We start from the raw sequence: 72,089 nt of genomic DNA, 5'->3' as shown, positions 1-72,089 counted from the left end.
CTCAGTTTCTTTAATGAAATGCCTGCAACTTGGATTCCTATAGGGAAGGAAATTTTTTCTTTTTTCAACACAGAGTTTTGGATATATACATATACTAACTATGGCTTATAGATTCAATTCCAACTGTGGTCCAGCTGAATTTGAAGCCATGTGTGATTTTGTCATTCTAATTGGTATTTCCATATCACTTTCATGTAAAGCCCACCTGGTTTCCCATGGATGCTTTTAGTTAAATAAATAAGCAGAAAGAAGTCATTAAGCAGATCACAAGTCAAATATTTTATTTACCTTTTTATAGCTGAAGAGTTGTATGATTTCATAAGCTTCAAAGAACAACCTTTTATACTGACCTTTGTATAAACTTCAATAAAGCCTATATTTTCTTGACTCCAAGAAGGAAAAACATGTATAATCTGGGATAAAACATCCTGTTAAACTTTTAACAAATTAAATATCATGTATTTTAAAAAACGAAATTGTCAACTATATAAAACTTCTAATATTCACTAAGAGCTTAAATATGTATTCCCTAATAATAACTAGTATGTATGGGGCACTTAAAATGAGATAGATCTAGTTTTATATTGTTGCATATTATCATTTCTTCCTTATAGAAATTTCATGAGGTAGCATTAATTGTAAGTCATAATTCTTATTGAATGGAAGAGGAAACTCAAATAGAGGCAGGTTAAAGGATTCATTCAGAGTTACCCAATTAGTAAATGAACTAAGTTTAGGTCACAAGCCATCTGGGTCTGGAAAAGGAACCCTCAGTTACTCTATCCTGGCTGCTTCTCATAAGGCACAAGAAGTTTTCAAACAGAATTCTGGGAGTCAAATTCCAATTCCTTATACTGTCGGCAACATGGTTAATACTCAATAGTAAAGAATCCTTCTTCCCAAAAGGTAAACACCAAATGCATAAAAATAGGTGAAACGGGCATGATGTATCTCAACAGCATTCAACACTTATTGAACAAATCTGAAAAGCAAAATACCGCTTAAATTACAGTAGGGAGAGGTAGAACGTGATCAATCAATAATCAATCTGTGATAAATGCAGTGGGGAAAATAAAGGAGGGAGCTATTAAAGGGAGACACTTCTGCGTGGGAGGATGGAATTGCAGGGAGATAGCATTCCCATTCTCTTCCATAGAGAACCCCAACATGTGCCCTTTCAGGATGGGCCTGAGAAAGAGGAAGGACCAAGGCCGTGAGCAGGTGATTCACTTGAAGGGCAGTGGGAGGGGGAGCAGGTCTCGAACATTAAGGTGAAGTGGTGCATGATGGGGATGAGATTGGAGAGAAGACCTCGGCCAGATCATGTGTGTCTCCCAGATTATGACTAAGAGGAGAGGCGGGCTGGCAGGGGCATCCTTGGCTGGATGTTCTTAAACCCCACTCAGGTTGCTGGGTGTGGAATGAGTCGGGCTGGGGCAAGAGCAAAGGAGAGCTGGCCTGGGACCAGTGCAGAGGAGAGAAGCAGCAGAGTCAGGACACAGCGGAATGCAGAATGCAATATCTGGATGGCACTTGACAATTTTCTTTTCTTTTTTAAAAATGTTTTTATTAAAGTTTGGTTGAGGAACAATGTCTCTTCAATTTCTGCTGTACAGAGAAGCAACCCAGCCATACACATTCTGTTTATTTTTTCCATACTCTCTTCCATTATGTTCTAACCCAAGAGACTGTACGCAGTTCCCTGCGCTGCACAGTAGGACCGCATTACCCATCCCTTCTAAATGTAATCATTTGCATCTACGAACCTCAAACTTCACATCCATCCCCTTCACTCCCCCCTCCCTCCTGGCAAACACAAGTCGGCTCTCCATGTCCATGATCTGTTTCTATTTTGTACTAGATAGGATCATTTGTGCCATATTTTAGATTTCACATATAAATGATCATATGGTATTTGCCTTTCTCTTTCTGACTTCACTTAGTATGAGTCTCTAGTTCCATCCATGTTGCTGCAAATGGCAATATTTTGTCCTTTTTACGGCTGAGTAGTATTCCATTGTATATGTACCACATCTTAATCTATTCATCTCTTGATGGACTTTTATGCAGTTTCCATGTCTTGGGTATTGTGACTAGTGCTGCAATGAACATAGGGGTGAATGTGTCTTTTTGAAGGAAAGTTTTGTCTGGATATATGCCCAGGAGAGGGATTGCTGGATCATACGGTGGTTCTATATTTAGTTTTGTAAGGAACTTCCCTACTGTTTTGCATAGTGGTTGTACCAAAGGAAACCATTTTAAAAAATGAAAAGACAACCCACAGAATGGGAGAAAATCTTTGCAAATGATTCAACCAAGAAGGGCTTAATCTCCAAAGTGTACAAACAACTCATACAACTCAACAACAACAAAAACCAAACAATCCAATTGACAAACGGTCAGAAGACCTAAATTGACATTTCTCCAAAGAAGACATAGAGATGGACAGGAGGAACATGAAAAGACACCCAACAACACTAATTATCAGAGAATTTTCTTTTCTTTTTTTTTTCTTTTTTCTTTTTTTTTTTTTTTTTGCTATTTCTTGGGCCGCTCCTGCAGCATATGGAGGTTCCCAGGCTAGGGGTCGAATCGGAGCTATAGCCACCGGCCTACACCAGAGCCACAGCAACGCGGGATCCGAGCCGCGTCTGCAACCTACACCACAGCTCACAGCAACGCTGGATCGTTAACCCACTGAGCAAGGGCAGGGACCGAACCCGCAACTTCATGGTTCCTAGTCGGATTCATTAACCACTGCACCACGACAGGAACTCCCTATCAGAGAATTTTCTAAGCACCTCTGTATCTCACATGGCCAGCAATCAGGTCTTGAGAAGTTACGTCTTGATGGGCAGGAGCATTACCTTCTTTAAAAGTGCAGGACAAAACACTAAATAGGTCTGATTCAGCTCAAACACTACTCAAGTATGAAAACCAGACATTGCCTGGATTCACTGCAAGGATTATCCGGTTTTAGATTTATGATGGAGTAGAAACTTAACAATGTAAATGCTTGCCATTTCTCAACCCTCCACCTCAAGAATCAGAGAGGGTCCAGGGGGAAATGATGCATGCCTATTGACAGTTCTCATCACCGAGCAGGCTTTGTGTTTCTCCTTGTAAGCAGCAGGTCCCTGGTTTGGTGGCCTCCAGAGAGTGTGAAGAAGATCAAGGCTGTTAAGCTTCCCCCTGTGCAAAAATACAGACAGGCAGGTGTCGCCTGCGCTTTCCAAGGAAGAGAAGGAATAGAATCAAAGTGCCCTAGGCGAGGACATGGACTCCTTTCTGAGTCCAACCTGCCCTTAAAATATTGGGCTCCATAGCCTCCTAGTTCTTTGTTTTCTGAACAATAAATGTTTCCAATTTGTTCTTTTTTTCTATTGTAAACAACTGCATGCTCTAAGCTCTAGAAGTGGAAATGATAATAAGGCTAAAGTGGTACTCCCAAGAAGGCTAGGGTCTTACATGGTGGGTAAGAAAAACAGAGAGAGAAAGAGCTGTAACCAAGGGGAAGCTTTTATAAGAGAGGCACTCAAAAATTGCTATCACTATTCTAAACAGGAAAAAAATTCAGCTGGAAAAATTGAGAAATTTTAAGGGTCTTTGAAGGATAGCCAAGATTTCAGGAGCTATTTGGAGACCCTACTTGATCTAGGTAATAAGAGCATCGATTTGGTCCTCTAATGCAATTCTTGTAATGTAGAAATTTATCTTAACATTATTGTGTAAAGATACACAGAAGAAGTAGTCCTTTATCATATCTATGCCTAATTGCAAATATCATATTTACTCGCTCTCAACTATCAAACAGCATGTTTAAGAAACAATCAGGTAGATGCTGTGATCAGTCTTGGCTTTTACGCGCATGATGTTCTGGGGGTTCTTCGGTTTGTTTCTGTTTTTTCGTTCATTTGCTTTTTTATGGACATGAAGTTTGGAACTTCCCCTATTCTCCCATGTCCCTTCCTTCTCAAATGCTGCCCTATCCATAAATATCACTTCCATTTCCTTAGATGTATTCTGGCCCCTTCTTTTTGTGCATTCATAAACCTCGGTTGAAGTGTTATTTAAATTTGGGTTACATAGTACAGTCCTTGTACTAGATTTGCAAGTCATCGTTCCCTGTATCCACTTACGAGACCTATCATCACGCTGTTCACCAAATTATTTCTTGATAGATGTCTGTGCAATCAGATAAGTGATTGCAGTGCTTAGCTCAGTGCCTGTCGCAGGAAAGCCCTCAATAAGAAATACCTGTTATTATTGAATGAACTGATGGTTGGGTGGCCAAATCTGTTACAGACAAATGCTTTTCATGTATACTTAATAAAACAAGACTCTGCCTTGACCAGCAATAATCCGGAAAAAAAAAAAAAAACACTAAAGGAGAAGGGCTTTTATTTTCAAGGTTTCTAGGAGGGAAATGGATATTGTAGGTGCAAAGGAACCAAGAAAAGAGAAAGGAGTTTCTCCGGAGAGAGACTTAGGAGAGTGAGGCTGCAAGAGTAGACGCAGCAATCACTGCATGTGCCTGGCACAGAAACAGTTGAAGGAAAACTCCTGTCAACTGAATGTTCTCCACATAGAAGAATTTAATTAAATTTCATGAATTCTAGATTTTTTTTCTGAGTTGGAGAGATCCTAAAAGTGTTTGGAAGACTTTTCTTTTTTCTTCTTTTTTTGTTTTTTGTTTGCGTTGACTTGAATTTTTTCAACAAATTTAAAAAGTTCAAACAAATGTAAAAATGTGTTGCCACTTGATTTACAGCGTAGTGTGATTTTCTGGCGTTCAGCAAAGTGATTAAGGAAAACCCATGTCTTCTTCTTCAGACTCTTTCATTATAGTTATTACAAGATATGAAACACAGCTTCCCTGTTCTCTACTGTAGGACCCTGTTGTTTATCTGTTTTATATACAGTGGTTTGTATCTACTAATCCCAAACTCCTCCTCTATCCCCCCAACCCCAAATCAAAACCAAGGCGGATAGAGAGGACCGCAATAAATCTAACTCCTGTGTTGCAAAGAGCAGTGCGGGGAGTTCAAGGACACTGCCTGCCTGCACACAGCCAGTCTGAGAGGCCCAAGAGAGAAGGCGGGCAACGTCCTGAGCGGAATGGGCCTCCGACTTTATTCCCGTGCAACTGGAGAAGAAAGGATATAGCGGTACAGAGAGCATGAAACCGTTTTCTGGTTGTGAAGTTCTTATGACTTGGGAATTTATGTTTTGAATACTCTGGCTAAAATTCACAGAAGTAATTCTTTAGCATATCTCCCTTTATGTACAAATATCTTTCTAAAGAGGTGTGAAAATACGTGAAGGTTAACAGCGAATGTCTTCTCCTATATTTAATTTGATTTTAAGCTGGTCCTACAAAGTATTACTCCAGGATGGAGAAGAGGGGTGTTCTGTGTTCCATCAATACCACCGGCATATTCCAGGAACACCTTGAATTCCACAGTTTAATTCCTAGGCAACTATACGTGCTGCCCAGTTTTGACTTTAACATATATGGAAGGGATGCGGTAATTGCATTGTTTCCTTGAGCATCCAATCCAGTGGGTTCCCTCTATTCAATAAACAACAGCTATCTCTGCCTCCTACAGGGAAGCACCTTTGCTAGATTCACAAATCAGACACAGTCCCTATTCTTAAGACTCTCAGAGCAGGGGGTAGCCCCTGTGGTACAGTAGGTTAAGAATCTGACAGCAGCAGCTTGGGTTGCTGCAGAGGTGTGGGTTCAATCCCCAGCCTGGTACAATGAGTTAAAAGATCCAGCATTGCTGCAGCTGTGGGGTAGGCCGTGGCTGTGGCTTGGATTCAATCCCACAGGCCACAGATGGGGCCATAAAATTTAAAAAAGAGATAGAATTTCAGAGTCTAGGGAGAGTTCAGCAAGTATCTGGGGATATGCAAGTATTCACGCAGGGTGTCATAGGAGCCCAAAATTCAAATGCCAGAGATTGGGGAAAATTTAAATTAGACAGACTCCCACAGTGATTGAAGGGGAGCGGGAGAAGAGCGGAAGAAATAGACAACGTAGGTTAAACATAATCAATTCTCCAGCTCCTTTTAAAACTATCTCTCAGAAGACATTTATTTAAAGTGCAACTGTCCCCAAAACACACCATTCGTATGTTCAGTAAAACCCTTGGGAAGCTTTCTGTACGGCAACCATTGATGTCACCGGAATCCTGAGGTTCAATCTGCATGTGTCGCTTTGCAAAACTACAGTGACACCCTAAACGCTGTATTTTAGCTTGTGGGATGGCAAGTGCTGATTGCACTGACCTAGAGTACACAGCGTTGGAGAGAAACTGTTTCCTATGTCACTTCTTCGATTTCATACGCTGAGAATGAATACCAACAGAAAGCCGTGGTGAGCTTGGCATGCTGAAATCATTCTCACCTTCAAATTTGTAAAGCCACAATATATTTCCTTTTAGGAAGCTTTCCTAACCTCTAAGAGAACGCTCAAACACCAGAATCCTGACACAGCTCACGAAGGAATATGCGCCTTCCAGCAATATTTAGGTTTTGCCAGGAATGTAAATATGATAGAATGTGGAGCCATCCCACATTTTAATTCAAATTCAAATACATCCTATGCCAGGGCCTCTGTGTAAATAGAGCTCTTTCAAGGGGGGAATCGAATATAGAAGGGATGGGAAAAGAAACCTGAATTATTCCTTTGAATAAATTCTTGAAGTAAAACTGAATTAAACACCAGGGCCTTATTTTCTCACCTAAGCGCTGAATCCTAAGATAAAGTTGAAGCCAGCCACGCAACAGGTTGTTGTCACTGTTGTTGATCCTGGCAGTTTATTTGAAACCAGTTTACCAGCATGGCATAGCTTTAACCTAAATTGACCGGTTGTTGGAATTGATTGCATCTCCCCCTATTTTCTAGGCTTTTCCTTGGCAGCTTTTCCAAATCAACTCAAACGACTGTACTATAACTTTATGGAAAAGACTTCGGAGGAGAAAGCCTAAGTTGTCATTTTTCAGTGTTGCCGTTTGTTCTGAGATCTTTAAGCATAAAGAATATGCTGAAAACACCAAAATTAGCTTTAAAAAAGATTTATGTACATTTGAAGTCTTTTGGAAAATGTCTCAAGCAAATTGGAAATTAGAGATTAAGATGATTATACACAGGCTGAGAAATCTTAGTGCACACAAGGCATTGGAAGGCAGCAGTTTTCATTTTTTTATTTTATTTTATCTATTTATTTATTTATTTATTTATTTATTTTGGTCTCTTTGCCTTTTCTAGGGCTGCTCCTGTGGCATATGGAGGTTCCCAGGCTAGGGGTCTAATCGGAGCCGTTGCCACCGGCCTACGCCAGAGCCACAGCAACGCAGGATCCGAGCCACGTCTGCAGCCTACACCACAGCTCACGGCAATGCCGGATCCTTAACCTACTGAGCGAGGCCAGGGATTGAACCCACAACCTCATGGTTCCTAGTCGGATTCGTTAACCACTGCACCACGACGGGAACTCCAGAAGGCAGCAGTTTTTAATCAAGTAGGGTACGTGAAGGCAAGGAAGTGTTTGGGACCTCAGCTTCTTTCCTACATGCACCGTGCAGTTGACATTGAACAATGTGAGCGTTAAGAGCACTCACCCAATTTGACCAAAATTCACTCCTGTGTCAGTGAAGAAAATGCACAAAAGGCAGTACATCAGCAGGCAGGAAAATGAGTTGGGAGGATTTTGATCAAGAACCATTTAACCTTGGACAACATGGGTCTGAACGCAGCAGGTCCACTTATATGGGGATTTTTTTCAATAGTAAATGCTATGGTAATTCACTATCCATGGTTGGTTCAGTCAACATCCACTGAGCACTGGAGAGGCTCAAAGCAAGATGACAACAGGTGGAAGGAGTTGGATGAAAGCTTACTGGAAAAAAAAAATGTATAAAGATAAAATTAGCACAGATTGACTAAAGTAATCAATCTATCTTGATTAAGACATATTTCTGCCACTTAGAAGATATTCTTAAACAACAACCATAGTTTTTTTTGTTGTTGTTGTTGTTTTGGGGGGTAGAACCACTAGAATTCTCTTAAAGCAAAGGATGATTGGATCAAAAGAACTGAACTATGAATCAGGAAGAAGCTGGAATCTGTAACTTCATTTGGGGCAAGTCAGTTTTCTTTAATGGGTTTTGATCCACCTTTAGTTTAAAAAAGAGAGAGAGACGCGCTCCTATGTCCACAACAGCACTATTCATAAAAGTCAAGACATGGAAACAACCCAAATGTCCACCAACAGATGAATGGATTAAGAAGATGTGGTACATGTACACAAAGGAATACTACTCAGCCATTAAAAGGAACAAAATAATGCCATTTGCAGCAATGTGGATGCAAATAGACACTATCACCCTAAGTGAAGTAAGCCAGGAAGAGAAAGACGAATACCATATATCACTTATATGTGGAATCTAAAACATGTGACAAATGAACCTGTCTACAAAATAGACACAGACTCACAAACAGGGAACACACTTGTGGTGGCCAAGGCAGGGAGTGGGAAGTGGAATGGACAGGGAGTTTGGGGTTAGTAGATATAAACTCTTCCATTTAGAATGGATAAGCAGGAATTCCCTTTGTGGCTCAGCAGAAAAAAAAACTGACTAGGATCCATGAGGACACAGGTTCAATCCCTGGCCTCGCTCAGTGGGTTAAGGATCTGGCCTTGCCATGAGCTGTGGTGCAGGTTGCAGATGTGGCTCCGATCTGGAGTGGCTGTGGCTGTGGCGGAGGCCAGCAACCACAGCTCTGATTTGACCTCTAGCCTGGAAACCTGCATATGCCTTGGGTGTGGCCCTAAAAAGACCAAGAAAACAAATACATTGGGTAAGTGAGGAGGTCCTACTGTGTGGCACAGAGAACTATTACCAGTCTCTTTGGATAGAACACAAGGGAAGATGGTATGAGAAGGAGAACATGTGTGTGTGTGTGTGATGGATCACACTGCTGTACAGCAGAAATTGGCATAACATTGTAAATCAACTATAATTTAAAAAATTAAAAGAGAGAGAGAGTGAGAGAGAGCAAGAGAAAGAGAGAGAGAAGGGGGGGCTGTGCTCTCCAGGTCCTTGTTCTTCTCACACTCGCAGGTCGACACGTCTTTGTGTGACTGATCCTCCCACCTTACCTGTATAGTTGCAAAGCCCTCACTCTCGTGCTGGCTGGCTTATTACCTTTACTGGGTCCTCTTTTAACAGTTTTCAACAACACTCTGCACTATGATCTCATTCTCTGCCTTTATTGCCATGAGTTGCTTCGTGTCTGACTTTTCCGAAATTCTATTGGAGTCGGGGTTGTCCGTGTCGCTTGCTGTCCCTCCTGTGCTTAGCACAGGTGTAGCACCCAGAAATATTCCATACTTTTTGGCTGACCACGTGAATGGAGGAATAGATAAATCATGACATCTACCAGGCAGCAAAAGGAGCAAGGAGCGGGAAAGGCGTTTGAGGTGATTCAAATGCTTTCCTTGCTGCTGAGAAACAAACTCTACTCTTCTCATAGATGAAATAATAATAGCAAGATTTTAATAAGCTCTTAATTAGCTTTTGACAACAAGATTACTCCTGACTTATTGAATCTGATTTTTTTTTTTTTTAAAGTATGTTTTGAACATTGCACAAAACCTCAGTGAAACCAGTGGATTTACAGGCAAAGTTTTGGATATAATGGCATGTCAATCTGACTGAAAAAAATGGGGTGGCCAATAAAATAGCTACTAAGATTTCTTCCATAATATCAGCAAATATTAAAAGCATTTAAAACTAACTCTAAAATTATTTAATAACATTAATATAATGGACCTCTTAAATTCACCAGATAACCAGTCAATAAATTTGTCAATGTACAGGAAACATCTGATTTGTTGAAAATTGTGTTATAGCAAAAAGTTTTTACTTGTTCATTTAGGATGATGGAGCCGCATTAAACTCTTGTTTCCCCGGAGTTCCCTTCGTGGCTCAGTGGTAAACAAATCCGACTAGGAACAATGGGGTTGCAGGTTCGATCCCTGGCCTTGCTCAGTGGGTTAAGGGTCCTGCGTTGCCATGAGCTGTGGTGTAGGTCGCAGACGTGGCTCAGATCTGGCATTGCTGTGGCTGTGATGTAGGCCAGCAGCTGTAGCTCCGATTAGACCCCTCGCCTGGGAACCTCCATATGCCACGGGTGCAGCCCTGAAAAGACAAAAAAAGAGACCAAAAAAAAAAAACCTATTGTTTTCCCTGTGTATATGTTTGAAATTTTTCGTAATAAATAGTTAAACAGTATGGGGCCACATTTTTAAAGTAAGACCAAAATGTGGGAAGTTGAGACACAAAAATAAGCTTTGTCATGTTTACATTTGTCCTAAAGTTTGTATTTCTATGCGAACAGCCTGAAAGTTTTCAAGGGTCCATTGTCTTTCAATTTGAGATCAACCAGGTAAGGATAGATTAGATTATAGCACATCTGTGTTGTTTTTCAGGATTTCAACAATGGACTCTGTCAAAACACTATTGGTTCGAAAATACTACATGAATTCTAACTGTGACTCCGTGAATTCTTCAAAAGGCCCAATTCACAACGCGTACGTGGCTTACCCGCCAGAGAGTTTTTGGCACTTGCAATATAATTACTTTAGCTTTTAGCAATACACTCCTTTCATTTATTTTTACAGGGTAAAATGTCAATACCAAGAGCTTAGACATACAAGGCACTGAAACCTATGGGCATATGGTGCATGGCTGCTCAAAAGATAACCCAGGCAGAAGGTGTGCAGCAACCTGACTTGTCCTCTCCTGAAGGAGAGAAAATGTGTTCTTATCCATAATGCATCTGGGAGTGTTTGTGTAGGATACGCACAGTCCAAGTAGCATCCCTGACCAATAATGTGACTTCCCATAATGGCAGCTCGTTTGAGGTGTATATCAAGAAAAATATGCTTCCTGGAACAATTTGGATATGGTAAAGCCAGGCTGCACACACCTTGCTATGAAGAGGGAATTCAGCCTCCATAAACGATGTAGCCTCGTGGGCTAATTATTGTACCACAACGTGAAGTTGGTGAAGAAATAGTCGCTGAGGAGCCCTTATTTTCAGGGCACAGTCCCAGACGCTGCCTTGGACACCAACATAAATCAAAAACACATGCATTGCCCTCTAGCACCTTTTAATCTATTTAGGAGATGTCCTACATAAACTAAATTAATAGTCCCCTTGAAAAAACCAAATTAGTAGAAGTATTGTGACTTTCTGCACTAAAAAAATGTGTCTAGTGTAATATATCCTTGGTTCCTGTGCAGCAAAAATTGGTTTCAGAGTCAAGGATAATTGTACCCCCCAAAATACATTTTTGATATATTTTATATTTGTGAAAGTAAGGTTTTAGCATCCCAGTCATATAAAAGGAAAGGCAAGATGGAGACTGGGAATGTGAGACCGTGGGATCAGATCAGATAGTGGGAAATCTGAGCAAAAAATTATGAGAAACAATCTCAATATGGAAGTGAAAACAAATTAATTGGATTTCAATATAAGTGTTGTAGTGAGACGGATCGTATGCAGCTGAGACCTTAAATTACATGTACCCGAGTTTCTTATTTCTTCCTCTGCTATTTTTATTTACGTTATCGTCCTAATTATTTCAAATATAAAATACCCAACAGATAATAGAACCAGATTAAATTTTTGAACACAAACAGGGCCTCTTGCTCCATATGTCTTTATTAGGGGCTGAATTTCGCCTTCTTCCAAATGTACCTGTTAAAGTACTAACCGCTAGAATCTCAGGCTGTGACTGCATTGGGAAATGAGATCTTTAAAGAAGTAATTAAATTAAAATGAAGTCGTGAGGATGGATCTCATCTCCGTATAAGAAGAGAAAGTTTGAATACACAGACAGGAGCAGAGGGACCATGGTGTAAGGACAGGGAGAGAAGGCTTCTCACCCTACTCCTGCCCCAGCGGCCTGCAGAAGGAAGCAACCTCAGACACACCTTGACTGTAGACTTCTAGCCTCTAGAACTATAAGAAAATAAATTTCTATTGCTTCAAGTCTTCCAGCCTGTGGTACGTTGTTATGGCAGCTCTAGCACACTCATTCAAGAGTTAAGCCACATATGCCTGTCAACAACAGGAAAATCTATTAACATGTAAGATAATGCATCAGGCTTTTCTATCCTATATATCTACTTATTTATTTATTTATTTGGCTGCAACCATGGCATGCAGAATTTCCCAGGCTAAGGATTGATCCTGTGCCGCAGCAGTGACTTGAACCACAGCCTTGACAACGCTGGGTGCCTAACCCACTGAGCCACCAGGGAACTCCACATCCTGTATATCTTTATATGTTACACAGTGCAGCACAGTAGAATCAACTGAAAACTGAGAACAGGCCATCTGCATCTGCGTGTTGTGCTGAGATAAGTGATTCCGTCTTCAGCACTTAGTTCCCAGAAGTACTATATTAATAATTAACAAAAACTCCATCACGGGGTGGAGTAGGCCGTGAGGCTACCTGTGAGGTGTAGTAGCTGCTACTCTAGTCACCTGAAGTACAGAACAAATACAGAAATACAGTGAGGCTACAGTCCACAGGAGCCAAAGTTTTCCTAAGGAATATTTATGTTTTCAATAATAATAGACGTTTACTCACTGAAAAAGAAGGATATATGGTGCAGTCTCTAAATATTAGAGAGTTTTCCTTTCTTTCTTTTTGGGGAAAAAAGGGAAAACTGAATTTCTGCAGGGTAAATTCAACAGGTTGTATTGGATTCTTAAAAATATCGTATTGATGGCACACAAAGATCCAAATGAGCCTGGGGGCCATGTTTGCTGGAGAAATTTTATCCTTCTCTTTATACTTATCATAAATGATTTTTTAAAAATCCGATGGGACAACTGCAAATTTTTAGGCACTAATTTTCAAAGACCATGAAGCCCTCTGGGTGACTTGCATTTCCTTAGCAGATAGTTTAGTCTTAAATAAACTACCTACTTTCCCTTGGCAAAGTGGGAGATGAAAAGCCTGCTATAACATTGATTCGGCATCTGTAATAGTCCCACTGTATCTAGGGGTCATACATTCCAAGACCCCCAGGGGATGTCTGAAAGCCATGGACAGTGGCAAACTCTATTTATACTATGTATATTTCTATGTATACATAAGTATGATAAAGTATAATGTATAAATTTGGCAAAGTAAATATTAACTAGTAATAAAATAGAACAACTGGAGTTCCCATTGTGGCTCAGCGGTTACCAACCCCAATACTTACCATCCCTGGCCCCCACTCAGTGTTTTGAGGATCCAGCGTTGTCATGAGCTATGGTGTAGGTGGCAGACACAGCTCAGATCTGATGTTGCTGTGGCTGTGGCATAGGTCGGCAGCTGCAGCCCCAGTTCACCCCTAGCCTGGGAACTTCCATATGTGGTGGGTACAGCCCTAAAAACATAAATAAATAAATAAATAAAATAGAACAACTAGAACCATACCTTGTAATGAAAGTCTCTCTCTCTCTCTCTCTTTCAAAATATCTTATTGTACAAAGGTAATGCCTTTTCTATATTAACTAAGTACTTATTATGCCCTGTGACTATAACTTTGGCATCTTGAGGTGTGACAGCAAACCTAGCATGGATTTCTTTTTCTTTCTGCACCATTTCATGGACGGAAGATTGGTACTTAACGTAGATCTTAGCAACCTCAGCGTACGGTTTTCTGTTTTCTTTATGAAGTTGAGGACTTCCACTTCTCACTTACAGGAAGCACCTTCTGGCTTTCTTTTTGGCATGTCCAAACTGTCAGCCCCACTACTCTAGCACTTTGGGGCCCCTGTTAAGTAAAAGAAGTGTCACTTGAAAACTTGCATTATAGGACTGCCACAGGTGATCTGATAACCAAGAGTTCTACTCAGTGACCTCCAAGTGGGTCACACTGGAAAAAGGGATGATTCAGGACAGGGCCAGACAGGACAGGACCACTTAAGGTTTCATCCTGTTACTCAGAATGGCGTGCAACTTAGAGCTTAGGAACGGCTTAGTTCTGGAATTTTCCATGTAATATTTTTGCACCACAGTTGACTGCAAGTAACTAAGACCATGGACACTGAAACTGTGGGTGATAATACCTAAAAGAGAGCTTTGAAAAGAGTAGTGCTCACCAAGGACCTCTCTTCACAAGCATGAGTCCAGAAATCACAACGTCACTCAGATCTGTGGGCCATTCCTGGCAGAAACCTTCCCAACAAAATTATATGCACACTCTTAATTGTCATAGTTTAGAAAAAAAAGACTAAGTACTTTTACTTGTGGCAATATTTTTCACAAGATTGCAAGTTCTTCAAATTGTGTGTTGGGTGTATCCATTTTAATCTAGTAGGACGTAATGATGTTGAAAATAGTTTTATGATAAACATTGGCTGTTCCCCTAATAAATAACTAGGGACATGGCCTCATAATGTTTACACAAACAAAGAAGAGGTGATATAGTTGGTCACATGTTCTTAGTCTTATTTTTTCAGACATGATCCAAAATATCTTAACTAGATGATTCATTCAAAAATAATTAGTATAATTAATGCTGTCTAAATTTAGCCCAAAACAGAGTATCTTCCTACAATAAATGCAGGTAGTATCCATATATCTAAAGTCAAAAAAGGAGGCAAATCTTTAGATGGTATGAGATACGCCATAGGGATTCATTCAAGGACATTCACTCTTATTTTTTAGAAATGAAATTAGAATTCTTTTCATCAAAATTTAGTTAAAATGAAACAAAAAGTAGCTAGAAAGCATGTAACACATGTATACATGTATTTTACTCCATCTCTTCTAATGAGTTTGAGCCAAGCATGTCTGAACCACAGTTTACACAGCTCTGAATGCTTGTTAAAATGTCCTGATCAAAAAGTGACGGTTTTCGTTGTCCAACAGAAATCAGCACAACATTGTAAATCAACTATACTTTAATAGAACAATTAAAAACTTAAGTGATGGTTTAAGGGTACATAGAAAAAGGGTGTAATTCCAAGAATTTTAACTTGATGGAATTTGCTTACACGTATTTGCTTCACTGCATGTTGCTTAAATGGGAGTTTCATACATTGCGAACAATAATATTTAACAAGAAAGAAAACTATCCCTGAAGAATAGTTCAAGCTAGAGTCTAGAGACCAAAAACCACGCTTTGTTCAAATAGCCAACCAGTGACGACTTTTTTTAACGTTGTTATAATTGATTTACAACATTCTGTCAGTTTCTGCCGCACGCAAAATTACCCAGCCATACATCCATATACATTATTTTTTTCACATTATCCTCCACAGGTTCCTTCACAGGTGATCAGATTTAGTTCCCTGTGCTATACAGCAGCATCTCATTGCTTTTCCACTCCAAATGCAATAGGTTGCATCTACTAACCCAAAACTCCCAGTCCCTCCCACTCTCTCCCCCTCCCTCTTGGCAACCACAAATCTGTTCTCCGTGTTCATGAGTTTGTTTCCTTTCTGTAGATAGGTTCCTTTGCGCTGTTTATTAGATTCCAGATATAAGTGATATCATATATTTGTCTTTCTCCTTCTGACTTCATTTAGCATAAGAATCCCTAGTTCCATCCATCTTGCTGCAAATGGCATTATTTTGTTCTTTTATTCTGGCTGAGTAGTATTCCATCGTGTATATGTACCACATCGTCTTAATCCATTGATCTGTGGTTGGACATTTAGGTTGTTTCCATGTCTTGGCTATTGTGAATAGTGTTTCAGTGAACATAGGGGTGCCTGTATCTTTTTCAATGAAAGCTTTGTCTGGATATTTGCCCAGTGACAATTTTTTAACTATCAGACTAGTTAAAATTTGACTCGTGCATGCACTTACAAAGACTGAAATGTTTCATGATCTTTCTACACTACACACTGAATGAATTCTACTAGGCATTTCAACAGCATAAGAAAAATATACTTTATTCTTCTCCAATTAATTCAAGTTACTCCTAGAAGACTTCAGTATATTGCTTTTTTTTTTTTTGGAGTCTTGGCTACCTCAGCCTTTTTACATTGATAGTATTTGTTGTTTGTTTTATTTTATTTTATTTTTATTTTTTATTTTTTGGTTGCCCCACGGCACATGGAGTTCCAAGGCCAGAGATCAGCTCCGAGCCACAGTTGCAACATACACTGCAGCTGCAACCTACGCCTTAATCCTTAATCCACTGTGCCTAGCTGGGGGCTGAATCCATGTCCCAGCGCTCCAGGGATGCTACCAATCTTGTTGCAGCGAAGCAGGAACTCCCTTTGTATATTTTAATACTAATATTCATTCCAAGAATAATACAGCAAACATTTAATTTGATCTTGTCTATTGACTCAAAGAGACATGTTTCGATTTTGAGAAAAGCAACAACGGTGAAACCAAACTGCTTATAACCATGGACTCCTAGGCTGAAGAATCACCCTGCACAAGTAAACACCATAACCCCCTACCGATCGCAGTGTCTGTTCTGCCAAAGCCGAGCAGAGGGTCAGGCTGACTCGGCTCGAATTCTTCTCCTGAACCCAGTCTCTCCAGACCCAGGAAAGGCCTTCTTGGAGTAGCCTCAGGGCTACAGAGCACGTCCTCACACAAAGGTAAATTCTGTCTTCCTGTAACTTCTGCTTCTGTCCCGCTTCTGAACCTTAGAGGTGCTCGGGGTGGGTCTCGTCTTCCCCACACATGACAGCTCTCCGCTCACGCAGAGACAGTTGTATGGAGCAGTTTCTGTTCATCAGTTCCCTCTTCCCAGGGCATGGAGTCAGTGCTAATGCAAATCAATCATATACTTTCCCACTAGTGCCATAAGCTCCAAATGTCAGGGTCGACTTTGAAATGGAATGTGAGGCTCACACTCCTCATAGACCGTTGGTGATTATGAATGCCTTTGGATTTGTAGACTACTCAGATAAAAAAGGGAATTCTTGATTGACGTGTGCTCTGGAAGACACTAGTTGGACACTTGCGTAGAGGTTAAAGCAGATGCAAATCTCAAATGGAGATTTGCAAAGGGTTCTTCTGCCTCAGGAGATCAGCCAGCACTAAGTTCTGTCAAATAGGCTGAGGATTTCTGCTGTGTTGAATCTTTCTTTTTCTTTCTTTTTTTTTTTAAGCATACTTTTTGACATTCTATCCTGATTTCCATGTTGCTTATGTTTCTGTGCTGTCATCTTTTATTCCCTTTTAATTGCCTTTTCATATTTTGATTAGATATTTTTAAAAAACACTCCCAGTATGAAATAAGGCATTTATTTTCTTTAGCATTGTTTTCCTATATTTCAAAATTATGTTTCCATCTCTCCGTGAATCTTAAAAATATCACAGACAGTACAGGCTCAGAGTTTACTAAAGATTATTATCAGGGTTAGAATGTGATTCTTGTGATAATGTGACAGAAATTTTGGAATCTCAATATTTCTTGGGCGGTGTTTTATCAAAATCACTTGCGAAAGACTCGTGTCCCTTGAAAAAATAACCTTTCATATCAATATGGGCAGTTGCATGCATCCAGTAAGTTATGAGTGAATGTGCATTTCACACATGATATGGACCATATAGTCCACATAGATGTATGCATGTGTGTGTGTAAATATAAAAATAGATATACATATATTTTTTTGGTTTCAGCATTTTCAAAATATTTTTCTAATATTTTGTAATGTCTTCAGTTATGAGCTACAACATTACAATTAATTTAAATTTAAAAAATGCAATTGTTCGATGCATTACTCGACACAAAATATCAACTCATTACAGATGTATTTTCATTTGATTTTTGGTCTTTTGTCTTTTTTTTTTTTTAACTGCTGCATCCATGACATATGGAAGTTCCCAGGCAAGGGGTCAAATCAGAGCTGTAGCTGCTGGCCTGCACCACAGCCACAGCGATGCCAGATCCAAGCTGCATCTGTGACCTACACCACAGCTCACGGCAATGCCAGATCCTTAACCCACCGAGCAAGGCCTGGGATCAAATCAGCGTCCTCATGGATACTTGTCAGATTTGTTACCGCTGAACCATGGCAGGGATTCTACAGGTGTATTTTCATTTCCCTAGACTTAATTGATCACTTATTCGAGCACTGGACATTCAATTTTCTTTTCCTGAGGCTCCAGCTTCACAGACTACAATGTTTACTATATAAGTATTGGTAACCTTATCTGTTTTTAAGATATTTTCTCTCTGCCCGGAATTTTTTTTAAAAAAAGGAAATGAGAAAGGGAAATTCAGTATGTTCTTGTTTATCCCAAAGCCATCCCAGCAACACTTTGTTCTTTCTAACAGAGTCACAGAATCACAAGATGAACTAATTAATTTATCAAGTTGTATAAAAACAGCAGATTCTGTGACTGCCAGCACAGGCCCCGGCTCTTAATCATGGAATTATTCATTCAGTTAGCAGCTGAGACTGGTTGATGAATAGTGCTACAGATTTTTAGAATTATTTTCTAGTACACTGACATTCTGCTTTCCCAATGTAAAGCAGACAGTATGTAACCATGGCGGCATTTTAGAAGTCGTGATAAGAGAGTATAACATATGGAAAATTGTTTTTACCTGCAGTGATGAGATAAAAGAGATGATTTCATTAATGGAGCACAAACAAGATTTAGGACTGCTTGAGGTTGAAAATTGTGATTTATCACGCACGACCCAGAAGGGGCTGAATGGATTAATGCCCTGGGGAATCATGTGAAGGGCCAGAGATTCCACATCAAGATGTGCTGGAAGTAGCAGGTGAAGAGGAGAAAACTCAGCAAGATGAAAACGCACGAAGGTGCTATGGATACACGTCTCAGCTCTTCTTTTTCTCTTGGATATAGCTTCAGCATGCTACGAGCAAAAAGAGCATTAAAAAAAAAAAAGGCAAGTGAGCCTTAAAGCAGCCTTCCATAGCCTGAGTAAAACTGAAATTATTCTTTGACCCCTCGGGGAAAACAAACAAGTGCCTCTTTTTAGTTGTGTTATGGTATGATGGAAACAAAATCAAAGCTATGCCAGTATCAGCAGTGCCATTGAGGGGTTTTGCCTCCAGAACCTCTTCAGGAAGGAAGGAAACAAATTACATAACTTTATGGTAGTCTAATCAACCCAACATGAGAGCTAGAAATAAGTAGTGGAGAGCAGACATGTTACCTGCTCATGAGAAAGTCCTGCAAAGAATAAAAACAAGCAAACAAACAAACAAAACCTATGCATTCTCTTTTTTTAGTGGTACCTGTGGCATGTGGAACTTCTGGAGCCAGGGACTGAATCCATGCCACAGCAGCAACCCCAGCCACAGCAGTGACAATCTGGATCCTTAACCTACTGAGCCACCAGGGAACTCTAAAGAATCTATTTGATTGAACCTCTGCTTATATTTCTTGCCTTCTTTCCACTTTACCTCTTGTCTATCTAGATTTTTAAACATAGAAGTTCCCTTTGTGGCTCAGCAGGTTAAGAACCCCACATAGTATCCATGAGGATGTGGGTTCAACTCCTGTCCTCACTCATTGGGATAAGGATCCATGCATTGCCACTACACAGGTGCAGTGTAGACCACAGATGCGGCTCAGATCCAGCATTGCTGTGGCTGTGGTGCAGGCCTGCGGCTGCAGCTCCAATTGAACCCCTAGCCTGGGAACTTCCATATGCCGCGGGTGGGGCCCTAAAGAGCAAAAAAGGAAAAAGAAAAGATTTCTAAACACAAGAGCCACCGGCATTCAGCTTTGGCCCTCAGTGACCCTACCTGAAAGTCCATTCCCTCAGAATCTGTGTGACAAGCCAATTAGCTCCCGTAAAGGAACTTTTTTTGACCAACATCTCATGCCCACTGCTTTCACTCTCTAGTAAAATTACCCCATTTTATTTTCCTTATCAGGCTTACAACTCTCTGAGATAACCTTTGTATTTATTTCCTATTTAATTACCCATTTTCTCCTACAGAAGTGCGAGTTCTATGAACACAAGGACACCCTATGTTTTGTGCCACCTTTATAGCCCATCCCCAGAACAGTGTCTGATCTGTAGCAGATACTCAATAACAAAGTGATGAATCAATATACCTAAAAATAAATGAATTACAAAAATGAATGATGCTTTTTTTCCTCAGTTATCTTAAGAATAAATAGAAGGAGCCATTTATTTTTTTTAAAGTAACCCAGAAACATAATTCACTAGCCTTGGAGATATCACCAGTGATGTTGCATTCGCACTCGTAGCAAAAATTAAATTTTATCCCAGAGTTTAATCAGTGAATGCATGGGTCTCAAAATACCTAATGCATACAAATATGATTTTTAAAATAATTAGGTACCACAAGTCGAAGCTCAGTGACCAAGAGTCACTGGAAGAGGCTTTGCATGTCATTCCATTATTGAGTTTTTGAATTCAAGAGCAGGGATGACAGGTGTATCATCCTGTTCTTGCATTTTGATGAAAGACTGCTTGCCTCTTAAACAGAAAAACGGTGACCAAAGTCAGTGCCTTCTTAAGAACCGATTTTCAGAAGCACAGCTCACCCATTCGTGCAGTCCGAAGACGGGAAGGCGAAAGAATGTTTAGATTCTTTCTACAAAGCCCTCCCAGGGAGACACAAATGTGGTGGAAGGGTGTATTCCTGATATTCCTCCCTCCACCAACTGTGTCTGATTCAAGTGGGCCCCCAACGCTCTCCCCAGCTGCAGAGGCATTTTCTTTATTTTGAAAGTTAATTCCACTCACAGCTGGAACGCAAAGCAAAAGAAAAGAGAACACTGGGGGAAAAAGAAAAAAAAAAAAGCTTCCTTGAATTTGATCTTGTACTTGCTACAATGACAAAAAGTAATATTCCTGGAGCCAAAAGGAGCCTCATTATTTCGTTTCAGGTTACAGGCCTGGAAGCAGTGATCTGAGGAGGAAGGCCATGCTTTCATGCACACATAAGCATGCATGTGGGCGAAGTCCCGCTGTGCCCGACAGCTAGTGTCGTCTTACAAATCCGCTGCACCCTTCATGGCACAGAGTATAAAAGACTGATGAGGCGTGCCTGTGTGGCTCAGCAGAAACGAATCCGACTAGATTCCATGAGGACACAGATGCCATCCGTGGCCTCGCTCGGTGGGATAGGGATCTGGTGTTGCCATGAGCTATGGTGTAGGTTGCAGACGCAGCTCGGATCTGGTGGATCTGGCATTGCCGTGGCTGTGGTGTAGGCTGGCAGCTACAGCTCCAATTCAACGCAGAAACTGGGAACTTCCACATGCCACAGGTGGGGCCCTAAAAAGAAAAAAAAAAGAAAGAAAAAAAAGATGCGGTCTAACCATGCTCAACACCTTGCTAGACGTGTCATCTCCATTCCTTCACATTTGCCGAATTCACATTTGAAGGCGTCCTTCACCATGAAGGCACCAGCCAAAGACCACAGAAGTGCATGTGGTTTAAACCTAGTCTTTGGTTTAGTATGCTCTGTGAATTGCCTACTTCACACTCGGTAAATATATGATGGACAAAAAGTAAATACTGCATGTAAACACGATTCCAAAATCAATCTTTAAAATCCTCAACGAGTAATTTTAATTGATACTTTTTCAGAGGAAGCTCTTCTATGTGCTTATATTCCTCAAAAACTCTGTAGCTCCCACTGTGGTGCAACAGGATCAGCGGCATCTCTGCAGCGTCAGGTCACGGGTTTGATCCCCAGAACCAGAGAGCTGTGGCTTAAGGGATCTGGTGTAGATCCCAGCTGCAGCTTGGATGGGATTCCTGGCCCAGGAACTCCATATGCCTCAGGGCATCCAAATAGCAAAACAAAACAAAAAAGCTCTGAGGAAGTTGTTTCTGTGATAGATAAGAATCAAACAGTCTCCAAGCAAAGCCTAATTCTTGTTCGCTCTTTAGGAGAGAATTAGAGTTTTGTTTATCATTACTCTTTTAGATACTTCTAAAATTTAATATTTTAGAATTTCATCCTGTCTGTCTATCATATTAATACAGTTTAGCATGTTTTGAGACTCTTCTTTTCACTACAAAAATTGCCACAAACTTTGCGGTGTAAAACAACACACATAGATTCATTTACGGGACAGGAGGTGAGCCTAAGATCAAAGTGCAGGCAAGTCTAGATCCTTTCCGAATTTCCAGGGGAAGAAGTTCCTTGTCTCTTCTGGCTTCTAGAAGCTGCCTGCATTCCCTGTCTTGGGGCCTCGTCTTTCCTATCTCTGCCTCCTATGTCACTCTGTCCTTTCAGCTCTGACCTCTGCTTCCGCCTTCAATGCCATCGTGTCTCTCCAGGACCAGCCAGGATAATGTCCTCATCACAGCATCCTTAATTGAATAAAATCTACAAGGACCCCTTTGCCATGCAGGGTACCATAGTCATCAGTCCTGGGCGTTAGATATCTTGGGGGAGGGGTACGCTTTTCAGCCTATTACAGCATGTAAACTGCAAATATAAAATATGTATTTCCAAGTAACTTTGCAACGCTGGGAAGATCAGGCTGTACTTATCAAATTTCACTCTGAAAACATATCACTAGGATAAAGAAATATCCAATTTCATCCCTAAATCTACCATCAGTACATACATGCTCTTTAGGCAGTATTCTTGAATAATAATTATCAAATTCAAAATACTGATAAGAAGGCTAAATATTAAGGATATCATTTCTAATCCCAAATCTGAACACTGTATTCTATTTCTTTTTTCTTTCTTTTTTTTTTCTTTTTTTGTCTTTTTTAGGGCCACACTTGCAGCATATGGAGGTTCCCAGGCTAGGGGTCGAATCAGAGCTACAGCTGCTGGCCTACGCCACAGCCACAGCAACGCCAGATCTGAGCCATATCTGTGACCTACACCACAGCTCATAGCAACACCAGATCCTTAACCCACTGAGTGAGACTCATGGATACTAGTAAGATACGTTAACCACTGAGCCACGACGGGAACTCCTATATTTTATTTTTTTGGAAAATAATTGAATTCTTAATTCTTTTTAAAGTGTTGTCCTGGTATTTCATGAGTTTTCAAATGTCGGCACTTAAAATCTTCCTAAAGAAAGTTACAGAACGCAGCGAAGGGAGTTTTCATGGACAGAAAATATTAACCATAGGTCCATGCACGCATATACAGTCAATACAGAAATATATTGCTTATCTTTCATAAAGAAAGTTTGAGAATTGAATCCTAGAGCCTTGTTCGTATTAGTAGTCCTATAAGACTGATTAGGCATAGCAATTAAACTTACATGACAGCACTTAAAAAGTATGTGCGGATGGAGTTTGAATCACTTTTCTAGAACTCAATTTTTAACCACCACCTGAAGTGGTTATTCACAGGATTTTTGAGGCATGTGATAGACATGGATTTATATCTCCCTCTTAGACTTAATTTATCCAAAGATAAATCTACTCCTCTCTTTGTACCATGACGATGAAAACAAAGCCCAAATTGTTAGCTGGTGCCAAAAACATTGCATCTTATAGACACTCCAGTTTGATAGCTGTGATCTCTTATCTTTCATTTCGAGTGTGTATTTGTAAATATAGTTACACGAGAATCAATTCTCTTGTTTGGTTTTCATACACCAATCACATCATTTTATTGCCTTGCTTACTGGTCTCCCAGGGCTCCGTTACCATGGCTCAGCCTGTCTCCATGTGAACACATCCTGCTTCCCACCCAAGCCATGTCTGTTCCCGTCCTCTCCTTCCTCGCTCCACCCCATCGCACTTAACACTCTGGGCTCCGATTTGTGCTTCAAAAACCTCGAAGCTTCTTCTGACAGAGGGACAGAGGGCTGGTGTACCAGACGTCCGCTTCACCTGTCATGCTCACTCCCAGATCACCTCATCAAGGTATGTTCTTTTACCACTCAGATCCGGACCCTACCAACTCCTTGCCTACTTTCATTCTTTTTGCAATGTACCTACTTTCCTTTCTCCTGGCACTCAGCACCCTCCGAGGTGATCCTTACACTGGTCATTTTCTGTCTTCCTAACTGGAGTAAAAACTTCAGAAAAGCCAGGACATGAGTGCTTGTTTCCTTATGCAGTCCCAGCATATGGAACAGGGCTTGGCATATGTGACACTGAATATACATATAATGTTTACTGCCGCACCTGCAGCATATGGAAGTTCCCAGGCTAGGGGTCAAATCAGAGCTGCAGCCGCTGGCCTATGCCACAACCACGGCAACACTGGATCTGAGCCTCATCTAAGACCACAGCTTGCAGCAACACCGGATCCTTAAACAAGGCCAGGGATCAAACCTACATCTTCATAGACACCATGTAGGTTTCTTAACCTGCTGAGCTACAACAAGAACTCCAAATATAGCTTTTAATAATGATTTTATATTGTATCCACAAGGTTCCTTGCTGTCCCCAAGCCTGAATAGCTTAGCTAGGAAAACTGCCAAATAAGCTTTTGGAATACACCCCATGGAATAGATCTTTGATGGTTTTAAGAAGGGAGTGCCTTTCACTTCTTCTCTTGCAGTTATTTTTCCAATTGTTTTCCTGGAGGTGGAACTATTTTATCATCACTTGTATATAGAACATAAAGACATATGGATATGCAAAAATTTACACATACATTCATATATCAACCACAAATGTAATCTCCACAACTTATGAACTACTACCATGACCGCTGTTACGTTTATTCTTACTATTACTATTTTTATGTAAAATTTATCCTCAGCTTTTTAATTATCTTGTTTATGTTGTCAGAACAAAAGGCAGAATGATGGCATATGGTTCCTCTGTCCTCCCTACCCCCACCAAAAAAAAAAAGTCGGTCCATCTGTAAAGTCGATTTGTAGTATCATCACTAACTCGTTTATGAGAGAGTGGAGTTCAGCATGACTCTAGGAGATACGCAAGCATCTGAAATTAGGCATCAATAGAGAAAATTTCCTTTGATTATTGACAACTCACGGAGTCTGTCCATCAGCATCTTCTCCCTACTCTTGTCTTCATCTCTTAGGAATTCGTTTATTTCTAAATTGTACCATAAATATTCTGGAATTGGAATTTTTTTTTTTTTTACTTTTTCATCATGATATGGAGTCATAATGAAGAAATAAACAAAAGAGTATGAAAGTGAACGTAAGCTCACCAAGAATAATCTCTTCCATTTTGCTCAATCAATGCAAAGTTGTAACAAACAGCATGCTTGATATGTACTGGGTAATATCCATGTCTGCCTTGCCCTAGTTTGGGGGGGGATAGGCATTATTCTTATTCCTATTTTAAAGGTGAAAATACCAAGCATAGGCATCTAATTCTGCCCTAAGAAGACAGCATCTTTGGCTTGAGTAAAACACATGAAAATAACCACCTGTAGCTTAATTGAATGGGAGCTCATGAAGGTGCTAGCTAACTGAGGCATTTACACTCAGAGTTGGGCTGGCACTTGGGGACCATGAAAATGAGCACCCACTCAGTGACTTGTAAATCACCCGCTTTGAGTTTAGTTTCTCAAGTTCAAATTTATGATGGCCAAACAGGTATTCAGGCCTACAACGTGAGTGTAGGATGCTGCCCATATCTTGACAATGGCTCAGATCTTTCCCAAAAATTGAAAGGGAAGTGACTCACCATGAACATTCACCTGTTTTGTAGTTGATTAGTGTGAATCACTCTTCTTCCCTAAGACTCTTTCTTTGAAAGCAGTGACCCTGAAATAGGGAAAAACATAATTTTAATGCTTCGATAGTATTGACATTTAAACTATTCTTTTTGGAAATCACTTGAAAATGTACTAAATGAGTACTGAGAAACAGCTTCAGCTAAGGATTTTGAACTTTCTTTAAGCCATCTATTTTTTCTGCGCTAATAAAAAAGCCCAGAAATAAACCTATTTAAACAGTATGAGAGAGAAAAATCTAATAGATAAAGAAGCAGAAAATTAATTTTTAGTCTACCTGTAAAAAAAATTATAATCATCTTCTGAATGTCACGTACAGAAGTTGAGATATTAACTTCAGACATTTTCCCCCACTATGAATCCCAGTTTTATTAAGCTTTCAATAGTATATGAAAGTTTCACATTTTATTAAGTCTTCAGAAAATATCCCAGGAAACGCTGTGCTTCAGTGAGTATCAAACAGAGGCACATGTAAACACTCAAACTGTGCATATAGAGCAAATTAATTTAATTTAAAAATACAACTTGCTCCAGTGCCACTTGCAAGAGATAGACTTTTCATTTAACAGAAATTAAATGTGAGTCTCTAGAAAATAAAACATAATTATCTCTTAACATCGCAACTCGCACTCTCATCTGTAGAGGAACATTTCTCATAATTAGAGGGATCTTAAAGAGTATCTGTCACTCGTGGATGCCTTTATTGAGTCGGTGCTTATACAACATAAAGAAAGAGCTTCAAGAGGTTCTCATGCCTGTGCTACAACTGTGGAAACTTCCAGATGTCATTTTTGCTAGGTCTTTCACAATCTTTGAGCACAATTTTTGTCCATGAAGGCAAATGATTTTATTAATTTGTTTTTCTCATTTGACAAAGGACCAGAATCATTTATATCAAAAAAAGGGGGGGAGAGTTCCCATTGTGGCACAGCAGAAATGAATCAGACTAGTATCCATGAGGATGCGGGTGCAATCCCTGGCCTAACTCAGTGGGTCAGGCAGGGATCCAGCATTGCTGTGAGCTGTGGTGTAGGTTGCAAATGTGGCTTGGATCCTGCCTTGCTGTGGTGTAGGCCGGCAGCCGTAGCTCTAGTTCGACCCCTAGCCTGGAACCTTCCATATGCTGTGGGTGCAGCCCTAAAAAGCAAAAAAAAAAAAAAAAAATCATAGATGACTGTCTGTTTGGAAGGGAAGAGAGAGAAAGTAAAGAAAATGATGGAAATTATAGATGCTTCTTCGAAAGTAGCCAAGTATATAAGTTCTCATTAACAGGTTAGCTAGAAATTCAATACTAAATGCAGTCATTAATACTGACTAAAGTAATAAAAAAAGATGACATTGAAGTGGTAAACAGGTGTTTTATCACACACAAAATTTTATCGAACCAAATCTTGCAAAAAAACCCAACCTGATTAAAATGTCAAATAAAAAATATCACTGTTTAAAGACATAGGCTACTAGCAGTCAAATATTCTGTCCCAAAATAGTAGAACAATCTAGAATCAGGCCTAAAAAATGACAAAAATGTCTTATGTATTAATATTGGACCAGATTGAGACAGGCTGGGACCTGGGACCCTTTGCTGCAATGCTTGCACCTGGACAAATGCCTCCTCAAGATACTGAAAGGAACTAAAAATAACTAGGTGCATGTGCAATCAGGGAAAATTATGAACAAGAAGATACATAAAGACCCAAAACTCACCTGCCACTTATGAGGTTTCCGGTGCAAAAGCAGGGTCCTGTACATAATCCCTGCACACAGCACCACCAAGGGGGTGGACAGACCACGCAAGCTGCCCCTACAGCCTGACCCCTGGACCCACCCTACTTTCACTCCATTAAAGGGGCCAGCTCACCCCTCATTGCAGCCAGGAACCTGTTCCTGATTTTCATTCCCTTGAGCTGAGTACAAGTTGCAGTAGAGTCTTGCCTGATTTCTTCCTCTGACTTCATCCATTTCTATTGATCAAGGAGCCCAAGAACCCTGGTCAGTATCAAGAGTACTGTCTTTGTAAGGAATGACCTAAGATCAAGCAAAATAGTTGATATAAATTACGTCATGGTGATACACGCATTTTTCGCTTTCTTTTTTATACAGGTGATAAAAATGAAATTTGTGAAGTGCGAAACCTTTCCTTTGTCTCCTGACCTGGGTTCCTGAAGATCTTGAAATTATCCTGGAAAACAGCCCCCTACCTCAGAGCTGAGATGTACACATTTTCTGGTAGGTGATTCTGAAATCAGAGGAGAGTTCAGTGGCATTGGGGCGTGCTAGCCTCATAAAGGATGCCCCATACTGTCTGTATTTGAGCTCCATTCAGGTAGGCACCTGATCTAAACAGTCTCCAGATCCCACACCAGCCCTTGCCCCTCATAAAGCAGAACTGGACATAAGATCTGTCCTCCATAAGCATCTGCCAAGGGATGAATTTCATCGCTTGAATTAATATGGATGTGCTCTTGCTCTGTTTATTCCTAGCCCGAATTCCAAATCTAAGAATATATGACGATAGATGTTAAGTTCATTTCTCCCAGCTAGCCGTAACACAGTATCTTTCTTTAAAATGACACCACCCTCACCAAGTGATATACGTATTTAGTACCAAAAAGAAATCTATAGTGACTCAAATCAATGTCATGATTTGAGCCAATCGATACCTCCCAAGAGATAGCTATCGAAGTCAATCTCTACCTCAAAAGCCGCATACAAGCCTCGTTTTAAATGAAATCATATCGTCCAGAGCCGACTGTGTGTGTGTATTTTTACACTGAGATAGTTTATTTCCACAACTGTTTTCTTTTAGCTATTCTACGAAGCAAAGTAAAATATCAAGTCCTATTTGGCACTGAATTTTGGACCGAGCCACATTTATTCATTTATTTCATAGTTGTTGAGCTCTTGCCTTTGTTAAAGTCTTACTTTCTCACGTATTTCAGAAAAGGTGCTGAAAATGAACAAAGAAGGGTGCTTGATGCTTGGGGTCTCGCGTCTAAAACGCCTGTTTCACTAGGAAGAGTAACCAGGAACCCATCAGATGTTTCAGTTGGAAGAGAAAGGAAAGCTACCCTCCTCATGTTTTTCCCAGCCAATCCAAACAGGCTACTGTGGTATTCATAAATCCCTCTGAATTAAGTCAAACATGCATAAAATCAGGCTTCCTTTGTGGTTAAAATTTCTTCCAGCTGAGCCCAGAGAGAATAAAAAGTTATCCAAATACCTCTTGTTAAGCCGGGAGGACTTTGTAAAGTAAATGCCTTACCTCTGCTGGAGTCTTCCTGACAGTTTCCTAATTTTAATAAATTGTCTGTGGAGACTATCGGCCTTGTTTCCATCCAGAAATGAAGACCGTGGCTGTGCATATCATCATGATTGTATTAGCTTAGAGTCAAGGTGTTTGGTGTTTCAAGTGGGAGTGAGTCTTTCTGCTTCATTAAGATTCAGGTAACTCACTTAGAAGTAAACAAATGACATGTGTTCTCCAAAAAGGCCTGGAGTTTTCCCGGAAGGAAAAAAATACAATTTATTTTACTTCTATGAGTAGAAGATAAACATATTTTGCAAAGACAATGTGCATTCTCCCAAATATTTAAAAGATCATACTGTAAATCTAGCTAAGATAGGACTACGGAAAGGAAGTTGTGTTTCAGTTTTGAATTGGATTTAGTCTGATTCTTAATATAAAATTTGGGAGTGAAGACCAAAACCATCACAACTGCAAAAACAACAAATATGCAAAACATTCATGTTGAGAAAGCCCTGGAGCTATTACAAGCCAACAAACAACCACCAAACTTCTGGGGCAAAGACCTCATTCATTTTCCATTTCCAGACATTGTACCTTCTGAACATATGACTTAGCGGATGACCCGGAAGGAGAGCAAAATTTATTACCCCAAAATATAATTCTCTTTGGCACCTTCATTATTATTTCAGGCTGATTATTTTTAAGACACAGCAGATGCAGAGAAAGAGCTTACCATCAAGTAGAAGTTACCGTATGGTAAGAAACATCTATATTTATATCTATATCTATATTTATACGGCATCTATGTATAAATATCTAAGATAATATTTATAAGAGATATCTATATTTATAAGGGAAATCTCCATTTTTAAGGGTGTCTCTGTACCAGGAAGTGAAAGGCAACTAAATACCTAGAGACTCTCACCAAAGACGGCAACACCTTAGATTTGCATATGGCAACCGTACCCATGTTTATGTTTATCGTACTCTCATGAGACTCTCCCACGATTGGCCTCCCTACCTCCACGTCTTTTGTCCTTCTCTGAGATGGTACTTAGGGTGGTGACCTGGGCCATTTCAGAGAGTTACTCAGTTTTTCCTGGGCATCTCTCGTGTATACAGAAGGTATTCATGTTATTAACTTCGGTTTTTCTCCCGTTATACATTCTTTTATAATGGGATTCTCAGCCAAGAACCTAAATGGATAGAGGGAAAATTATGTCTCCTTTCCCTCATCCCTGAGGAAAGTTTTCCATTTCCCTAAGTTATAGGAGAAGAATAAAAGATAACCCAGTATTTTTGTTTTAACCAAACCCACTGAATCTGGCTTTTGTAGAACGTAGTCTCCTCATTTCAGATGTATGGAGCACAGCCAATGCCAAAACCCCTTGCCGAGGCAACGTCCTGATAGTCTCAGAAACTGTGAGCTCTAACTGAACATTTAATCCCAGTCTCATTCATCTTTACTTTAGCCATCGAGATGATGATTTGAAAGAATAGTTTTTTGGTGCAAAGACCTGTCTTCTGGTTCAAAAGGTAGCACTTTGCTAAAGGTTAAGAACAAGTCTTTCTAAAATATTCAAACTATATTTTCCATTCTAGTAACCTCAGTTCCACCTTGTGGTTGCCATCCTTTTTAATAGGGCTTTAGAGGAGTGGGATGTTTTAACGCAGGACAGTAAGAGTCACTATTCTAGTATTTGTTAATATCATCTAGAGAATTAGAGCGTCAGGTTTTATAAAATAGTAGAAATTCCACTGTGGAGTATGGAATGAAGTCAATTACTCACAGGTATGGGGCTACCCTGCAAACACTACAGTTCTTTTTATAATAATGTTATTTGCAGTCTAAGAGATATGCTTCTGGTCCGCAAATGAAAACCACATAAATCTACAACTGGAAATACAGACTTGAATCATGAGAAAAAAAAAATAGATGCTGACTCAGTGTTAAAAATCCCAGGGAGTCCAGTTAAAGACTCATTAGATTCTTCTGTGTGGGGATGAATATTGAGAAATTCTCCAAAATTGCAGAACTCTATTGAGTTGATTTAAAATATACTGGTACCTAGAGACTTCCTTTCTTGACCTCTGCAGATAAAGGAATTAATAAGGTAATCAAAGAATGTAATGTTGAACAATTAATATATGCAAAGAGAAAGAAACCAATATTCTGAAGAACTAGTCGAGTTGTCTTATGGAGATTTGTAACATAGGGTTGGAGATAAAAGCATAAATCACTCGGACATAAGAAACACTTTTAAGTGGTGAATAGCATTTCAGAGACAGCTCTCAGCACAGAGGATTAAAGATGTGTTTGCTTTTTTGCAATAGATGCATGTAAGTTGAGTCTAAAAATATGGAGCACTTTAGAGTAAATTGAAAAAAGGTCAGGGTTGTCCACACAGTGGAGTGGGATGGGTGTTACCGTCTTAAAACTGTCCTTAGCTCTGTTTATTTCTTCCCACTTATTCTCAACATTCAGTCCAGAATGACTTGGGCTCAGAAATTGCCTGGTAGGTAATCTATTTCATTAATTACTTACAAGTTTAGAATTAGATGTCACGTTACATCAAAACTCAAGGGTGCTGTTCAGGATGTATTAAGAAAACAAAGATTTTATGTCATTAGGGCTAAAAATCAATTCTTCGGTATTAGAGAAGGTTCTTTAAAAGTGGGGACGTTGAAAAAATAAATTTCAGTTTGCCACTCATTCTGCACAGAGGGGGGAAGAGTCAGAAGGTATAGGGCAGTATCATAACCAGATATACACTTTGGGACTTAGGGCTCCTTAAAGCTGATTAAAGGATTTAGGGAAAAGTACTGCAGACAAGGAGCCTACTTGTAAAGGAATCACAATCATTTAGAGGTGACTGAAGCCAGGACAGTGGCAACAGTAGCAGATCACTCACAGAGCAGGAACCTAAGAGCTGGGTGTTTAAGAGAAGACTAAGTTCAGTTTAGGAGATGTTGATTTGGATGGAGTGGTCCTTAAGATTTTGGAAATTTAGATCTACAGATTAAGTTTGTGGTACTGCCTACAAAAGACTGGTTCTCATTGTGTCTACACAGTGGTTAAAATCATGGGCAGAGTGGAGACGAAGTTCTGAACAGTGTGATGCAGGACTGTGCAGAGAAAATGCCGAAGAAGGAAATTTGGAGCATCTATTTCAGGGCTGGGATGAGAAAGAGAGAGAGCTGGGATGAGAGAAGGGGTGGGTGGAGAGAGATTCAGAGAGAGAAAGAGAGAGAGAGGAGAATATGTGGAGAGAACTTTATTTCACTGACTCTGAAAAAAAGAGACTATTTCAGAAAGAAACAACTTTGAATTCCATTCGGAGACTTCTACAGTAGTTGAAATGGCTTCAGCTCCGTGATCACTTTCTGCATACCTCCTCAACGCTTTCCATGCTAACATGAAACAAAAAGGTTAAACCAGACTAAATTTTCTTCTAAGATGACCAAGTAAGCCTTTAATAGTTTTTGTTAATTTCTTTCTTTTTTCTAAGTATTAAAAATAACAGCAACTGGAGTTCCCTGTTGTGGCGCAGCGGAAAGACGTCCGACTGGGAGCCATGAGGTTGCAGGTTCGGTCCCTGGCTTCACTCGGTGGGTTGGGGATCCAGTGTTGCCAAGAGCTGTGGTGTAGGTTGCAGACGCCTCTGGGATCTGGCGTTGCTGTGGCTATGGTGTGGGTGGGTGGCACCAGCTCCGATTAGAGATTAGACCCCTAGCCTGGGAGCTTCCATATGCCACGAGTGTGGCCCTCACAGGGACAAAAAAATAAAATAACAACAGTAAAAGCAGTATATCTGCACTTGTCTCCAATTCCATGCCTCCTGTTCATTCCTCAACCCCTTTTGAATTGTCTTTCTTCCCCACCACTCTGATTTTATTTTTAGGGCCTCACTGGTGGCAGATGGAAGCTCCCAGGCTAGGGGTTAAGCTGCCTCTGCCAGCCTACACCTCAGTAACAGCAATGCAGGATCCAACTCACATCTGCGACCTACACCACAGCTCAGGGCAACACTGGATCCTTAACCCACTGAATGAGGCCAGGGATCCAACCGCCCATCCTCGTGGATACGGGTCAGATTTGTTTCCACTGTGTCACAACAGGAACTGACCCCCCCGCCTCCAATTTTGAATGCCCTTCCTGATTAATGATAATTATCACCTCAGCATATGTAAACTCCTTTTGTATAAATCATCGGCCATAAAATATAAGAAAAATTTTCAACCTTTTACAGCCACCTCCTTGAAATTTCTCTTCTCTGACTTGGCATTACGCTCTTCTGTTTCTTCTGCTGCCTTTATACATCCTCATTCCTCTGGAGTCTTTACCAGTCTTCCAGAATCCTGTTTTCTTACCACTGTGTAACCAGACATGGATTGTACATGAATGTTTTAAGTAAGGCCATCTTCAGTGCCTGCCCACGAAATGGTACCAGGACACCATAGGCTGAGGCGTAAACCTAATCATGGGACAGTCATTCTCAACCCTGCCTGCATGTTCAAATCATTTGGGGAGCCTCCTCTTTTTTTTTTTTCTTTTTTAATTTTTTTATTATGGTTGAGGTACAATGTTCTGTCCATTTCTGCTGTTCAGCACAGTGACCCAATTGCACACTTACATACGTGCTTTTTTTCACATTATCCTCCATCATGTTCCATCCAAGTGCTTGGATACAGTTCCCTGTGCTGTGCAGCAGGATTGCATGGGTAGTTTTACAATGACCAGTTCCTGGAGCTTCCTGATGGTGCAGTTGGTTAAGAATCTGGTGTTGTCACTTCTGTGCCTTCAGTCACTGCTGTGGTGCAGGTTTAGTCCCTGGCCCAGGAACTACCATATGCCAGCAGTATAGCCAAAAAATAACAATAAAATAAAATAACCAATTCTTGGCCCCATTCAGGATAAATATTCTGTGCGACAAGTGGATATTTTGTACTTTTCAAAGCTCTCCGTATGATTCAAATATGCAGCCAAAGTTGAGATCCACTGATTTTGTGGGACAAGTTTCTAACATAAAATCCTGATAGTTACAACTTCATTTGGGTTAATAATTAACTTTTTCTTGGGAGCACAAGGGAACACATTGGAAAGGGCCTAAACATTTGAAGTCTCTGTTTCAACCTAGAAGGGAAAGGATTAAAATTACAAGTGATGTGTTTGGGTCTGGCAAGAATCCAGGATTATAACCGGTAAGATGATCGGATGGTGTAAAGAAATAGTGTAGAAGTTATAGACTGGTTTAGCGCTGGACCAGTGACATAGTGGGCAACAACGTGCCCGAGAGGGAATGGAGTGGGAGGTGTGAAGAGAAAGATTTCCTTTATTTTAAGCATCTCCAGCCTTTGGACCCGGCGTACCTGCTGGCCTTACCCTAAGGCCGCGTGTTCCAGTGACTAAAAATGAACTAAAGCACCGCTGATTCAGAACTCACGCATCTTCAGTCTCAGCGCTGCTTCTTTTTTGCCTTGTGATCTCAGGCAACTTAATTCGTGTGTCCTATTCTGAACTTGATTAACTGCGCAGTCACAGCGATAGTACCTGTGCTCATTGCCAGCACTGAGATAACGCATATGAAATGACTAGCACCTTCTAGGAACTCAATACAGAGTTATCGTTCAGTCTTTTGTTTTCCCCTAGAAAGAGAGCAGCACTCTGCCAGTGTAATCCACTAGCGATTTTTCAAACGTGGAATGTTCATTTCTATTTCTCCAATTTCATGTATCTTACTTCTCGTGGTCCCTCTTCTGTTTACCTTTTGTACCCTCAAAGACCCAAATCAAGGGCTGTCTTTCCTGATGGTGCTAAAGTTTCTGGCTTTGCTGAAGGCAGACATACAAATTCTAAAAACGTTTTTCCCCACATAGTAATATAGTGCTTATATGATAAATTTATATTGGATAAATGTTAACAGTCCTATTCGTGTTTGGCTGTCTGAAAACCACAGGAGAGTTGTGTGTAAAACACGTAGTATGGAATATTTGCATAAATAAAGATTTCCAAGAATATAAATTATTGATACTAATTAATATTAATACTAACTAATGTTATTGTGAATACTAATTCCTACACTTTTGCAGGGGCAGCTGAGGGGGGAGAGCAATGGATATCTCCAGTAAAAATTTGCGACAATAAATAGAAATTATATTACTTTTTCATTTTAAAATTCAAGATTTATTTTAAAAGGGAGAAGGGAGGAAACTGGGTTCAGAAACGTATAAAACATGCCTTCCCGGGCCACCCACCCAATATTCTAACCTCAAAGTGACTAATTACGTCCACTTGTTTTATGAGGCATATGCTTTAAGAACTGGGATAATTTTTAATAGCCTAGCCAGGAAAAACAACAGAAGTAGAAAAATATTTTTGTAGTTGAAAAACTTGGCACTGCTTTTTCTGCAACTGAGAACATATTTTGGCTATCCTTTAGGAATGGCTGGAAAGACAAAAAGAATTAAGATGCACACAGAAGGTTTTCAAAACGAAGTTTTAAATAATTTGCATATCGGCACAGTAATGAAAAAGCATCCTCTTGACTGCTAATTTAAATAATCGAACATATACAGCATTGTGGAAAAAAGGAACATTGAACCCTGAGGGATGTATAATGTAGCATAAAATTAAAAGGAGGTTGACCTGACTGACATTAAATTTGATTGAGAAGCTGCTCTCAAAGGGCACATGCCCTTTCAAGCCTACAAACAACTTCAAGGTCAAGTGAATTCCTTGTATCATCAGAAGTCCTTCTGTGTCAGAAAAAAAATCCGCAAGCTCTGAAATAGCCCCCCAAGCCTATTTATTCATTCAAGTTGAATTAAAACCTAAAAGATGATGATTATACTCATATTCCAAACCATTTGTCTATAATGTTTCATTACTATGCATTTTACTTTAAGTTAAAGTTGTTATGGATTTTGATGGTGATTGAAGTTTCCCAGGTATTAGTCAAGTCATTTGAAGAGATTTGATCTTAATGTAGTTTTCTTGATAATAAGACATTTAATTCTAGTTGCATTCTAAAAGCAAATTTATTTTTTAATTTAAAACACATACATTTATTGCTAATATACACATTTGGTATACAATTTATAATGTATAAGAGACCTACAAATTCTAAAAAGGTTATTTTTCCCACTTAATAATGTAGTAACCAGTTGATAAATTCTTCCTGGATAAATTGCCAAATATTTTATTCATGCTCGACTATCCTAAAACCACAGAATACGTATGTGTAAAACTATGGGCTATGGAATATTCGTATGAGTAAAGATTTCAAAACACACATATACATCGTATTTATAATATATATGTATCTAAGCAATGATGTACACAATGTATACTTCATATATGATGCATTATGTATTATAATATGTATACGTTACGAGCATAAAATTACTAGGTAAAATATGTGATACAGATATTTATATATATATATATATATATATATATTTGCATAAACACATGTGTGTATGAGAGAGAGAAAGAGAGAGAGTGACCTTGGGCAGAATTGGGTTCGCCCTGTTTGAGAACCATTGTTTCAATCATAAAGATGGCCTCTACACCAGGGCGATGGAATTCGGGCTGTATCCGCATGGGACGTATTGGGGTGAGGGCCCCATGCATTTCCACCGTGGTGTGGAGCACTTCGTGGGTGGGACCAAGTGGGCATGCTGCCCGCAAATGTGGGGGCTCGGTAAAGAGGGGCGTTGTCAGGAAGAGTACAGCAGCCTCCTTTGAGAACACACGGAGAAGAACTGGGGAACCCGCAAGAATGCTAAAGGATAGGGAAATTTGGGAGAGGTCCCTGAAGCGTTCATTGTAAAGGTCAGGCGGGGATATGGAGCTGGCAGATGGGAACATTATTTCTAGCCGTTGATGGACGTGTCCTGGCAACCTATGAAGTGCTTCAGCAACCAGTTCCCTAAAGGAGGAAACGCAAATCCTGGATGAGACTGGATTAAAGTAAAATATCTTGGAGCAAAAGAATAGCTGACCCAGCTTAGAAGACACTACGTCCTGAGCTACTTAGATGAAGAATCATCATCATTGCCTTAGTGATGAGAACCTTGGAATCCGTTTACAATTAAGAACCACCTGCTTTGTGTCCCCAGGTTTGGTCTGGTAGTAAACTGTGTTGATAGTCCCCTTCGGAAGACCTTTTTTGGTTGTTGTTTCTTGGCTTGTTTTTATTAAAATGCAAAGTATGTCAGTTCACGTATTTTCAGTTAATGTATTTTTGTCTCTATTTAACTACCTTATTTTGATAAACATATTTGTAAAGTGAAATAGCAAATAAACTTTTTCTGTTTTGATTTTTTTTATATATTTCACTAAATTAAATTTTACTGAGGAGTTTCATTAAAAGAGTCATTCATGATTTGAAATATTCTAAATGGCAATGTTGGAACTTCAAAATGAAATATTCAATGCTCCATGAGCTCTCATAATTTAAAACTTCAGCTATTCTCTTGCTTTTTTTTTAAGGTATTCATTAAAGTATTATTTTGTTTGCAAGATTGGTTTTATTAGTTGCAATTAACTAATATTAAATTGTCAAATAGTCATCTTTGGGCACACCCTTTGTGAAAGCAATCATTAACTTTCAGCAAAAGGAAACTACAAGGAATATCCTGATGTTGTGATCACCCCCAAAGGTAGGCTGCACCTCAAATCCAAAATATTGAGAATCCCCATATTGAGACTGATGATACTACACGTGTAAGAAGAGGGTATCAATATATTTATTACTCCCTTGATAAGGCTTTCTGGAAAGAGCAGGATCATTTTAAGACCAAGAAGATCTAAAATGGTTGAGGATTTGGGATGATTAAGAGGTGGGGCTGGGGAGTTCCCGTCGTGGCGCAGTGGTTAACGAATCCGACTAGGAACCATGAGGTTGCGGGTTCGGTCCCTGCCCTTGCTCAGTGGGTTGACGATCCGGCGTTGCCGTGAGCTGTGGTGTAGGTTGCAGACGCGGCTCGGATCCCGCGTTGCTGTGGCTCTGGCGTAGGCCGGTGGCTACAGCTCCGATTCAACCCCTAGCCTGGGAACCCCCATATGCCGTGGGAGCGGCCCAAGAAATAGCAACAACAACAACAATAACAACAACAAAAGCCAAAAAAAAAAAAAAAAGAGGTGGGGCTGGGATGAAGCTTCCCTGGAAAAGGCCATGACTTGTGTGATGGAGCTTTGGGGACTTCCATAAGCCATAAAGAGAAAAAAAAGAGAGACAGAGAGAAGGGGAGGAGAGGGCTTGAAAGCCATTAGCAGCCAAACATGAAAACTATAGTCAGACTCTCATATAACAACACTGTGCTAGAGTAGTTCTGACCTGTGATGTAAGCTGAATGTCCCCCCCGGACCCTCATGTTAATATCCTAACCCCATGTTCCTCAGAGTCCTTGGGGTGAGGCCAAACTCAATATGACCCATTTCCTTATAAAAAGAGGAGATTATGAATATAGGGGTATGTGCATCTTTTTGAATTATAGTTTCATCTGGATATATGCCCAGGAGGGGAATTGGCAACTGAATAAAACAATGTCATTTGCTGCTACATGGATGGATCTAGAGGTTATTGTACTAAGAAAAGTTAGTCAGAAAGAGAATGACAAATGCCATATGATATCACTTACAAGTGGAATCTAAAATGTGGCACAGATCTATGAAACAGAAACAGACTCACAGACATAGAGAATGGACTTGCGGTTGCCAAGGGTTAGATGGGGAGGTTAAGATTAGCAGATGCAAATTGGAATATATAGCAAGGATAAACAACAAGGTCCTGTTCAGGATCCTGTAATAAACTATAATGGGAAAGAAAAAAAGGGGCTTATGACAAAGACAAACCAGATGGAAGAAGGACATGTGAGGTCAAAGCCAGAAGGAAGCCAGCTGCAACCCAGGAAAGAGACCTCAGAAGAAACTGAACCTGTTGACACCTGATCCTGGGCATCCAGCCTCCAGAACTTTGAGAAATAAGATAAATACCCAGTCCATGGTGTTTTCTTACGGCAGTGCCATCAAGTCAATGCACCAAGGTTGCCAGACATGCTACTAGGAATCAATAAAATCCACTGATTCTTGGGGAAAAAAACGTAACATAATACCCATTGATTCTAAGGAAAAACCTTAACATTTCTGAAGGGAAAAAGTGTGTGCTTCAAAAAGCATTCAGGAAAATGCAAATAAAAGCCACCATGAGACACCACTGTGGATCTATTAAAATGGCTCAAATTGGGAATTCCTGTTGTGGCTCAGTGGTAACCAACCCGGCTAGTAGCCACAAGGATGTGGGTTCAACCCGGGCCTCGCTCAGTGGGTTAAGCATCCGGCACTGCCATGAGCTGTGGTGTAGGTTGCAGATGCAGCTAGGATCCTGCGTTGCTGCGGCTATGATATAGGCTGACAGCTCCAGCTCCAATATGACCCCTAGCCTGGGAACTTCCATATGCTGCAGGTGCAGCCTTAAAAAAAAAAAAAAAGAAAGAAAGAAAGAAAGAAAAGAAAAATAGCTCAAGTTGAAATCCGCAACATACCAAGCTGTCAGCAAAACTTGGGGGCAACCTGAACTTTCATAGGCTACTGGTTGAAAAAGCAAAATATGTAGACATTGGTGATTAACATACATTTGCATACTAGATGTTATCTGATCAATCAAGGGCATCCCTAGCTATTGCTCCAAGAAAATGAAACATTTGTTACACAAAGATTTGTGCTGGGATTCTCACAGCAGCTTTATTCATTCCGTCAGGAACAGGTGAGCTGCCCACGTGAGGATAGAATGTAAGGCTGAGAGGTGGGAAGGTGAGGCCCAGTGGGCATCTGATGCCACCCTTTCATTCCAACAACCTCCTTGGAAAAAAATTTGTGTGCAGGCTTTTTGTCCTGACTCAATCAATACCTTCTGCCAATGGCCACTGCAGAAGACAAAATCGATGCTTCCTTCGTCTATAGTAATTTTAGCAGTAAATAGCCATTATCTAACCCCCTTTTTACTTCAGTGGTGAGAAAAGGCTGATCTCCAACAGATAAAAGCCATGATAGAGAAAAGCAGAGCTTTTTTTTTTTTGTCTTTTTAATGCCACTCTAGCAACTTACACCACAGCTCGCAGCAATGCCTGATGCTTACCCCAATAAGCGAGGTCAGGGATCGAACCCATGACTTCATGGATGGCTGTTGGGTTTGCTAACCACTGAGCTACAACAAGAACTCCCAAACAGAGCATTTTTAAAATGGGTTATAGCATCAAGGAATACCCTGGTCACAATGTAGGACTTTAATTTGAATCCTTGGAGAAGACAACACACCAAAAGTTCTTGGTTCTTCTGCTAATTCTGTTTTGGTTCTGTTCCTTGTTTGTTGACAGTTTCTAAGGCCATTCTAATGTCAAATTGTAGCTTTCTACAATCCATCTGTGTTTGTTCCTACCCCATAATAACACAAATGGGACCTGTTTTGAACGCTACTGACAGTTTTGAGGGTTGTGGAATATGATTTTGGAAATTTCTGCTAATTTGTCACCAAAATTACTGATTTGAGACTGAGAGTTTGCCCACAGGCATTGCATTATTAACTCTTTATCAATCACTTACTGAATATATAGATCACACTTTTCTTACCAAATTCTGAGATATACTATTCAAAATTAGTCATAACCCCTTTAAAATGTAGTGCAGTGGTGTAGAAACATTATGGTTTAAGAATGATATTATATCTTTGACTTTTTTAAGATTTAACAAGGTATGTTTCAGATAAAAGATTGAGATTGAGTTTATATACTTCACATTAATCATATTGGCCAGCTATTTCTAGGCAGTACGTTAAAACAATAAAAAAGGTAATTTTCTTTCCATTTTTTCTTAAATAATTACTATTTGAAACATTTACATAGAATAGATCTTCCATGTAAAGACTTCATTAATGGATTTATAGTAAAAATACTGACTGGAAATTAGACTTGTATTCAAATCTCGTCTCTTGTATTTTGACACAAGGCATAGCATTTCTTGGTGCATTAGTTGTTTCCAAAAATCTGAATATAATGATAGAACTTATCCCATATGGGCTTGTGAGATTCACATGAGGTATCACATGCAAAATACGCAACAAAAAATATATTGACCCTATTAAAAATATAAAAGGTTCACTACAGGTTTTGTGATACAAATAATTAGATATCAAGGTATTTACACTAGATAAACCTATAGCAGCTTCAATGCAAGAAGATGAGGATGAACAGCCCTGGTAAAGTGTAGATTAGTACAAAGTACAGATGGGAGTGCCAAGCTAGGGCCTCCGCAAAGCTGAACGCCTGAGTGACGTGACGTGGGATGAAGTCAGGAGCAAAGTTAGGAGACAGGGAGACATAACAGCAAGGCTGAAGAGATGCTTCATGGAGTTGATGGTATTTGAGTAGAGTATTAGAACACTGGAATAATTTGACCACATCTGCAACCTACAGTCTATACTGCAGCTTGCAGCAACGCTGGATCTTTAACCCATTGAGCGAGGCCAGGGACTGAACCACACCCTCAGGGACACTGCGTCGTTGTGTTCTTAACCCTCTGAGCCATAATGGGAACTCCCAGATTACATATTTTAACACATTAATATGATACATTAACTGTGAAATTCATATTTCAAAAACTAAGTGGTACAACTTTTTTTTCATTTTCTCATCAATATCGGGTTACAAAAACTACAGTATTTGCTGTTGTATTTTGGTAGCCTTGTGTGGAAGTCAGTACATATCTTTTGTGTCTTTTGAACCCAATTAAGTTCAATTCAATTTAATTCAATTCCACTTTTAATTGAAACTTCGTTATGGGGATAGAAAATAAAATTATTCTATAGCCCAGGAAACTCAAGCTACGGGCTGGCTAGGTCCCAACAACTAAGATGGTGTCATCTAATTATTACAGGAAACAGTCTCTCCTACATGATTCTATTGCCTTTTTCTAGAGGAAAAAAAAAAAAAAGTGTTCTTCCTATTTTTCTTCCAGTAATAAAATACATTGCTTGAGGAAAGTGAAATGCATTGCAATTGCAACATGCACAACTGAAAATTATCTAGAAACTTTCTCATCTTGGTATATACAGAGTCAACTTTCTTTAGTGGAAATATTCGTATTAGAAGAATGGGAAAGTAGATTATTATATTCCAAAATGATGAAATCTTCAGAAAGTTTCACATATCAAGTAGGATATAGTAACTGTTTGTAGAAAATAAGTTTTAAAAGTCCAATAAGCTGAACTTAAAAATAAAACCCACTAACCACCTTAGGATTCTTTAAGTATCTAGTATACGAACCGGTAATTAGTATTTTGGTCTATGCTGATTATATAACCTTTACAAAAATGGAAAGGGAAAAGGTTTGAATTAATATTTCCCTGAACATTTCTATAGCTAATGTTTACATCTTATATGATAACAACATCTGACAGGCTTTGTTGTGATTTTAGCCACATGGCAATTCACCTACTGCAATAATAACTAAATATATAAAAAAGGAGTTTCATCAAAATATACCTGGGAAATTAAAACTTGATGTTCAAGTGGATTTAAGTTCCAACAATATAGCCACTTGCCAAAATTTCACAAGATACAGGCTGGACCCTGAGAGCGTCTAGAAGAGTGTCTTTTTTTGAAACTTGAGTTCAACTTACTTCTTTTTTAAACTAAACATTTCTCAATTCTTATCAAGAAAAAATCGAACTGCAATGGCAAATATATTTTACGCACAAGGCCACCCAGGAAAGGCAACGTGATTAAGGTTCTTGGGCTTAGGATTCTTCTATATGCAACATGGTGTGTTCTCTCGGTGGTCCAGCAATGAAGGGGAAACTAGTAGTTTTCCTCTGCTTCTAGAAAGTATTCTAAATAAGAATGAGGTATTTTACATGATAATCAAGCAACTTACAGTGTTAAGTACATTTCTTTGCATAGTTTACCTGTGACTTCGTGGGAATCAAGTCATTTCAGGTCATCCAGAGGATGACTGAGCAGAGATTGATTGACTGGAGGTTTTAACTACAAAGGTTTCTTCCTCCACTAGCTCTGCACGGGTAATAGCTTTGCTCAGGTTGCCTTGGCAATTATCTAACACTTTGGCTCATTGACTAAAAGCTGGTCAAAAAGCCAATTTAATAAACTACAAAAATGTCTTTGGCTAAATGATGGCCTGAGATGAAGGCAACGAGGAATTACTCAAGTGGATCTGAGGACCGCCCTCAGTTCCCAGTGCTTTGTGTCCAGTCCAACACACATGCCCTCCAGTCAGAAAACTTCAGGTCACTCAGAAAACCTGACTTCAAAAAAGGTTGATATTTACCAACAAGTAAGGTTTAAAGATTTCAAGTATAATTGTTTTTCATAGCCTTAAAAATATACAAAACAAAAGGCCCACCTTTCCTGCATACAATTATAGATAATGGCCTAGAATTTACATATGTATATTTCCCCCCAAGGGGGGGGTTTCTAGAACATGAATAATACATGCCCTGGAGAGTGCAAAATTATGGCAAGCCAACCTGTATAGCAAGCCATAATAACATCAATACGTTATATTCGATAACTTTCTAGAATAACTGTTTTCAAATAGCTCTCTCTTTTTTTGGGGAGGGGGGGTTATATGTGGGGCGTATGGAAGTTCCCAGGCTAGGGGTCTAATCAGATCAGAGCTACAGCTGTTGGCTTGTGCCACTGTCGCCAGATCTGAGCCATGTCTGCAACTTATAACACAGCTCATGGCAATGCTAGATCTTTCATTCACTGAGCCAGGCCAGGGATCGAACCCACATCCTCGCAGACACTAGCTGGTTTCATTTCTGCTGAGCCACAACGGGAACTCCTCAAATAGTTCAATTCTAACTAAAGTAAATCTACCAGGTTAACTGATGCTATATAGAAATACACTCCAATTTGTAGTCGCTTACAGTAGCAATGACGAGTAACTTCTCACCATTCAGCAAATTTCTGGGTGGTTCTGGGCTGCCTTCACCTGCTCTTCTTCATGTGGCGACCAGACTGGGAGCCAACATGTCTTTCTTGCAGATCTAACAGTAGGTGTAGGCAATTCCTTGGCAGTCTTCAGTTCTTTTCCATGAGGCCTCTTATCATCCAGGAAGCTAGTCTAGTTTCCTCCCCGGGGGGGCCTCAGGATCATGTTCCAAGACAGGAAGACTGAAAACTGCAAAGCTTTTTGACATTTGGGCCCAGAATTGGCGCAGCATCCTTTCTGCCCTATTCTATTAGTAAACCAAGTCACTTACCCAGGCGGAGTCAAGAACAGAAATACTCAAACTTTCTTGTAGGAGCAGCAAAATCCCAGGGTAAAAGACCACAGGAACAATTGTGCCTACTTTTTTTTTTGATCATGTGCAGAGGTATGTTTATTGATACAGAAAGATGCTTACATACTTAATTGAAAAAAGGTAAAGTTACGTCCAGTATTATGCTAGTTCTAAAAGTGTTATATATATTCATAAAAAAATCTGGAACAATCTCAAGTATCATTTATGGTTATTCAGAGAGTTTATGGTTGAATCTGACCTTCCCATTTTGTTATTTTTACAAAATTAAGTACTAATCATTTTAAAACATTTGAGAATGGCATAGTCTTCCTTCAATTTCCAAACTGAGAGGCAAATGCACCTCTTATTTTCCCAAGTAGTGATCCCATTTCTACAATTATCATAATGTATAATGATATTCATGATGCTTTTGTATGTATGCCATTGCATAAATTTGCAAGAAGTTTTAGACTTTAGACTATATGACCATATTATATTATTGCAAAAGTCTAGAAATACTGTTTAAATTGAGTCTAACTTTCTGTAGCACTTTAGCCAAGACAGTAATTGAATTAGTCAATTCTTAGTGTCATGAATATTGACTGTGGCCACAAACAAATGAAAATGCATTTGATTACAGTGCCTATTGTTATCCTCATTTATCAAATTCTAATTACCAAAAGTTGTATGTTAACGGATACGATCAAGGTTGAAAATGCTAAAAATGTATACTGATACAGTTTAAAATGAAGAATGAGTGACAGGTATATTAGTTATAAATTATTTATTTATTCATTTATTATGCATGTATTCTATTCTTTAATAACATTATCTTCAACATAATATTGAACCCTAAGTCAACTTAATCTGTAGTCCAGGAAAGCAGCAGTGACTGAGAAATCTCCCTATGTTTTTGCTCCTAAGACGTTGCTCACCTCAAAGCATCATAGGATGCTGATGTATTTTGAGATAAGTACCCATCTGTATTTTTTCTAACTAAGATAAAACTGTCTCCATTCTTCCTCATTACTTCCTGTAGGCTCTCGGATGCCCCTCTCACTGGCCTGGCTCTATAAATCCCCAGACCATTTTCTATTTCTTTGAGAAGTTTCTCATTAATGATCTCCCAATTGCTATAGGCTGAAAAACCTTTCTCCTTAATTGTCTAGAGCATTTTTTTTTCTTTTATCCATAGCGTAAGTCGATATGAGGAAAATAACAAAAAGTTTGTTTCAAGACAATTCAACGTACCAACTTGGGAGGTTTAAGTCTGTGATCCATTTCACAGCTCTTAATTACCCACATGGTAATAATAATCTTCGGTCAATCTAAATACTCATGCACAGCTCTCTTTTCCCCCCATTCTTTGAAAGACGTTACTCTTGAACAAATAAAATATGGAGCCGACCAATATTCATAAAAGCTGTATTCTAAAGCGAATAGAACAGAAAAAAACCTATGAGAAATTTTGCAAGAGATAACAAAGAATGGTGAGGAGGAAGAATGATTTTTTTGTGAATTATCTATGTTTTGGCTATTGTTCTCATTAGAACATTGGTTTGTCACAGATATTATTTTATCTTATCCCTCCACAAAATTTTAAGACCCATTTTTAAATCTTTTATTTATTTTTTTTTTCTGATTTTCAATTCCCTAACTGAAATTTAGTTCCTAGTTTAATTTCCTTAAACTCATTTAAGACTTTACTTTTAGAGGTAAAGAGAAACAAAATTAACAGAAGGGGCTAGGTTTGTGTTTGGTGGGGCGGGAGGTTGCATACAAGGCTTTTCCATGTGTTTAGGGAAGGACGGAATCTTTGTCTTAAAAATCTTCCTCAGAACCCTGTCAACTTTTACTTTAAAGGAGTACATGGTAAATAGCTTTTGCAGGATCTGCAGTCTCTTCCAGAACAGCATATACCCAGAAATAAACAAAATGGAAATCAATAGGCATGCCCAAGTTCCAGTAAAATTTATTTACAAAAACAAGTGGCTGGCCAGAGTTGGGAAGCTGACTAGTTTTCCAATCCCTGACCTAGATTTTGGTTCATTTGAGGCAGCAGAAATAGAAACGTATTACAAATCTGTGTGTGTGTGTTGTGTGTGTGTGTTTTCCATAAGCTTCATCCTTGAAGACACTGTAATTGGATAAAATTGCAAAGTGAGTTCTGAAAAACAGATGCATGGGCTATTGATCCTAATGTATGGACCAACTACCCAAAAGCCCTTACCAGCCAATGACTTAGATTATAAAACCATTTTCTCTGTGTACTGCCTTGTTTTATTTCAAGAAGGATTAGTCAATGTTCTCTTTTTTGATATCTTAAGTGATTTACTAGAGTAAGCAGCAATCTATCAGTCATTAAATTAATCCTTTTTGATCATCTTTATAGACAATAATCCATACTGTCTGGTCTCCTCTCGTTTATAGAATGACTAGGTTAAAATCATTAAAAAGTTCATGAAAGGACAACGAATTTGATAATCTCCTTTCAGAAACTGACACTGCAGTCCCTGTATTCATGGTTAATGGCCTAAACTTCATTACAACCTTGCTTTAACCAACTGAGATAAATAACCAGAGATAATCAGTTTGGGAAGCATATCAATATACTGCCCATGAGAGGCAATTTCGCACTGCCATCCAGCGAAATAATTGGCTCAAGGTATAGATTTTCCACTTTATCCTAAATTGAAACTAACATCAGATGAGGAAACAAAGAAAGTAAATTAAATCATGAAAAGCAATTGCCCTGAAGTTAGGTAAAACCTTCCATACAAGGCAAAGTAAAATGTATCATCTATTTCCTCTCCGAGAGTTTGTTTTGTTGCCAAACTCTGTCCACTTTCCCCCAAAGAGATCTAACTTTGCATACTAGATTTAGAACCAAATTACTTTTTCCCATGTGCAATCAAGAAACAGGACATACATATATTTACTGAATTTCTGGATATCCATGGTCATTTAAATTACGTAGGATTTTTTTTTTCCCATATGGGTTAAGCTGAGAACAATTATCCCTCTAGATAACTGTATTTATTTACTTTCTTATTTAGCTTCATTGAAAAAAAAATTTGTTCAACCGTGTATATATATATATATATATTACATGTATATACATATATATATATATATATAAAATTTTTTTTTTTACTTTGGCCTCACCTGTGTCATGTGGAAGTTCCCAGGCCATGGACTGAACCACAGCAATGACCGAAGCCTCTGCAGTGACCACACCAGATCTTTAACCGGCTATACCGCAAGGAACTCCACAGCATTCTTGATACTGGGCTTAGCCTGGTTTTAAAAATATAAATCTTTTTTTTTTAATTTATTTTTATTTTTTATTTTTGTAGGGCCTCACCTGCTGCATATGGGAGCTCCCAGGGTAGGGATTGAATCGGAGCTACAGCTGCCGGCCTACGCCTCAGCCACAGCCATAGCCACAGCAACACAGGATCCAAGCCGTGTCTGCAACCAATACCACAGATCCTTAACACACTGAGTGAGGCCAGAAATCAAACCCGCATCCTCATGAATCCTGGTCGAGTTCATTAACCGCTGTGCCACGAAGAGAACTCCCTAAAATAAAAACCATTTCTTCCCTAACTTCTCTTTAATCACTTTATTTACTACTTTTATTAAGCACTTGAGTCTGATTTTTATGTGAGGTTCATAATATGGAGCTTGAGTTCTTATTGGATATAGTTTCAAGAAATGAATTTCTCTTTCCTTCTCATTTCCCCATAGAGGTATCCATGTTTTGACGTCATTTTATAGACAAAGTGGCCGCTATTTCCCTGGTCCTCTCCCGAAATCAGAGGGCGGATTTTATTCGCCTAGAAACACTGAAAGGTTGAGTTTGGTTTATTTTATCTAAAGAGATAATTTGGCTTTCTCACTTAATAACTATTCAAAAAAGATCTTATATCTAAAACGGAATTTTTCTTTTAAAGAACTTTGTCATTTCCTGTGGGACCATTTCTAATCCCCACTAAACAGGGTTAAGGTGAAGGTTTGACTTGAAGAAATTTTACATACGCACATTGCTCTACATAAAGATGCCGCCCACCCACCAAGTGGTGTTTTTAAACAATGCACATTTTTAAAAGCAAGCCATATTTTTAAATGACAATGAAAGTTTCTTCCTCTCCACCAAAACAAAAGGAACAGAGACAGCAGATATTCTGGCATTAGCCACAGGGCGGGGAGAGAGGTATTGTTTTTGTGTTTGTTTTGTCTTTCATAGCTGTCTCGTAATGTCTTAAAAACTGTCTTTGTTAAAGAAGAAAATAGAAAGGTCATGGAGGATTACCTGTAAATTTAATGCGAACTAAAAACTGCTATTATTTACTTTAACTTGTGAATAGGGTCCTATACATTGTAACTTCATAGCAGGAAACATTTAGTAGCTTGAAATGAAGAGTACTATTATGATTTTCTGGAGACTTTCTTTTTTATTGATGTATCATTGATTTACGACATTAGATTAGTTTCAGGTGGACAAGGCAATGATTTGGTATTTTTATATATTTTTCTCATTAAGTTGTAAAATATTGGCTATATTCCACGTGCTGTACATTATATCCTCATACGTTATTTTATACCTAGTAAGTTTGTATCCCTTAGTCCCCTTCCTTTCATTCCCACACCCTACACCTCTCTCTTCTGGGAACCACTTCTTGGTTATCTGTGTCTATGAGTCTGTTTTGGTTTTGTTATATTTGTTCATTTAAAACTTTTCTTAGGTTCCACCTATAAGGGAAAAAAACACAGTATGCTCTTTGACATTTGTCCTGGCAATGCTGTTGGATCTTTCACCTCAGTCAAGGGAAACAAAAGCAAAAACAGACAAATTTAAGACTTAAGCAAACTTAAAAGCTTTTGCACAGGGAAGGAAATCATCAACAAAATGAAAAGGGAAACCTACAGAATAGGAGATATTTGCACATGATCTGTCTGTTAAGAGGTTAATATCCAAAATATATAAAGAACACACACACAATTTAACAGCAATAGCAATAAAATGAACAAAGCCTTTATGGCACGGCAGGTTAAGGATCCAGTATTGTCACCGCAGTGGCTCAGGTCACTGCTATGGTGTGGATTCAAACGCTGGTCCAGGAAATTTCACTTGCCACAGGCGTGGGAAAAAAAAAAATGTGTGTGTGTGTGTTGTGTATATATATATACACATATATTTATATATATATAAACACATACAATGCAATATTAATAAAAATAAACAAATTAGAAAATAGGCAGAGGACCAAAATAGGTATTTTTCCAAAGAAGACATAAAAAAGGCCAACAGGCACAAGAAGAGATGTACACCATCACTGATCATCATAGAAATGCAAATAAAACCATGATAAGACATTACCTTACACCTTTCAGAATAGCCATCCTCAAAGACAAGAAATAGCAAGTGTTGGAGATGTGGACAAAAGGGAATCTTAGTACAGCCTTAGTGGGAATGTAAATTAGTTCGGCCACTATGGAAAACATTATGGAAGTTCCTGAAATAATTAAATACAGAACTGCCATATGGTCCAACAATTCTGCTCCTAATTATTTACTCAAAGAAAATGCAAACACTGATTTGAAAATATGTGCACCCCAATATTCAGAGCAGAATTATTTATAAGAGCCAACATATGTTGGGTTTTTTTTTTTATAGTAACTAGATTTTTGGATTTTCTTGATTAGAAATGGCTGTCTTAATATTTTAGTTTTAGGGGTTCATGCCAAGGGTTGTTTTCTTTAGTCTGAGACTCTTCCTTATTTCTCTGTCCAGCACACACACACACAGAATTTTCTGTCCTTCTCAAAGTATTCTGAAGATCCTGGGTTTTCTCCTAAACTTCAGTCTTTGTTACAAAGGAGATGACACCTTAATCTCAGTTGCTTGACTCCTTGAGCTTCTATTTATGATGTTATGCCTGGTTTTCTTGACCCACCATATCCCTTACTGCAGGAACAACTCTCTGTTGTGATCTAATGCTGCTTCTGACACCTGCCTTACCTGTCTGAGCTTCCTAGGACAGCCATGGGTTGATAGGGTCCAATAGCTGTAACAATAAATATTTAATATTCAGGATTAGTCGTAATGAGTTGCCTTTATGTGATATATTAGACGTTGTAAAGTATTTTCATAGCATTTCATCCAGCCCAACACCTGCCTTTGTGATACAAGGAAAGCAGGAATAAGGGTTAAAAATTAGACTGAGTCTTGGAAAGTTAAAAGGACTTACCTGGTGTTACACAATAGGGAGCTGGAAAAAGAGGGACCACATTAAAGTTTTCAGACAAGTTGGTTCATTCTAATCCCGGTGTCTATGCACTCTCTGAGAGGGGAGAGAGACAAGGAGTTAGAGATAGAGGAAGAGTGAGAGTTTCAGTCTGGCTGGCTCTCTTGCCAGTCAGCCATAGCTTGTTATTTAAAACTGAATAGTTCCCATTGGGGCTCAGCAGACATAGAGGCTGTGAGAATGCAAGTTCTCCTCCTGGCCTCGCTGGATGAGGAGGAGTGGGATAGGTTGCAGACATGACTCATATCTGGTGTGGCTGTGGCTGCGGCGTAGGCCTGCAGCTACAATTCTGATTTGACCCCTAGCCTAGGAACTTCCATATACCACACCTGTGGCCCTAAAAAATAAATTATAAACAAATAAATGAATAAATAAAATCTGTTATTACACACATGTCTACACACATTTGGAAACACACAGACATGGAATAGTCCCATAATTACATCAAAGAAACTATCCATTGACCTCACTCTCATATCCTTTTTACTTATTAAAACCAAAAAAATTAGATTTTGAAGGTCGAGGGAAGAATTACGGGAAGATCACATATATTACATTTTGGAAGTATCATGGGAATATACTCTGAATTATATAATTATTCCAAGATGCTAGCTATGCCAGAGGATCTTTAGAAATCACATTTGGAGTAATAAAATAAATTTGCGTATCACTGCAATAAGATACATGTTGACATGAATTATTCAATGATAGTATTATATTATTGATAATGTTATTAAATATGACCCACATAATGTTCTACTTTATGGCTCAGTTTGCACTGATTTATTCAATCATTCAGAGATACTAGTCAGAAAGTCGAACCAAGAAGGAAATATTGTCATTTTTACTGTTGCAAAATCCTGTTTAAATATTTTCCAAAAATTGGTAACTAAAATGACCTACTCACAAAAAAGAGGCAAATTTTAAAAGTATAGAAGTATAAGTGATACAGAAATATTACACATATTAATTAAATCAATTTACTAATTTATATCATATCCAATTATACATATAGCCAAATTTGCCTTTGCACTTTTTTTATCCATAAACCACTGGTTACATAAGAAAAGTGACAATTTAATTTTCTTGAATATAAATTTTCACTAATTTAAAAAATAATGTATTATCAGAATCACTGTCATTGGTTTTAAGATGTAAGCATGTGAATACATATAAAGTGTCTAAAAATAACATTACTTATTTTTTTAGCTGCTGACAGATTAATGAAAATGCCTCAGTACACATTAATCTCAACTCTAAAAAATGCATTTTGTTATAAACAAAATAAATGAGTATGATTCAATTTGCGTATGAAAAACAAATAGTTCTCATAATTTATATTAACACAAACCAGATGTTACTTTAGTAATTAGTTGAATCCCTTCTAATAGATGTTCTCTCTAAGCAGAAAAAATCTTTAGTTAGCATGCCTTGTTATGGTTACCTTCCAAGTTTAATTTTATTTTTCATTTGAAGCTGCTGTGAGTTTGTTGTGAATAGGCGATGCCTATTTAAAATAAAGTCTCACTACATTTGCAACACTAACTTTTTAATACAGACTAAAAACAACAATACAAAATAAACAAAAAAAAAAACAAAAGAAAAAATAGGTTAATTAGGTCGTTTCACTTTTAAGAAATTCATTTTGCCATTAGCAGAACCAACTATATACCACATCAAATAACAAGTGCAGACAATGTGTTTAATGGCTTCATGGATACGTAGACACGCACACACACACACAACCACTTGAATATCAACACAGAATTCAAGATCGGAAGGGCAATGTCATTGGCGCCATTTGTGGTGGCATTTCATCAGTACGATGACAAATGTATTACAAGATAGCATTCATCTTTTGCAGGATAATCTACTAATGGCATAAAGCAGTGTTTTGTTATTTTCATGATACACTTTATTTTTTGAGCAGTTTGAAGTTTACAGAAGAATTAAGCAGGAAGTACAGAGAGAATATTCTTTTACCATCCTTCACTTGGTCCCTGTTACCAACATCTTGTCCTAATGTGGTACATTTGTTGTAATTAGTGGACCAATATTCTTATTCACCAAACCCTGTAGTTACACTGGTTATTTTTTTATACATTCTGTGGGTTTTGACGACAGCTGGCCGACACCACAGCCACATTGCCAGATCAGAGCCCTGTCTGTGACCTAGACCTCCACCACAGCCAGCCACGGCAATGCCAGATCCTTAACCCACTGCGTGAGGCCAAGGATAGAACTTGCATCCTCATAGTTACTAGTCAGATTTGTTTCTGCTGAGCCACAGTGGGAACTCCTGGAATTAATTTAAGCAGTTAATGTTTATGCCAAAAATTTACTAAATGGTTTTTAGGATTTCAGGATAAATAACAGTATTTTTACCTAAACCCAATTTTATCAAAAAATGATCATTACAAACTGAATTTTACATTTCAAGAATTACATTGCACAGTTATGAATTATTCTAAAGATATGCCAGTCTAATGGACAAGGCTTAAATTATAGAAAACTCCTAAAATTAGTTTACAAAAAGTACTCTTGCTAGATTTTTTTAATCCTTAAAAAATACCTTTGGTATAATTTCCCAATGTTACTGAAATTACACCACTAGCCTTCTATATCTGCTGATATTCCCAATTGCAGATTTAACCAACCAGAGATCAAAAACATTCAAAATTTTTTTCAGAAAGTTCAAAAAGCAAAACTTGAATTTACTGGGCCAGCAAGTATTTACACAGTATTTAAATTTTAGTTACAAGTAAATACAAAGAATTTACATGATAGGAGGTATTGTATGTGATCTTGAGATGATTTAAAGTATGAGGTTATAAACAAGTACTAGGCCTTTTTATGTTAGAGACTTGACCATCCTTGGATTTTGGTATCCACAGGCATCCTGGAACCAATCCCCTCCAGATACCATGGGATAACAGTACTGCCCCTACTGGAAGGCTATTATAAAGGTGTCAAAATATGCATTAGGGATTCTTAGATAACCTAAGCAAGTAATTTAAATCAGGAAACCAATTGTGCTTACGTTAGTAGAATTTCCCACACAAGGCAAAATAGACTCTAACATCTTCCTTCCCCTCTGAGGATTTTTGCTTCACTGCGATCTGGATTCTTCATAGGTTGAATTCAAATATCAAAATAATGCATAAAAATTCTTGCCCTCACAACTGAATGAGATGAAATGTGCTTTCCTAAGACTTTCGACTCACTTAAATGTGAGTGATAAATACCTCTTCATTATATTAAAATCTGCTTTTGGAGAGAAGAGAAATAGTCCAATGAGTCTATTGAGGTACCATATATTAACATATTACATGAAAACTTAAATGACAGGGTAAAGATGAAGATATAGATTTTATCATCAGTGTATTCTTACACTGATAGTATGAAGCCACTTTCCTGCGTTTCTCTTTTTCCCAGGTATTTCCCTGTCTCCACCATTAGTAAATAAATAACAGAAGGAGCGACTCTCACGTGGTCATTTGGAGACCTGGCTAAGCCCAGAGACTTCAGAGGATTGTCTTGTTGAGCTTCGCTGTGCTGATTTTTGAAATCCTGCTCCCTCTAGAGTCCCAAGGTCGTCTGTTAATAGGGCCGCTTTAAGACAAGTTTTACATATATATGGCATAACTTGATCACAAATAAACATTTTATAATTCAATATGAAATTCAATTGTATAAGATGCTATTTTAAATCACTTTTGTATCCTACACTGCCCTATATTTTGCTGTGTTTTATGCATTTTCCAAACAAATATCTCCCTCTTTAACATGAACTTTAATGATTAATTTTCGAGCTTTGTGTTTCAATTTCTGGTTAGCTGTAAGATAGCTCATAAATATTGCTTAACTCCATAGAAGGAGAGTTTTGTGAAAGGATTAGCTTCAGAAAACTAAAAGATTGAGTTAACTATAGTTTGAATTAAGATCATTAATCCTAAAGAAAAGCTGCTAAATTTTTGTGTATTGGCCATGGTGCTTAGCACCGTGCCTAAACTGCTGTAGCTTATAAATATAAATTCGTAAAAGGGTGAATTAAGTAAATATTGCTAGCTCACGCCTGTGGCAAATGTTTGATGAGTGTTCTCCTCTTGCTTCCTTTCTTGCTCATTCTTACCCACCCCCCTCCTCCACGAGACCTTCCTTGACCATCTTTTCACAGTTTCCATCCGGGTCCCACAAATCCACACTGTGAAACTATTGACATTTTGATCCTGGGAATTCTTTAAAATAGGGGGGGTCTGTCCTGTGCACTACAGGATGCATGGCAACATCCTTCATCTTTATCCGGTAATGAGCAGCACCCAATCCCATTTTGAACAACCAAACATGCGTCCAGATATTGTCAAATGTCCCATGAGGATGGGGACAAAAATCTCCCCAGATTGAGAATAAATTCTTCAGGACTTGGTGTTACCCGCTTCACGAAATGACAGAATAAAGTGGTCTTAATGACCAAGAACCAGGAAAAGGTAGAACTTGGAGCAGAGAAAGCTTTGGGGTCCAGTTATCTAGATTCCTGGTTGTTCTTTTTAATGTTTGACCTAGGAAACTGGTTAACAGACAAATGCATTGCTTTGCATCAACGCAGTCAGTGCCCTCCTCTGTTACTTTGGGGGGAAATATTGCACTGTGGATAAACCATGATAAGACACTCAGACACTCAATGTATTGATTGTTCACAGGAAAGAGAAAGAACCTTTGGAAAATAAACAATGGGGAGAAAGAAATATGGCACTGTTTTCTATGTCTGTTGTTCTGCATCGGCAGATTCAATCAAATCGGGAGAGAGTTATTGACACAGAGGGTGAACACTGCCCCCCCCCATTTTATATCAGGGACTTGAATATCTGCAGATGTTGGTAACCACAGAGGCCCTGGAACCATTCTTTGGCCGATACCTGGGGGCCATGGTATTTACCTTTTCTTCTCCCTGCTCACACTTTTAACCTTCTTCTAAACCCCAGAGCTGCTAAGCACAACCTAGAGACCAATAAAGCATTCTAATTCTCTTTTGATTCTGAAGATGTTTCTGCATTCTCATCAAATCCATTAAATTTCATTTGACTTGCGATGTCTTTGGTGGCAACATTTTCAGCTAAAAATCTTTGCTAAATATGTATTAGAGAGCAGTGAAACACTTAATCTACCAACTTAGTCTCTTGAGTCACTTTCTGGGATATTTCTATACATCTTGGGGAGAATGAATGTATTGTAATTTGCCTCCAAAGAAAACCTTTACATTAAGTCCCCGGTGAAAGAAAGGATGGTAATTGCCTAAATACATCTTACCTTGCATGAAAAATTCTTTGTCATATATATTAAAGGTCCCTATATAAATCAATGGGAGATGTGTATATGGCTCAAAGGAATTAACTCGTTTCATACAGTGAAGTCTAGGTAGACACAGAATTTGTTTTAGGTTATGAAAATCAAACTTCCATATTTAATGTAAGGTTTGATAATGCATACTTCCTACAGTTAAACATATAGTGTGTATATGTGAGTTTGTGAGTGTTGTATGTATGAATACATATATGTAGAGAGAGAGAGAATTTCTGTTCAGACAATGAAGAAATAGTAACTCTATATTTAATAAAGTCACATCAATTCTATTTGCCTGGAAAATATTACAATTCATTTGGAATTTCTCTCAAAATAAAATAAAAAGTTACCCCCAGCCTTGTTTTGAGATACAGGTGGAAAAAGTTAATTTAATTAGACATGCTATGGCTGGAAAACACACAGATAGTAGAAAAGCATTATGAGAAGTACAGCACTAATTAAAATAACTGAAGAATATATTGTACTCATAAAATTAATAAAGTGCCTTTCTTTTTCTTTTTTTTCATCAGACACTCCTTATATCAGAACTTTACAGCCAGCAGATCAAAATGTAATAAACAAATTGCATTTACAGTTGGAAAAATCTATGTAGTCAGTTTTACTAATGAATGGTGTGGGATTAGTGACGCTAATCATTAGTTAATCATTACCTCTAGAGGACGGGTAAACCAATTCCTGTAGGATGATTTAAACAAACAAAAAGTGGGGGGGGTATCTCCATCTTTGCTGGCAATAATGATTTGAATAGCTCTTCCATTTTCCACTGAGTGTCTCTGCCTTTTTTCACCCAAGAATTTCAAATCTGCTGCTGTAAATCATTATTGAGCCTCTCTTCCTTCACTAAAGAAACAAATTTCAGGCTCTATGCATATAGAGGGCTGACATTTATTTGCTGAGATTTATATTCATTTTAAAAAGTGTAACTGTCAACATCTGAGAATCATTTTGACTGCATATCTGGCTTGAGATTTTGTATCTTTTTTTATATAAAAAGGCCCCCCGGCAAACTAAGAAATCTAGCATTTTGTCAAAATGAATACATAATTCTATCTCTTCTTGCTTCTGAAGTGTGTGGTGTTTTTTAAGAGAGAGAATTAAAGAAAAGAAAAGAAAAAAGACAAGCTTGGTCTACGCTAGAATATTCTATTTAGACCACAGTTAAATTATACCAAACACAGAGTGTGTGTGTGTGTGTGTGTGTGTGTGTGTGTGTAACATCAGTGAAAGAAAACTGAGGTGGGCAAACTTTAAACTAGAGGTTGTTATAATTATCTTTTAGAGCAAATGATAAATTCATTTTTTTCATTTCAAACTCTCAGCAATCATTAAGAATTGGTATTTTAAAATTACCTTTATTTAAAGGAACATTATTATTTAATAAACTAAAAAATAGCACCACTTTAGGTATATCTTGAAGACCACTATATAAATTTTTTAAAATCCAAAGTAATGAAGGCATTGGGTCCTTTGTAAAAAATACCAGGCGAATATCATGAATTTTGAAGATACTACATAATGAGCAGCATGGCTGAAATTTTGGCAGCCAGTATATAATTTATGGCATATATTTGGATCAGAATTTTTCGTGTTCTCTATTTTTTCGAATTTGTTAGCCCTATCAATTCATCTATATTTTCAAATATTTTTTCTTCAAAACTCCCATTGGCTTACATTTAAGAGACATCTGGAAGAGAGAATGGACCTCTCTTGGCAGGAAAATTAAGATGTCTTGGATTGGTGGTCTTCAGAGCAAGATTCAGGGTATTTTTCAGATCTCAGTTGCACTGGAAGTAGTTTATGGAACAACCTAAAATAATTTTATCTTAGGATATGCTGAAAATCAATCCTAACGTGGGTAAGGATGCCATAAATTTCTACTCACATACACGATGCTCATCTCGAAGGTGACATCTGCGCATTTTAAATACAAATGGCAACACAGTTACAAGTATGTTAAGCCCTTCTATGTATAAAAGTGGAATTTTTAATACCATAAATTGGAAACATTTGAGAGTAGTATTTTTAAGAGAAAGAAAAGAAAAGGAAAAAGACAAGCTGTTCTATTTAGACCACAATTATATTGTAGCAACACATTAAATGATTGTTTATTCAGACATAGAGGTTTCTGTAAGAAAAACAATTTTTAAGTGACAATAGATGGAAATTAATTAAGATAAATCAACTGACATTTCTATGGGATTTACCTAGGCAAGATAATTTCCTTTAATAACTCACATTAAATAAGCTGATTTTAACATTTAAAAAAAGGCATTTTCCTAAAGGTGCTATTACAAATAAATCCAAAAAGGTATTTTCCTAAAGGTATCATTGCAAATAAATATACCTTTATTAGATATCAGATATGAAAAGCCCCACATTACAATTTTATTATTCCATAATAAAAATATTTTATATTTTGCAGAACTAAGAAATTTCACAGATATCCCTAGTACCCAAACAGTTGGTTTTAAGCTCTAGGTGGAGAGGTTGCTTTTAAAAACCCAAGGAAAGAACTGTTGAGGAATTCCTGCTCTGGCACAGCGCACGGCAGAGGCTCAGGTCGCTGTGAAGGCTCAGGTTCAATCTCTGGCCCAGCACAGTGGGTTAAAGGATTCAGGGTTGCAGCAGCCGTGGCATAGGTTGCAGCTGCAGCTCACATTGGATTCCTAGCCCAGGAACTTCCATGTGTTGTGGGTGTGGCCATAAAGAAAATGTTGGAAAATGAAGGGACCCTTTGACACCTGCAAATATGTTGAGGGAAGAAGGAGATCACTGCAAAGGCAGTTCCATGATTGTACCCTCTTCAGAATTTTAAGACAGTTGTCTTCACAAACCATCGTGGAGAGGGAGCACCATGCAAGAATCATGGACTTTAAAGGCCACATTTAACCATTGGTTTGGTTCACGTAACCAAACGTGGCTTTAATTTCATGCCTCTCCCTTCTTTATAAGGAATCTAGGTAATGAATTGGCCTCCGGTAATGCTCATTTAAATGCTGGGGTGCTAACTGCACTTTCCATTCAAGACCACCTTAACGGCTGGTGTGGGTTGCGCATGCGAATTGAAATGTAAGAGAAATGACGAAAAAACAAATACGGTCATTTAAAAAGTGGAATTAGGGACCCCTCTAAGCTGGCTGCCTAAGTGTTTCTTGGTGCTCAGTTGATGAATGCAATTTAAAGAAACTGAATTTTTCTGTGCCGTGATCAATCTATTTTATGCTTTCCAGAGGAACATGAAGATGAAAAGTTAAGAAAACCAAGCCATTGGAGGAGTCATTAATATAGTTTATTTATATTTATATACATTTATGTATTCATTTGTTATTGGTAATGTCTCATTATATTTTTATATAGAATTTGTTTACCTGTTTATAAAATGTATCCAACAATTCTTTCTGGAACTCTACCCCTGACTGTGTACCAGACTCTGTATGTGGTGCAGAAACTGTCTGGGTGAACAAAAATGACACACTTCCTGCCACAACGAGTTCACAGTCTTGTGGCAAAAAAGTGAATGTTTGATTCTACTATAAAGTGTAGCAAATTACTCAAAGAGGAGGGAAGTCGAGATAAGGATCCGGCATTGTCCCTGGTGGTGCCGCTTTGACTCCCAGCCAGGCACAGTGGGTTAACAGAATCGGATGCTACCACAGCTGTGGTGTAGATTGCAGCTGCGGCTCAGATTTGATCCCTGACCCAGGAAATCCCATAGGCTCTGGGTGCCGCCTTAAAATAAAAAATAAAAATGGGAGGAACATGATTTGCTTTCATCGGAGACTGAGGAGCTAGGCTCTTAACAATCTGCTAACAAGGACTGTTCCCCGAGAGCCGACTTTATGCTCTAGTTGTGGTAAATGATTTTATTTCAAAACACGCAGTACGCATAAGGGGTATGTTACTATTATCTCTTTCATATATGAGACATTTGAAGTTTGGGATTCCAAGCAACTGTTTCAAGGTGACAGAACAGTGAAGTGACAATGCTAGAATTTGAATCTCAGAGCCCCATCAACCCCCAAGCATATAATCCTGGTACTGTAATTGCCTGTGGTTACAGCGTCTGAGTTTTTCTCTAAAAAAGATACAACAGACTTCCTAATTCCATTGCTGTTCCCTGGGAAGTCAAGGTCTTGTTGCACATCTCTTATTTACTTTTTGAACTTAGGCATCAATTGTTGATGAAAATATTATGCTGTGTAAATTCTTAACTCAGGCGGATACGGGGTGGCAATCTCCTCTAAATTCATGAGAACTTAACTATTAAAAGACTGTGCATTTGTTTTCCTACATTTCCATTTCCTTTGCCATCATTCTTTCCATCTCCGTGCTTTTCCTCTGATAGACTCAATTTTTACCTTGCCAATAAATTTCTTTTTCAATGCATTATATCATGCAGGGTGTATAAATATTACAATGTGTGCTCAGCTTTAGGAAGTTTATGACCTACCAAAGGGAAATAAATGTGTGTATATATGACATGTAATATATATTACATATTTATATGTGCGTATGTGTATATATGATATAGATGCATATTCATATATGTATATAGGGTACAATGTATACATAATCATAAACTGCTATGACAGCTAAAACTTAGTATCTTTGACACCGAGTTAGAAACATGCACTAGACCTTGTAAGGAAGGAAGAGTTAAGTCCACGTGGAGCCTGAACATGACATTAAGAAGTTAAGATGGTACAAATGTGGCCAAAACAAGACTAAACAGAGTATCCCTGAGGCATATTGAACAGCCCAGAACAATGCAGATAGTAGAGACAGGGCCCAGAACATTGAGAGAAGGACTTTTTGAAAATAAAACAGGAGTTTCCATCAGCGGTTAACAAATCCGACTAGGAACCATGAGGTTACGGGTTCAATCCCTGGCCTTGCTCAGTGGGTTAAGGATCCGGCGTTGCCGTGGGCTGTGGTGTAGGTCGCAGACGCAGCTCGGATCTGGCAATGTGACTGCGGTGTAGGCCAGTGTCTACAGCTCTGATTAGACCCCTCGCCTGGGTCTAATGCCGTGAGTGCGGCCCTAGGAAAGACCAAAAAAAAAAAAATTGAAAATAAAACAATAGGCTAGGTAACAAGTAAATGAAGGCAATGGACCTCTAAAAGGTCAATCATGGCTTAATTGACCGAGTATTGATGCCAAGATGGAAACAGGGTAATCTGGATGATACTGGACAGGTTTGGAGAAGTTGAATTTAACTTGAAGAAAGATAAACCTTGAGGCTTGAGAAAGAATAAGAGCTGGAACTAAGTGTTTGTTTGTTATTCACCGTCTCTAATTGTATGTAAAAAGGCAGGAATGGAAAGGCGCTGAACAAATTAGTTTAGATAAGGGGACCAAAAGGACAGGCTAGGGGAAGGTGTCTAAGAGATGAAAAAGAAAATATTGCCAGGAGGGAATATACAGTCAAGACTTCAGATTTTAGGGAAAAAATCAGTATCATAAACCCTGGGGAGAAAAACAGTTAAAGAAGGAAGAAACGGTCAATAGCAGCACATGCAGGTTGAACCAGAAGGATGAGAGCTCCTGGGGGGAAATGCTACAACCGTCCATAAGTCATGATAGTGTTTGCAGGTGATTTCATTGGATTCATAGGGCCAATGCCAGACCAAAAGCAATTGGGAGCATTTGTACGACAAAAAAAAGACAAAATTAAATTTATAAATAGTAAATATATTTTATGAATATTCTAATAAGTTTTGCATATGCAATTTTTTTTATTTGGAAATTATTTTCCCAGGTGAAGGATCATGCCTGCATAATTCAACTTATGGTGCCTGTAATACCACGTGGGACTACTAGGTGCCGCGGATAACCATGATGAATGACTTTGGGAAAAAATTAATATGTTTGAAGAAATTCTTGTGGAATTATAGTGTTAACTACCCTACGGGTTAAGGGTTCAAAACCCAGCTGTTTGGCCGCTGCTAGAGACAACCATCTCTGAGTTAGGGTTTAGAATCTGCATTGCAAATAGCCACCTGGTAATGATAGTTTCCATTTGCCAGGGCTTACACACCACCCAGAATGGATTGCCTTGGAAAGGCCAAGTATTCGACAGGCAGGCAGTGAAAACTGTGTCAGAATTTTCATGCCTAGAGGAAAAACATGCCCATATTTTCAATACAATTTTTTAAATTATGGAAACCTCCCTTCTATAACATTGTTAAATGTTGGGTTTTTCTTTTTAACCTTAAACACAAACCTTTCGAGAAAATGTCCAACACTCCACTAAAGCTCTTTAATAAGAAATGTTGCTTTTAATCATTGTTCCAGCTAGGCTTTTCTTTCTAATTATCCCCTTGCCAAAGAATCCAAACAGAATTAATTTCCCCTGAAACTCTTCCTCTCTGCCTTCACTGTCATGTTTAACTCGGAAATGATTAACAGGTGCCAATTATGGAAGTTCTTCATGAATGAAGCTTTGAATGCATTTTAAAATAAATGAGAAGAATTACTTCTCAACTCAGGAAAAACAAATACTGACACTTGTTTTCACATCTTTCATTAATTTAAAGGAGTCTGTTTTATTAGGAGTAGTAATGAAGCCAATTTGGAGGACCATGTAAGCCAAACGCTAATCTAGCCCATTTCCCATTTCATATTTTTATGATGTGATTGAATTTAAAAGTGATAAAAATGAATACCTTGAGATTTACTGCCTCAGGATTTTACTGATAAATCTATGCAAGGTTGAGTACTCATCTGAATAATTGACTCGAAACAATGTAAATAATGAGTAAAAAGGTCTAATTCAAGATATTTCCTTTGTCAATTCCAATATGAAAAGTCTCTTCTGGTTGTGTTTAATGACTCTTTTATACTAATTAACAGTATTTAGCCAGTTGGTTACATGTGCAGTAAATCTGAAGAAGCCTAGCAAGGCATTGTAAGCAAGCTGTTTTCTGGAAATGTAATATTCTTCCATATTTTTACACTAAGGGCATTATTCAAGATTCTGTCATATTTGATTTCCCTAGTAAGTTTAGGTAAATCTTATTCAGAGATATTATAAGCTTATATGTGTCAAACAGCCCCACTGAGAAATAAAGGAGACTTTCAGGATTCAACTTTATTATTGTCTGACTATTGGTAAGAAAAAAAATATGAAAGTAGTTATCTTCTACTTTATGACAGTATCAAATGATTCAGAAAAAAACAATTAGTTGATAGAGTCATATTAAAAGAACAAATTGAGAGTTGTTTAAAAAACGGGATTTTGATGACTTATAGCTGAGTCACGTTCTCTGCTTACATCTCAGTGTAATATTTAACAAATTTAAGAAATAAATAAATTTAGAACTATAAAATATAATTTTATACAAAATGTTGTTAGCTTTTTAAGCAAAAATTTTGATTTACTTTATAGAGCTATTAATTAATTTAAACAGATTATAAGTAAAGAGGCCCATTGAGTATTTAAATAAGTTGACTTACTAAATTATTATTTCCATATAAAATTTACTAGAGGATTTAAGCTCTGGGAATTTTAAAATATACTGATTTATTCAAAAATTATTGGAGTTCCCGTTGTGGCTCAGTGGTTAACAACCCAGCAAGGAACCATGAGGTTGCAGGTTCAATCCCTGGCCTCACTTCGTGGGTTAAGGATCTGGCATTGCTGTGAGCTGTGGTGTAGATCGCAGACTCGGCTCAGATCCCGCGTTGCTGTGGCTCTGGCATAGGCTGGTGGCTACAGCTCTGATTAAACCCTAGCCTGGGAACCTCCATGTGCCACAGGTGCTAGAAAAGATTAAAAAGAAAAAAAATTATTTCTTGAGACCCTTTAACATTAACTCGCTTTGCCATATGCAGAAGTTAAAACATGGGGTACAAGATTTCGAAGAACTCTGGAGGAAAGGCAACATGAACAATGCAAGGTAGGGTATCATAAAAGCTACAACATAGATCATTGTGTGGGAATGTAGAAAAAGGGGAAGACTCCTTTTGCAAAACCAGCCACTTGTGGTTTCTGTGCACAGGCAAGGATACTTGCTTAAAGATTCCTCTCTCATTGTGATTTTCTTCAGTGGTTGAGCCTTGTTGTCTGTTCTATCAGTCAGGGTTCTATAAGAAAGCAAATAATCGAGAGCCACCATGGGTATGTGAGGCAATACTTAATGCTATTCTAGGATGCTAGTAAACAAATGGAACAGGTGATATGCCTGGAGGCCAGAAGCTACCTTCACAAGTGGAAAATGGAATCATGGTGGACCAGCCCCCAGACCTGTGAGATGACACCCAAAGCAAGTAGAGAAGGGAGGAAATTCCTGAAATCGCTCTCTTTTTTTAAATTTTTTTTCATCCCAGTTAAATGTGGAGCTATTTTCCATTGACATATCTTCTTTGATGAGGTATCTGTGAAGAATCTGATTGCAGCAGCTTGGGTCTCTTAGGAGGCATGGGTTCTATCCCCAGCAGCACCTTGGGTTAAAAGATCCCATATTGCCACAGCTATGGCGTAGGTCACTGCTGTGGCTTGGATTCAGTCCCTGGCCTGGGAACTTCCATATGCCGTGGGTGTGGCCATTAAAAAATAAATAAATAAAAGTCAGGTGTGTGGAATTCTCTTCATATCCTGTGATCAAAAGATGTACATGATACCTTCACAAACTAAATGTTGGCGGAAGACAATTTTGAAGTCTGAAGGCAAAGGTTTATAAAAGGTTTAACCTAACAGGTCCACACAGGCATCCAATTTAATATAAAAGTCAAAGCCAGGATTAATGAAACCTGGATTTTTGCCACTACTCCTTATCTCCCACAAACTAATTTCATCCTCTCAGGCAAACCCCTCACTTCATTTGACCTCACTTTATTCAATTATAATATTACAGGGGTTCTGCAGGAGAGGGTCTGACATTTATTTCTGCTTCCATATTTTCATATTTTATTTTTCTTCTAGATTAAAGACCTTTTTCTGTCTTCCAAAAAATGTACTCCGTACACTGTTTTATCACTTATCTCAAGTTACAATTTTCTAGATTTTTTGCTTCCAAAGATTAACATGAGTTCATTGAGGCCAGTGGCTGGGTCTTTCCTCAAAGATACAACAATATGCCTGGAAGATGGTGGATTCTTAAATAAATGTCTACCGTTAAACCGAATGTTATTCCAACAATTGCAGCAACTGCATATTTTGTCTCACGTGTTGAAGGGCAAAGAGAAGAGCAAAAGAATGTGATCAATCCATCATGAAATCAGGAAGAAACAGACATGTTCTGAAGATCTGTCCCAGAAAAGAGTAGGTCAGAGAAGATACACAGAACTTTTGCCATTTTTGCACTTTGTTTACACTTTTGATATATAGCAATACAATGGTTATATGGTTATAGCAATAAAATATGAAATAGCGTTTAAGAAAAAATACTACATGATTCAAAATGAGTTTAAAATGCTATCAAATTTGGATATATAAATATGAAGGTTTATTTCTTTTTTTATAACACTTTTCACAGCAATTCTAAAACCATGGATTATATATTAGGTTGTATGTTCACCAGCTTAAGCAGCAAGGATGAGTGAAAACACTCTGCTAAGTTTGGCCTCTACTCAAACCTAATGCATTTTATATGTCAAATGGATTTAATGCTTTCAAGGGTAGAATGCAATTTATTTTTTGGCAAACACATGAGTTCCCAGTTTGAAGAAAATACTATTGGAAAAATTTTTTCAATACAATATTTTGATGCATGAGTATAAATCAATCAACCAATATAGGGTTTGATTTAAACACTCTGAAATCTTTTTAACATGAGTTAGAAAATCATTTCAGTAAAATGCATTTAGGTTTGATGCTCTTGCACTAGCTTGTTTATGACTTCTAAAAATGCTCATCTAGATACGTTCTAACATACAGGTGTTTTCAACCTTTACCTAGATCTCACTATAAGATTGGAGCAATAATTGTGATATGATTGAGAATTTTAAAAATAAATAAACTGCTGTGTTTTTTGAGGGTAATCCGCTGCTCCTTTACAGAGGGGGAAATTTAGATCTGGAAAGACCTCTAGACTGCCCATCCATCGAGAAAGTCTGCTTATGAACCCAACTAGAATCCATGAGGATGTGGGTTCAGTCCCTGGCCTCACTCAGTGTGTTACGGATCTGGCATTGCCGTGAGCTGTGGTGTAGGTTGCAGACGTGACTCAGATCCCATGTTGCTATGTCTGTGGTATAGGCCAGCAGCTGTAACTCCAAGCCTGGGAAATTCCATATGCTGCCAGTGCAGTCCTAAAAGTACAAAAAAAAAAAAGAGAGAGAGAGAGAGAGAAAGCCTGCCTCAGTCCTACAATACCAAATAGAGCATCACTTTGATGAAGTCTTAGTAGCATCTTACAACAGGAAGATCAGAACATAGTCTCATTCTCTCGGTTTCAGTGGCTTAAATCATTCTTTTTAGTTAAGGTTATCTAGGTAGGATGGACCAAATGTATGAAGTTTAGGTTTTTTTTAAATTTATTTTATTGAAGTATTGGTGATTTACAACATTGTGTCAATTTCTGCTGTATAACAAAGTGACCCAGTCATACACAAATATATATATATACACATTTTTTCCTCATCTTATCTTTCATCATGTTCCACCCCGGGAGATTGGATATAGCTCCCTGTGCCATGCAGTAGAACCTTATTGTTTATCCATTCTAAATGTAATAGTTCGCATCTAATAATCCAAACTCCCAGTCCATCCCACTGTCTCCTCCCCCCTTGGCAACCACAAGCCTGTTCGTTATGTCTGTAAGTTTCCGTTTTGTAGATAGGTTTCGTTTGTGCCATATTTTAGATTCCACATGTAAGTGATATCATGTGGTATTTGTCTGTCTCTTTCTGGCGTACTTCACATAGTATGAGAATCTCTAGTTGCATCCACATTGCTGCAAATGGCCTTACGAAATGTTGGTTTAGCATTAGTGCAGACTGAAGTGAGGACCCTGAAACAAGCCTGAACAAAAAAGAAAAACAACCCAATGTTTCGATTAGTGCGTCCTTTTTTCAGTTAAATCAATACTTTGGTTTTAACCCAATCTCTATACATTTAAGAAACATCTAAAGCTACCCAAAATATAACTGTCTGAAGACACTGAGTGGGTTATTTCCAGTTCCCATTTCAACGATCTTAACCACGGCCAATAAAGAGCTAGAGGAGATGAAGATAAATGAAAGATGATTTAAAGCATTAGTTCTCGGAGTTCCCGTCGTGGCGCAGTGGTTAACGAATCCGACTAGGAACCATGAGGTTGCAGGTTCGGTCCCTGCCCTTGCTCAGTGGGTTAAGGATCCGGTGTTGCCGTGAGCTGTGGTGTAGGTTGCAGACGCGGCTCGGATCCCGCGTTGCTGTGGCTCTGGCATAGGCCGGTGGCTACAGCTCCGATTCAACCCCTAGCCTGGGAACCTCCATATGCCACGGGAGCGGCCCAAGAAATAGCAAAAAAAAAAAAAAAAAAAAAGCATTAGTTGTGAAAAATTATTAAAAATCAGCAACACCTCCTTTTTTTTTAAAAAAAAAAAAAGCTGCTCTAAAATTTGAACTGGCTTATTCTTTTATAGTTTTAAACACAGCACTCATTTACCACAGAAACCTTAGGGCTCATACTAAGCATCATTTCTTTCAAATTTTTATATGCTTAGATGCTGTTTTTAGTGTCTAAATATATGTAAATACATGTAAGAAGTAAATGGCTATAGCATTTACTATACATACTGTTTTTCAGTCTACTTTTATATTTACATTTTTATTTCCGATAATTTTAACGAGTTTGACACTGTTATGGTTATCTGTCTTTGCATGACCTCAAGTGAAATTAAGATTTCTAAATGTATTTTTCGTCCGTAATTGAAGATACATTCTTTTACAAGAATCTTTTCTAGATTAACATTTCTTTGATATCATTTCTTTAATATTTCAAATATTAGAATTGAAAATTTAAAAGTACTTTTTGCAAGAGAATAAAGAACAGTATTATCAATTATGCTGGAAGAGATTGCCTTTTTCAAAGAGTGTACATAGTTTGAGAAAATAGGAAGAGACTTGACAATTGTGTGTGTGTGTGTGTGTGTGTGTGTATAATCAGTTAGAAGAAAAGGTCAGTATCTCTACCACACATCTAAAGTTTTAAATGGTTTTACTTTTTCACTGGTTACATATCAATTTCCAGACAGCTAATACAATTTGATGACAAGTGACCTTATCCGTGTCAGTAAGAGACATGTCTTTGAGCTGTACATCAACACAAAATATGTTATTATTCTTATACTCTCACAGGAACAGAATATCTTCATTAAATGTCAAATGTTTATCTTATAACATTTGCAGTTCATGAGAATGTGATAGAAAATTGTGTCCAAATAGTCAATTTAACATGATATAAGTTTATATTTTAGGAAAATAAGTAATAACATAAAATGTGGTATCTGACAAATTTTTAGAATTTTCAAAAGTCTGCCAGCTGAAGTTTTTTTTTGTCCTCATAGATTTATAGAAACAACAGCAATTATTTTGGAAATATTTTTCTGCATGTTTATTATATATAAGTATATTTCTTTGTCAAAATGAGTAATAAGAGGATATTTACATAGCAAACCATATTTTTGTCCATGCCATCTTGATTTAGACCAATCAAATGATTGTTTCAGATATCCAATCTTTTGCTTTAGTTTGATTTTTTGGGGCGGTGCCCACAGTATACCGAAGTTCCCGGGCCAAGTATCGAACACATGCCACAGCAGCAACCAGAGCCACAGCAGTGGCAGTGCTGGATCCTTAGCCCTCTGAGCCATCAGAAGTCTCCACTCATTTGTTTTATATTCAAGTTCATGTTAGGTATTCTCTGATTTTACTAACATGATAGTTAATTCCAGTCTTTACAGGTCCTTCGAAATTTTATGTGGACAAATATCAGATATTTTTTCAGTTAGTGTTTATTTAAATAATACAGACAAAGCTAAAGTCAAACCACTTGAAAATGTGCATGTGCACATAAAAACAAATAAAACATTAACAGAGACTGGAAGATAAGAAGTACAATATTTGCGAATAACTAATATCCATAGTAAGTCCTATGTTGAGAATCCAAAAAGGAAGATGAACAAAATCACAAAATGAATCGCTTGTTGTTGGACAGATTTCTTACTGTTATTCTTTCTCCTCCTCCTCCTCCTCTTCTAGTCGACTTCAGGATCAACACTGGGAGAGACTGGTAGCAACTGGGTAGAGCAAACATTTCCTTGAAACCTCTAACTCATGCCTAGACTTGTAGCCATATCTGGCTTATAATTAGAGTTTAAGAATCTCAGAGTTCCCTGCCCTGGCACAGAGGGTTAGGGACCTAACTGTAGCGGCTCTGATTGCTGCAGAGGCAGGCGCAGGTTCAACCCCTGGCCAGGCACAGTGGCTTAAAATATCCAGCATTTTCACAGTTGTGGCTCAGATTCAGTCTCTGGCCAGGGAACTTCCATATGCCACGGGGTGACCATAAAAAGTAAAAAAATAAAATAAAATAAAAAAAAGAATCTCTTACAAATTCAGATTCTTCTATAACTTAACATGGATCCTCCATAAGGCTCGGGTTCATTGGCAACCCACGTTATTGCCTTATTACCTTATTTATTACACTTAAATGATGGATAAAGCCTTCAAGCTTTGCTCATTCTTTTTAAGGCATATTCCATGTGAATATTTCTCAAGATTGATATCTGTGCTATCCTCTTCCAGCTTCTAGAGGCTGCAGCGTTCCATGGCTCCTGAGGGCTTCACTGCAATCTTAACTTCTATCCTTACATTGCCTTCTCCTGCTGCCTTTGACCTTGGTTGGGGAGGAAACAGTTTTTCTAAATGATAACCACAGCGGACAGGCTTTGTTATGATTTCAGCCAACATTTTTCTCTTCCTTTTTAGGTTATTTGGCTGGCTGAACAGTTACATTGGCATAAAACAGATTAACAGCAGAAGAACAATTTTTTTTTTTTTTAATTTTAGGGCTGCACCCATGGCATATAAAAATTCCCAGGCCAGGGATTGAATCTGAGCTGCAGCTGTGACCTATGCCACCACTGCAGCCCCAGCAGATCCTTTTAACTCACTGCACCAGGATGGGGATTGAACCCGTGCCTCAGCAGCAATCCCACTGGATTAAGCAGGTCAAGTGGATTCTGAACCTCCTGCACCAGGGCAGGAACTCCAGAAAGACAAATTCAGTTTGGTATCTATGAGAGTCCCGTAGAGACACGAGAGACTCCCTGCAGTCAGGGAACTGAGGCTTATATACCATCTGGAGCCAAGAAGAAGGGGATAGGGGTCCGGGCAAAGGTGAGGAAGTTAACAGAAGGCAAATCTCAGGGAGACGAAAAGGACGGATATTTGTAAACAAATGTTTGCCATGCCATACAGATTTCATCCTAATATTAAAAATATACATTTGGGGAGTTCCCGTCGTGGCGCAGTGGTTGACGAATCCGACTAGGAACCATGAGGTTGCAGGTTCGGTCCCTGCCCTTGCTCAGTGGGTTAAGGATCCGGCGTTGCCGTGAGCTGTGGTGTAGGTTGCAGACGCGGCTCGGATCCCGCGTTGCTGTGGCTCTGGCATAGGCCGGTGGCTGTGGCTCCAATTGGACCCCTAGCCTGGGAACCTCCATATGCTGCAGGAGCGGCCCAAAGAAATAGCAAAAAAGACAAAAAAATATATATATATACATTTGGGGTATCAGGTCTTTCTTGGTACGGACCCTCTATCTAAATTATTTTATTCCATTAAGAGGGGAGTAAAAACCTCTTCCTGGGACTTTTGGGCCTTAATTTTCTTCAGCTCGAAATAATGCCTATGCCAACATGGGAGATTCTGGGGTTGCCAGCCTTGAACCCCATCACCTTCTTTCCTATCTCTTATGAGAACCCCTGTGTCTACAGGTGCAATATTGCTGAACAATCGCCACATCTCAAGATCCTTGGCTTAGTTCTATATGAAAAGTCCTTTATTCCATAGAAGGTAACAGTCACAGGTCCCAGAGATCAGAACGCAGACACGTTTGGTGGACCAAAAGGTACGTGTACTCTAGAAAAGACAAAAATAAGCTAAAACTAACAAACACCAAGACCGCACCCCTTTTATACTTAGAAAGATATTTGCATAGTGGTGTTTAAGTGACTTGGGGTTTTATTCCTTTTCATAAGGCTCTGCCTACTTACTGGATGCTACAAGAAATTATGGTAATTGTCAAAGTCATGTAAATACTGTGAGTTTGATTTTCAACTTAGTAAATCATCAACTGATATAATTGAAATTATGGCATAGTAGGGTTATTGTTCACCTGCAAGATGACATCATCATAAAGTAAAAGGTATCTAATTTTTGTAGCGTGGAAGAAAAGGAAGATTTCAGCAAATGTTATTTTTTTACCTTTCGTGGACCAAAGTGAAATGTCCTATCTAAAGCTGTTAAATCCAGAGAAAAAGGCATGCATTTGAATTTAAGGATTTAAAGGCAGCTCTAGAGGGGAAAAAATTACAGAAGAATCAACAAAATGTGAAGGGTTGATGGGGAAAGAAGGCAGTGAATTAGCTAATGGACTCATCCTTCACAGTGGGAGGGGGGATGTGGTGATTAAAATTGATACGTCTAGGAGAAAAATCTACATTGCATGAAGTCATAATAGTAACTCGGCTGTTTATTTTCTGTTTAAATCTCAGATGGATTTCTATTTTTTCCTATGCTTATTTTCACACTTTGGCACTTAGTACTCACTGCTCAGATTCACTGGATGGTTTCAGCAAAGAGAAGCCCTGGAGAGTGGGTAAGGACAATGGGAGAAGCCCCTATGTGACCCCCCACGCCCGCACGATCTAAAATAAAGTCTCCGTAACAACATGCAATTTATCCTCAATGAGCACCTAGGCTCATAAAACTGATGAACACTATTATATCTGGGATCTGGGATCATTGATTCCTTGCTTTTAATTATTGACAGATCTGTTCTGCTCTCATTAAAAAGTCATAATTCTTATTAAAAAGAGATAAACAAATGAAACACTAAAGTCTATTTTTGAAGTGAGGGCAAATAAGATATTGTTATTTGTCCCTGTTTTGTAGAGTGATTACGACAAACCTTTATTAAGCACCTAATACGTGCTGGGAAGTATATGAAACAATTTGGATATTTCGGTAAATAAGATGGAATGCTTGTCTAGAAA

The sequence above is a fragment of the Phacochoerus africanus genome, chromosome 13 (genome assembly GCF_016906955.1).
Source record: "Phacochoerus africanus isolate WHEZ1 chromosome 13, ROS_Pafr_v1, whole genome shotgun sequence".
In the NCBI taxonomy this organism is placed as follows: Eukaryota; Metazoa; Chordata; class Mammalia; order Artiodactyla; family Suidae; genus Phacochoerus; species Phacochoerus africanus.
This window is presented reverse-complemented; position numbering follows the sequence as displayed.